This window comes from Lagopus muta, chromosome 4 (genome assembly GCF_023343835.1).
Source record: "Lagopus muta isolate bLagMut1 chromosome 4, bLagMut1 primary, whole genome shotgun sequence".
Classification (NCBI taxonomy): Eukaryota; Metazoa; Chordata; class Aves; order Galliformes; family Phasianidae; genus Lagopus; species Lagopus muta.
The window spans coordinates 47893283-47961703 of NC_064436.1; the positions used below are offsets into that span (position 1 = coordinate 47893283).

Below are 68421 nucleotides of genomic sequence, written 5' to 3' on the forward strand. Positions count from 1 at the left end.
GAAGACAGGATAGACATGTTTAGTTGAGAATTTACAACTCTGTTCCTTGAGAAATTTTTCTGCAGCCAAGGACAGCTCACAGCAGTGACGTGGCTTTTTGTTGTTGGATTTTTTTTTTTTTTTTTTTTTTTTTTTTTTTTTTTTTTTTTTTTTAGAACAGAGGAGTTAATTGCACAGTATACTCAGAAATGGGAAATGTTCTGAAGGAGCCAATGGACACTTGATAAAAATGTTTTCCTGGAAAGGAATGCCAACTTCATTCTGTAGAGCATGGATTATGAAAATGTGGATCTTCTGAGAAGATTAGCCGTACTGACCAACCTAATGCTCCCTCCATGGCAAAAAGTTAGGGAATATGGGAACACGTTATAAGGCAATTTGAATGCCAGCTTGCTTCTTTCCTCCTTCAGAAGGCATGGGCTTCAAACAATTAAGAAAATGTCCCAACAGACCTTGAAGTATGAGACTACATGGGTTCACTGTAACTTTAAGTCTGACATGATCAGTCTGATTACAATGAGGGGGGAAAAAAAAATTGTCCAGCTACTGCTTGACTTGGATGACATGTGGAGCTCATTGTTGGACTGATCTCTGCCTTTTGAAATACAGGCTATCCATCAACTTCTCTCCATATGCACCCAGACAGCCATCTGTCAGGCAGACTGATGTCAGCAAATTAAAGACGGTGTAATCACCACCTGCCAAATGTAGCTGCAGTTTTAAATTATATAGCACAGCTTTTAGGATGGTATTACTGAGGAACTTTGCAAAAGGCCTTGCCCCATCTGATTATACACTTGTGCCTTAAATACTGAAACAAGTTTAATACCAATAAAGAAGAAAGCATATCTTTTTCTAATGTGCTTTACAATAGTATTTAATATTATCAGTTTTACTGTTCTATTAAAAACACATGAGGAGAAATACTACAAGATTTCATACAGCTTGAGTTCATAAAGCTGCATAGGCAGGATGTCATTGTAGAAAGCCAACTGCTTCTAAAAAAGGAATCACATTCCCATGTGATACTAACATCATACTATTAAAAACACCTTTGTAATACTTGTAGTTGTATTCCCGTTATACTGTCTGCAAAATTACTCAAGCACTTCTCACTCATCTAGAAAACATTATCATTAATGCAACTGAGCAGAAATCTGTCCTCAGCCTTGGTGGTTCCCTTGCAGCTAAGGAAGCTAAAAGAAGAATCTAACTAAGAGAGAAAATAACTCAGAAAAGGTCAGTAAACAACATGTAACCATTAGAAACTTGTGCACTCATATAGCTTTCTTTCAACAAGACATTCCCAGATGTAAAGATGGCACTGAACTATCATAGCACTGCGCAGTCAGAGAGAAATGGGCAACAAGGAAGGTGTTGAGGTCAAATATGATATAGCCAAATGGTGGTAGTTCCAAAAGTGGAGTGTTCTAAAGTTGCTTTAAACTAAATCTTAAGATGTCTGGAACGTTTCTGGAAAAATATAGAGAACAATATTTACTACATTAGAATAAATTCAATTAGAGGCATGTGGTGAGAACTTAGTAAATGTTAAGCCTATATAGTGCAACCTTGTGTAGCAGCAGGATCTGCTCAATATTCTTGAATTTGGAGTTTTTGGAGCTAGTAAGTTCTTCACAGTGACACATCAGCTTCTTCTGTGAAATGAGATCACTTTTAGCTCAAAAACCATCTGTCCAGTTGAAATTGCTCTCTTTGCTATGCATCTCTATGAATATCTCCACACTGATAATCTGTAGGTATGTAATCAAATTGCCAATCTTTGTTAGGTCTTTCTGAAGTTATTGCAACTCTCTGCAAACTAAACCAAATATTTTTATCACCTCTCTGCTTGGTCTCTCTTTCCAGGGCGTGAATGGAAAAGCATTCAGGTTTATGAGGCGCAATCTGTTCTTCCCAGGCCCATGCTGTTGCTGTTTATTTTGCAGTTTTCTGCCTCCTGCATTCAGATTAATTTCCTTATCATTTGACCCATTGTTTTCACCAGCTTTGATGCCAAACTAAGTGATAATATTCTAGACTTTGACCTTTATTACATATTGATACCATGTTTCCACTCTCAGCTGTTTCTAATTAAATTTAAATAAGCATGTGTTAATGTTATCTGCTTCTCCTACTTGGCAGTTAGAAAAAAAAGAAATAAGTTAGCAGGGGTGTGAACTTACTGCCTTGGGCCTTGTGAGGAATCGCTGCATGAGCGTGAGGGCAACCATTCTCTTTCAGGGATGCTGGCTCCTTAGCACTTGGCAGTTGGCCCTTAGATGATGTCCATGGTCTGTTTGTTTTACAAGCATAAACATAAACTCTTCTCACCTCAGAACATAGTGGCCACATTCAAATCTGTCTACTGATAGGGAGTCTGTCCAAGTCCTTTGAACTCATGTAGTCTAGCATATGCCAAACTCCTGAAATACCACATGCTTCCTGTATTCTTTTCTTAAAATGGACTCTCCCTAATAAATTGATTTTCTGTATATATTTATATGTGAGGAATGTTTTGCAACCCAGAAGGCTTAGATTGGATTTTCTGTGCAATTTTCAGGTTGCAGTTATACTGCCAAAGTCAGCAAGTAGTAGATCTAATGGCAAATATGAGGTAGAAACTGGTATCTATTTACTGAAGTGTTTTTGCTTCCATTCAGTAAATTGATGAAGGAAATTATCTTAAAATGCACTGACTTGCATAAACAGTCTTTTTAAATTATGTCCCCAAACATACCAGAGCCCACATATGATGAAAACTGCTGTTGTCATGAGTAAAGCTTAGTCACTAGTCATTAAATCCTTAAATTCACATGATTTCTTTAAAAGGTAACTCAGAAACTACTCAGAATATGTATTTCCCTTCTTAAAGAGAAAATGAAACCATATTGGGTTTTACAATGCTGATTGTCAGTCTGGTAATTGAATTGTCAGATTAAACCTCTTAGTTCCAGACTGGCAGCATTTTCCTTACTTCTAATTGCCACCATGAAAAATTAAGACTTGTCTTTTGATTCATCTTGATTTTATATTTATAACTTACAGCTTCATCACCTTCCTTCTCTTGTAATTTTCCTTCTCATTCATCTTTTCTCATTTATTTATGCCTCGGCACTCTTCTCTTCCTGTGTCATGATGCTCCTTCATTCTAGCTACAAAACACAGCAATGTGTCCCTGTAGAAAAATGCATTAGGCTAGAGTTTGTTTGCTTTACAGTAAGTCAGATAAATATGTGAAAGAATTAATAACTGTATCCAAACCAGAGCACTCTTTATCTGTCTCCTTCAGGCACAGTTAAATTGTCGGATAAAGATCACTGTCCACATACTAGGGCTGCATTTTGTAAGTCTCCACTGAATTTGAAATTTTGCTACATGGAAAACGTTTATGATCAGTTACATTTTGCTTTATGGAACAGTCATATTTATGAAGTAAATGCATTTTCCCCATAAAGATGACTAATGATGACAGCAAGAAACAAGTTAACTTGATTTTAGTCATTATCATCTCAGAAATAAAAGCATGAATACTGATATTTCAGTCTTTCTGGTTTGGGGAAAAAAGGCAAGTGTGGGATTGAACTGATACTGTCCGTCCAGAGACAGAAGATGTTATTTAGGGAAGAGAACAGAACAACTAATATAATTGAAGAAATAAGCCCTATAGTTCCCTCATGGTGCTGGACTTAACAGTGAAGAAGAAGAAGAATAGTAATAAACTATTGAAAATCAGTCGTAAGATTCTTTATATTTTTTTCTTTGTATTTTTCCGCTGAAACCTATAAATATCTTTGTATAGCTTATTTAAGTTTTAAAATACTAGTATCAGATTTGCAGAATCAATTCACAAGTGTGTACAAGCCTTTTTACCCAAATAGTAGAAAAGGTAGAGTGAAATTCAGTGATTTCAGAAATGTGGCTTTGAAGATGGTGTAGCGCATCAGCTGCTTTTGAAATAAGTATCTATTAGATAAACATGTTTTCTTTGAATTACATGTCTAAAAAGAGGATATGAAAATCAAAATAAGAGTGGGCTGAAATCTTGAATTGTCTTAGCAATTGCTTTAACTTTTAAAGAAATCATATTCTTTCACAATACATACCAACCTATCTAAAATATCATTCTAATCATGGTCTGTAAGCATGACTAGCAGTTTATTTTTTAGCATCTTCCACAGGTTCAGATTAGACATTAGAAAATAATTCTCTGAGAGAGTGGTCAGGAACTGGAATGGGCTGCCCAGGGAGGTGGTGGATTCACCATCCCTGGAGGTGTTCAAGAAACTTTCAGATGTACTGAGGGACATGATTTAGTGCAAAATATGGGTGACAGGTGAACAGTTGGACTGGATGATCTTGGAGGTTTTTTCCAACCTTGGTGATTCTATGACTCAAGTTTGTTGGCTGTCTCATGAAATGAGAGATTTGGAGGCTGCATTTTAAAAGACAAGGTGAATTACAAAATGCATTTCCCTTTTTCCTCACTCAAACACACATCTAGTTTGATCTGTTGCTTACAGCATTCCAGGTCCTGAAATTAAGGTGATGTGAGTCAGTCAGTTAGACTTCATAAAATGATTGCTATATGCACTTTTTTTCAACTGCACTATATCAAAATTAAAATTTTAACTTTGGCCGTTGTCCAAACCTTTTCAATATGCCTTCCATTTCTTTTGCAGTACATCAATTAGAGAGGCCATCTCTCTTCTCAATGAAAGTTAAGTTGCTGGTATACGAAAAGCACCAGCTCCTTTTAATATAATTTCCCCCACTGCTTTGTATTCTTCAAATTTAATACTGACTGGTGTTACTCTTCTTTACACAGTTTTTCTTAAATACTGAAATTGCCACCATTAAATTGTTTGTGGTTTTTTCACTTGATTGAAGCACTGTGATAGGCAATTGTCTAGCATAATCTGACATTATTTCAGGAAGATTTTTCCTTCTGGTTTGGAAGTAATGTGTAGGATGAAAATTACATATTTCTTAGAGGATATGCTTTTTTTAACTATTTCAAATATGTACATTATGTTCATGCTCTATAATAGATGAATGTAGAAGTCTTTTTCGCTTGTTTGAAATTCATGGAAAAAGTCTATACTATTCCCTCTGATAACATAAAGAAATTATGCCCCAGAAATATATTGAAAAGTGACATGTAATAGATTCTGTTGTAAAAGAGAAATAATAGATATATCCCAGTTGAGTTCCTGGACTCTATTAATTTTCATTTACTTTCATCTGTTCAATCTTTTGCAGTGCTCTGTGGCATCTCATATAATACATCAGGGAAATTACAGCTGATTTCTAAAGCCTATTTAAAGAAAATGTTGAATGAAATTAAAAGACTCAGCACAGAAGTTATAGGAAGAGATGGCTTTCCTGCTCCCATAAATTTAAGTGATGTACTGAAAATCACTGTAAAGATTGAGGGAGGTGATCCTGCTCCTCTGCTCTTCACTGGCAAAGCCTCACCTGCAGTACTATGTCCAAATGTGGAATTCTCAGTACAGAGAGACATAGACCTGTTGGAGAGCATCCAGAGGATGGCCACAGAAATAATCCAAGGGAACACCTCTTATGAGGCCAGGCTGAAAGAGCTGGGGCTGCTTAGCCTGAAGAAGAAATGGCTCCGAGGTGAACTGATAGTGACCTTCTAATATCAAAAAGGGAGCTTTGGGAAAGAAGGGAACAGACTCTTTAGAAGGGTCTGAGGTGACAGAACTAGGGGAAATAGCTTCATGATTAAAGAGAGCAGATTTAGGTTGGATATAAGGAAAAACATTAACACTAAGAGTGGTGAGGCACTACAACAGGTTGCCCAGAGATGTGGTAGACAGTTTGTCCCCGGAAACTTTCAAGGCAAGGCTGAATCAGGCCCTGGGCAATCAGATCTAACTGTGTGTATCCCAGTTCATTGCAGGGGAGTTGGACTAGATGACCTTTGAAGATCCCTTCCAACTCTAAGGATTCTGTGATTCCATGTTTCCTTCCTTAGTAACTGAAAAGTCACAACCTTTGATTGTCAACACCTTCCAAGGTAAAGATTATCAGAATGCTGAAATAAATATAAGACAAATTAAATGTTGTGGATACTGTTTAAAAAGAAAAAGATATTTAAATGCTGTGGATTAGTGAGGACTTCTTATTAAGATTTTGATGTAACCTAAAAAAAAAAAAAAAAAAGAAAACCTTATAATTCCCAAATGATTCAAAAATAGCTAAAATACCTTTCATTGTGTCTTTGTATTGTTTCTTGTTCAGAAATACAATTTATTCTTTTACAGAATTTGATGGTAATCTTTCTCTTTATATACTTGTGGGAAGATAATCTATATAAAGATATGTGGCACTAATCTCCATGCCAACTGGATTACATGTAATTGAAAGAAAACCATCTGCAAACGTGCATCTTCTTTTCTTGACTAATTTCTGTAGCATAGTTTAACAGATCCTTGCACCACTACTACAGGATTTATGTGCTTAGAAAACAAGAATGAATGCTCCACTTCATAAGAGAAACAAAATACATATAATCTGGGGGATAAAATCTCTCTTCTAAGACTTTAACATTTCATATTTTCTCAGTCAGATTAACTGAAGATTGAGGTTTCTCTGACAGTTAATTGATTTCAAAAGTGCAATTGTATAGAATTTTTAGCGTTACTATTTCTTAAAGCAGTAGATTATTAATATAACACCATAAATTGCATAATTTGGCTTATAGGATACAAAGAGCGAAAAAAGTATTAATATGATCCTTTCCACTGAGATGTCTTGAAAGGTCTACCTCTAGTTTCCAGCATAGATGGTTTCCCATATTGTTTTTGCATGGATACTAACTTGTCACTGTTTCCAAATTTCTTATTGTTTTTGACAAAATTATTTCAGTCTGGATTAATTTCTCTAACACATAGAAGGGCCAACAAGAATTCCAACTTTTAAACTGATTCCATATTTCATGGGAGTACTGACAGAGTACTCATACTCATACACTAAAGAAAAGATATAACAACAGCAATCTTTTTTTTTTTCCCAGATGATTTGAACCAGGCTTATTTACTTCTATTTTACTTGTTTTTCTCTTCTGAATTTACAGCTACAGCCACAGCTCAAATTCTTAAACTTTTCAATAGCTAAAAATTTTTATTGTACCTAGGGTCAAGTTACGTTTTCCTTATGATGTTAACGGTTTAAACAATGCAAGAAAATGGTGTTGTCTTCTAATTACTCTATACCAGTAAAACAGTTTTAGATGATTGTTATGACAAGCAAAATGCATACTCTGCATGTATCTGTGAAACATGTGTCTTAATCCAAAGGGTAGAAACTGAGATCAGAATGTATGAATTATAATTTTGCAGTCAGTATTCAGATTCTCTTCAGTAGAATAGATATTTTCAGCTTTTTTTTTTTTTTAATCACACTTATGCTTAATGGATTAACTGGAGGGAAAAAAAAAAAAAGATTGCTTTCCATGGAAAGCTACAGGGCCTTCCTCAAATCTCAGGCGGCAGCAGGCTGTAGTGCTGCTTTTTAACACCATCTGTTCTTTGAGTTTTAAATGTTTCATGGGAATTGAAGTGTTCGGGTTTTCCTGTTGACAGCTCAAGTTTAGCAATATGCTCTCAGGCAGCAATGAAAATCTAAGCAAATATCTCAAAATTTTACATCTTTGAAAAGGTTATGCCATACAGTGAATATAGAACATATATCGATAAATCTAGTGAATATCAATATTTATCTATCAATAAATAAATGAATATAGACTATATATCAAATTTTTATTCAACACAGTATATAAATATACTGGGGGGATAAAGCTAGTAGAGTGATTCTGCCCTACTAGTAATTCTAGATACATATTTCAAGTATTTAAGTGCTCTCAAAACAAACAAACAATGTAGCCATTAATGAAAGAACCAAAATAGTTCAATATTAAAAGTATGTCCACTACTGCAGGAAATCAAATTTAAAAAACATCTGTATGGAGAAAGAATTCAGTGAGTGGAAGAACATGCAAAATGCTTAGAGGATACCATATGCATTTGTAAGAACATCTGGTTTGCAAGAGATAATAATCTGGCATAGGTTGATTCTTTACTTCCCCTGCATTGATAGAAATCTATCTTTCAGTAAAAAAAAATCCTGTTTATCTTCTGTGGTGGATATTAAATATATACTCCCATTTTACCTCACTGTGAATTTGCTACCAATGAGAGATAATTTTGAACTATGTAGGTCTCTTTTCCTACATTAAAATTCTGAATGCTTATTCAGAGCATACACTCTAATGAGAATGTGTCTCTTCATAACATTTTTTTTTTATATAGTGACAGATGATGTTCATATTTCCAAAGCACCATCAGATGTAACAGCTTGGTTCCACACAATCATCTGTGGGATTTTGTTTCATTTCACATGAAAACTGTGATAGCATATTGGGGGGGGGGGGGGGGGGGGGGAATTGTAAAAGCCTGATCAAATGTACAAGTGAAAAGCAAATATTTACTGAAGAAACACCTGAACATTATATGTAATAATTATATGCAACACTGCTTTCTATTGGCTGCCCCATGGATTACTGTTTCCACTTCCTATTTATTGCATTTCCATTTTATCTGGATCTGATGTAGGAGATTGAAAATAGAGCAGAAGAATATTTTCTCACCCTCCCCAGTTTAATTCTTCCACAGCTTCCATACTGATCCTTTCTAGATGACTACATAAGATGTATTATTTCATTTCTGGAAAAAAATTGTAGTAACAAGAACTTATGGGAGAAGGAATAAAATAAATAGAAAAAAAAAACTGTGAAATTCCTTTCTTGTTGTGAGGAAATTTAAATGTTAGTATTGAAATATAATCTGCAACATCTTCAAATATTTGGTGCCAACTTTATGCAAACTAGGAATGCAGAAGAGAATCTGCATAACAAGACAGCAATACAACAATACAGTAAAACTTCAGAAATAAAAGATAGATATGAGGGAATGGGCTTTAGGTCTACTTCTGACTTCAAGCTGGATTTAACATGGTTCATCTCAAATTGCTCAGCTCATTCTGTCAACATTCAAGAAATGCCTGTTTCACTGACATTTCCTGTTGCTGTGATCTAACCCCAATAGAAATCAAATAGCAGGTGTTAGGAGTAACAGTGACCTTAAAAGCATACTGCTTAGATACACTGTTACTTATTAAGCTTTCATACATCTTCAACAAACTGTAAGAATAAAGGCCTTCAAGAGCTTTAATGTTCTGAGATTAGAATGAGCAAATTGCACTTCATGAAATCAGCATGACAGTTTTCATAAATAACCATCCAAATCAGCTCTACTTGGGTGTGGAACTCAGATGGACATGCCGTTCAACTGAGTAAACAAAGTACATTTTCTGGAGAGCTTGTGAGAGGACACTAACAAAAAGTAGAATTCCTGGAGTAGAATTCCTGATCTAAAAATATAATGACTACTGCTTTTATTGTATTTCTTTTAAGAGTCTTAATGTCTAAAACCAGCAAAGCATTTCTGTCAGTAATTTCTGGCTAGTTTTATTTCATGGACAAAGAAGAAATTGGTGATGGATACCTCAATACCTCAGTGGTATCCTCATTTATATATTTTTCCTTTTCTCAGTAATAATGAGTTAACTTTGTGTAAGAGCTCCACCAGGACTCTGTCTTACTGGTTTTCTACTTCAGCGAACTCAGATGACTCTCTTTGATTCTAGGAAATAATTTTGCCAGAGAATTGCATCTCTTAATTCCATTAAGACTGCAAGCTGAACAAGATGCAGATCATAGAATCACCAACAATGTCCCTTAAATACAACATCTATATGTTTACTGAACACCCCCAGCAATGATGACTTAACCATCTCCCTGAGCCATGCCTGACCGCTCTTTTGGAGAAGAAATTTTTTCTAATATCCATTCCTTTCCAATATGAACTTCCCCTGGAGCGACTTGAGGCCATTCACTCTAGTTCTATCACTAAATGACCCCTTTCAGAAATGCAAGAAATTTTGTACTACAGAAAAATGCAAAAGGAGAGACTGCCTAAAATCAAAGAACACAGAACTAGGCAAGAGGCAAAATAATTGGGATTCAATGCCAGATTCAAAGCACAAACAGCATGACTTTCATGTTCTCTCCCCAGAGGCTGTGGCTGGAACATCAAATTCTGACCATGAACTGCTAGAATATGAACAAGATGTGTGCTGAACTGTGGGATGGCATGCCAGCACGTCCCAGGGGCTGCTGTGCAGTCAGCTGCCCTTTTAGCTGTTCTGCATTTCAACCTTCATTGCTACACAGTCCTACTTTTTAAAAACAGAAATTAAATTATTCCATTTACCATTTTTTTAACCATTTTTTTAAGTCCTTGATCTCCAATGAGGTGAGGGGAATGTGCACTTATGTGTCTAGATGTGACACCTTTCTGTCTGTATAGGAGTCATTTGCTTTCAAATGCATGAGGAAACACTGACTGTTGGAAGGGTTTATTACAGACATTCATTCTTGCCTGGTGAGTCAATTTCTAAGTGGCCAGCAGACCAGCAAGAAGGCATTTGGGTGTCACTAAAATGGGTTTTAAGTTAAAGAACTTGTAGTGACAGCTATTCTCTGTGATATTTGCAGTAGTGATATTTCACTGAATAGGAAATAAACAATATGCTTTGTAAATGGATGTATTTATCCCACATCTAAGATGATGGAATCAGATGAGCAAAAGAGGGATGGGACTTCCCTATGACCTGCTAGAGGGAAGAGATGCCATTCAGAGGGTTCTGGACAGGCTTGAGAGGTGGGCCCATGCCAACCTCATGAAGTTCAGCAAAGCCAAATAAAAGGTACTTCACCTGGTTCAGGGCAATTCCAAGCACAAATACAAATGGGTGGAGAATAGTTTGAGAGCAGCAGCCCCGATGAGAAGGATTTGTGGATGTCACTTGATGAAAGAGTCAACATGAGCCAGTGAAGTGTGCTTGCAGGCCAGAAGCCCAACTAAATGCTGGGTTGCATCAAGAGAAACATGACCAGCAGGTCAAGGGAGGTGATTCTGCCCCTCTACTCTGCTCTCATGAGACCCCACCTGTAATACCACATCCAGTTGTGGAGTCCCAACACAAGAAGGATATTGAGCTATTGGAGTGGATCCAGAGGACAGTCATGTAAATGCCTGGGGGGCTGGAGGACCTCCCTGTGGGGGCAGGCTGAGAGAGTAGGGTATCTTCAGACCAGAGAAGACTTCAGGGGGACCTTACAGCAGCCTTCCAGTACCTGAAGGGGGCTTACGGAAAAGCTAGGAAAATACTTTTCATAAGGAAATGTAGTAATAGGATGAGGGGAAATGGCTTTAAACTGGCAGAGGGTAGATTTAGACTAGAGATTACAGTGATTTTTTTATTTTTTTTTTTTTCTCCCATGTGAGGGCGGTAAGACACTGTAGCACATTGACCAGACAGAGTTGTGGTTGCCACCACCCTAAATGTTAAGACTGGGCTGGATGCAGCTTTGAGTATCCTGGTCTAGGAGGAGGTATCCTTGCCTATAGCAGGAAGGTAAGAACTAAATAATCTTAAAGGTCTCTTCCAACCAAAACCATGACTTCCATGACTTACCTATCTCAAACACCTGATATTTCTTTCAATCCATTATGTATGAAAGTTTCCCTCCTGACCAAAAAAAAAAAAAAAAAAGTGTTCAGCTAACATTTGTGGATGAGTTTTCTCTCATGTAGAGAAGGACTCTGAAGAACTCCTTAGAGGCTTACACTATTCTAGCTTTATCCTGGGGACTCATTTGAGTAAATAATTATAGCTGAAGTATGTCATTTTACTTAGCATAAAGGAAGAAAAACAAAGAAACAAGATAGAGCTGCATGCACGTCTCACAAGAATGCTCATACACAACTGCAAGATTCATTAAGTTGATAAATATAGAAAGTATAACTCCAATAGTGCATAGATAGTCTAGATACCCACAGTCAAAGTATCTAATGACACTTCCCTGGAAACATTTTTATACCATGGTCAGAAGTAAACCTAGAAGTTCTGCTATACTGTTTCTCTGGGTTCCAATGAGGCAGATAAGATTTTTATTTATTTATTTTAAGATTCACAGAGGAACTCTGTGTACTTCTCTACATTACATACTACACTAATCACAGAGGAGTATTCATCTGATAGAAAGCCATACATCACCATTCTCTACTCAGTAATGACTAATGATGAGCAACTGCTGCAGATTAATGCAAACCCACACAGCAAAGCAGGGCTCCTTGTCTTTGGGCTCGTATGCTGACTGCCAAAATCCTGCTCCTCCAGGCAGAGCTGGCCACTGCTACTCACCGTTCAGTTTTCTGGCCATTCCAATACATGTAAACCATTAGCTGGATGGTGAGTTTTGGAAAGACAGTCCATGGCTAATTCTATGTATTTCTGGAGATTTTTTTTTTTTTTCACATGCAGATTTATGTATGGTTTAGGATCCCAATTACTAATCTGCTCACCCAAGTATTTGCTGAGGTAACGTCACATTGGCTAAGATGGATGTGAAAAAGAAAAAATGCTGCATCAATTAACAGAAGACAGACAATAAGCTTTAAGAAAAACACAGTCTGAGTTGATACAGCACATCTTTGAAGCACTGAATGAGTCAATAACTTCATTAAGAAGGACAAGTAAGGTAGTAAAGATCAGTATTTCACCATTTCCCTTAGCTTCTCCTACTCAACAGAGCTCTGTCTGTTGCCTAGAGTCAGAACTGAAGTAAATAGTAGAGCAGAGATTAGAAACCTGGTTTTCCATTTCCTAGAACATATTCACTTAATATATTCTGGAAGTATGCTTTACTCTGTCCACAAGACCTGAAGGTCTAAGGAATCAGTAAATCCAGAGAAAAGGTGTCAAAGTAAAGGTTCAAAGTGGTGTGAATTAAGCAGCTTTTTTCACTGATTTAGATATATAATTTTCCTGCAAAGTGAAATCTGTTTCTGAAAATCTTATGCAGTGTACTACCAAGAAAAACTCAGTCTTTGTATCATGTTTCTAAGAGTAAATGTCTTTAGAAATTTAAGAACAGGAATAATAAAAGTTTGATTTTTAATGAAATAGAAGTCTTCTCCGTATGTGATCTTTCTAAAAGTAAAGTGATTTGAACTTCCAAACATCTGCCTGAAAACACTATGTTCTGCCCTATTTATTCTGTCTTTAACAGCTGCTAACCTATTAAACTAGCTGCTAAGCTATTACACTAAGAACATTTTCTTTGTTAAAGGATGACACATGGGAGCTTTTAAATTATTCCTCATAACAACTTTCACTGAAGTAAATAGAATGGGCTGCAATCATATTTAGCATTGATCACCAATTCTGAAGATATTAAATGAAGTGAGTAACTTTGCATTATCTTAGTGAATGTATATAACAACAGAAATGCTGTTAAAACGTTACTGCATCAATTCTACTTATTTCATAGATTCCGTACTATTTTGAAAGCCACATAGCACATACTTAGAGTCAGTAATCCAGGAATATTTATTCATTAACATTTCTATTCTGGTGGTTGTTCAGTGAATGCTGCTTCTTACTCATTTAGTAGCCTAACAGCTGTCACAAAATATTGCCTTTTTTTTTTTTTCTACATGCCAAATGATTTTTTCCTCCCTCCAAAACTATCATTAGTGTTATTCCTATAGGAAATTACTTACAGCTTTAGAATATTTGAGATTTTAGAGCTTTTAATCCAACCTTCACAATCCGATGTTCTAGTGATTTACATATTTCAAACATGATTTATAAAGCAAATATATGCTATTCTTATCTGCAGGGAGAACGTGTTGTAATTCATTTTTATGCTTTTTTTTTTCTCCCTGACAACCTAAGCCTTGATTACTCAGTATAAATTCTAATGATTAGGGAAAGATGACAGATTCAGGATGGAGAACAGAAGGAAGAGGCCAAAAGCAAAAGGCTATTTCCAGGATAAAGAAGCCATCAAAATGCTAATAAGGCCTATTCCAAAAGTGTAATATTATTTCTTTGTTCAGCTTTATTTATAAACACACAGATCTGCAGCAATGGTTGCAGACTAAAAAGCTCTGTGTCCAAAATGCACGTTGTTCCAGAACCTAAAGAGAATAAAAACCCTGCTCAGTTATAAAGTCTTCAGAACAAGCACCGGAATGAAAAATGACAAAACTCTCCAGAAATCTGAAATTTGATACGAAAGGCCTTCCTTGTACAGAGATTATTCTGAATCAACTAGACAGAAGATAACTGAACATTTGTTCTCATCTTGGTCTGGTGAGACTCTTCTGAAGGTAAGCAATAACTCAGCACCAGCCTTTACATTCTCCTAGAAGGAAAGAAAACCATCTGACTTATCTGATTACCTGATGAACAGACTAGGTCATATTTTGAGAGAAGTGAAAATTCTATGCAAGTTCTTGACATATCATCACAGCATCTCAAAAATTACAAGGGAAGCGGGAGAAAAGAAATTGACTGAGTGGGAGATGGAGGAGGGCAGTAGAAAACCAGTAAAAGATTCAATAGAGTACAGAAAAATTGAAAGAGTATTTCTAACTTTTTTTTTTTGTTTGTTTGTTTTTTTTTTGAAGGGGGGGCGGGGGGGGAGGGAAGCCTACACAGGCACATATTTTTAAAAGAATGACTAATGAGAAATGTTTTTTGCACATTTGTGTGCTAGGAAGTTTGGATAGGTGTTCTTAATAAGACAAGAAAAATTCAATATCCCCTTTGGGAAACATGTTTTTTTCCTCAAATGCTAAGGACTTTTAAATTTTTTTATCATTTATTTTGGGATAGTTAACTGGAACATACAACCAAAATATTGAGAATAGGCTTAGGCATACAGGTTTACATATGCATTACATCAATCTTAGGTAAACAGCTTAAAGAATCTTTGAGTCTCCTTGAAAGAGACAGAGACACTTAGTTGAAGTAAACTAAACATGCAGTAGACATCATATGCTCTAAAGACTAATTAACACAACAAAATATACAAGCAGATTATTGTTATAGTCAGAAAGATTAGCACAGTGGAAAGGCAATACAGAAGCGGAATAGCAAAAAGACAAACAAAAAAGGAATGCTCACCTGTCTCCAAGGATCCAGGCTCACAAGGAAAAACCCCACAAGGGAGGGACCTCTAATCAGAGATCCTCCCCTAGTGAGGGTCAGTCCTTTAATGGGGTCTAAGAGAGGTGCAGCTAAGCTCCACCCCTTCTGGTCACACATGTGAATTGCCTCCACCTGTGCTCCCAGGGCTGACTGGATCTTTTTCCCAGGTAATCAATCAGTGGTTCAGGCCATGACTCAACAGTTCCCATACAACTATAAACAAACAACCTGTTTATAACAGTGCGAGTTTGTGTTTGAAAAAGTGTCTGAGGGGGAAGAATGAGAGATTTAACTGCTTAAAGCAGCAGTCCGGCAGTGCTTCAAGAAGCTGATGTTAGCCATGGAAAAAAACAAAAAGGTAAAGGAAACAATGAACAACAGAATTTTGACCTTACAAAAAATGCAAGGCTTATCAATACTTCTATCTCTTCCTTTAATTAAAGTCACTAGATCACATCATGTCTTAGGTATGCATAAGCACATACATCTCTTTTAATTGTCTTTATGTTCACCTGGTATTTCCTTTAAGAGACATTAAAAATAAATGGGTGAGTTTGATATGCGGTCCTCTATAGGTAAACAATGTTACAGCACAGAACAGGAAACCAGATGAAAATCCTGAAGACACGACAGAAAGAACTGCTAACTGTGTGTATGGCAACTGTTGAGTCACAGCCTGAACCACTGATTGAACACTTGGGCAAAGGACCCGGTCAGCCCTGGGAGCACAGGTGAAGGTAATTCAACTGTGTGACCAGAAGGGGTGGAATCTGGCTGCACCTCTCTTAGACATCATTTAAGGCTGACTGCCAGTGGGGAAGGATCTCTGGTTGGAGATCCCTTTTTTGTGGAGTCTTTCCTATAAGACTAGATCCTTGGAGGTAGCTGAATACTTTTTCTTTATAGCACCATTCCATTTATGCTAGTCTCTTTGTTACTGCACACCTGTATTGTCCTTTCACCACGTTAATCTTTCTGACTGTAACACAGAGCTGCTGCACCTGCCTCTAGGTCCACATCAGGCCTGCTCTCATCTGCGTCCACATGTCTATACTATCCATCCTAATATCTACTTTATTCAGATTTAAAAATCACACACAAATAAAAATGTCATTTTTGAACAGTGGAAGCACTTCTTTGTTCCACAAATTTACAGAGGGGTTGTTTTCTGCATATTCCTCTCTGTGCTTTTACTGGTGATGCAGTTATTGCACAATGAAAGTTATCCTGAAGTGTTTGATTGCTGCTGCGGATCACATACTGGTGAACGGCAAATCAGTAGCTCACTTACATGCAACGGTGATTTTTCTTGTTTTTAATACAGAACACTCATTTAAATTAAAAATCTGTTTTTTTTTTCTAAATGTTAAATTAAAATCAAAAGCATGCCAAAAATACTTCCAATTCTTTCTTAATGTTCCTGCTTGTTACTGTAGTATTATCAGTGACACCAATTTATAGTCCTATTTCCACCAGTAACAGACTCAGAAAACCAAAGAATTTAATTTTCATTTCACCAGCCTTGAATACATAATCAAAGCTTCTACCTGCGTCAACTTTCAGAACACAGAACGAGAAAAGGTTGGCATGGTTCTTTTGAACGATCTACCAGGTAAACAAATACTAAAAAGCTATTTCTCCTGTTGTGGGCTCATACCAGTAGGGAATATTGTTGTCTGGATCTGCCACCTAGCTGGGATTTTCAGCAACTTCTCTTCTCTGCTTTTGCACTCCTTTACATGAGGGTTATTCTAACGAGGGAAATGAGAGGTAAATCAGATCAATGCAAAGAGTTAAGTGAAGTAGTTGCTAATACTACTTGGAAGGAAAGGCCCAATAAGTGAAAAGCATAACTTTACTAGAAAGTTACTAGAAAGTTTAGCCACAGTAAGAAGAAACCCTTAGGAGTTGCATAGTATGCATAGATATCTCTAGAGGAAAAGATATATGTATGTATACGATCTGTCCTAAAACTTTTTGCTACAGTTTATTGAAATTCCATTTGCCCGAGGAAAAAAAGCAAATATCCCCAAATCAACAAACACACACGATTGTCTATGTCTAACCAAGAACCTGAACTTTGTTTCCATTCTCATCTTAACTAGGTACAGAGCAGCTAGAGTGTCCAAGATACTCTGGAACACACATTATTTGTCTCAGGGTTCTCACCTTGTTCTCAGTGCAGTCATAGTATTGAGATTTTCCTTCAGCTTTATCTGTAAGTGTGGGTATATTACTTCAGTGTATTGCTCTGCTATGAAGTGCTGACATACAAAGAGCATCACTTGCATGCTTTGCAGGTCCAGAAGTGTGGCAAACCCCAGGTCTTAATAAATTAAGACATATCAGGATGTCCTCCTGCCCATTTTCAGCAAACAACACACCTACCTTTGGTGGCCTTAAGCAAGCATGGGAAGACATTTCTGCCTCTTGCGAGGCATTCTGAAAGCTGCATTGCATTTGGCAGTTGAAAAAGAAGTCCCTGGCCATAGGTGTCTGTGAATCTCTTTGACATGCTGGGATACATTTCTGGTCCTGTCTCATCTCAAACCCTTCTTATTTTAACCTACAATGTAACAATGTTACATAGAGTTCTAAAGCCAAAGCAACAAAAAATACTACATGAAAAATCAGTCTAGTTCAAGCCTATGTTTCCTTGAGGGGTTGTTCCCATCAACCTAATTTAATCTTGCCATTAACATTTCCACGAGACAGTTTTTCTTTACATCCCTTCAGCTGGAAGGTATCTGCGGAGGTAGCATTTTTATACTGCCTTTAACCTCTTTTCTTCCTCTTCTAAAAAAAAAAAAAAAAAAAGAAAACCCATTTAGATACATTTTTAACTATGGTAAGTAAGGAATTCTTTTGTATCGCTTTTGCTACAGATGTAAAGAGATTACTTTTTAGTGGTAAAGATTTTGGTAATCTGCTAAAGTATGTATGTTCAGCTACTGCACTTTTACAATTGCAGCTTTGTAACTTCAATATTAATAACTTTCATAATTACTTAAAAATCTAATCTAGGCAGAGAAAATGAAAATTCAACATTCAATACTCAAAATGAATACAAAATGACCATATTTATTTCAGAGAACATGACTGCACTCAAACAACCAGCCACAGGAACATTATTACTTCAAAACATTTAAAACAGTGCTGTTTTTCCTATTTCCATCATATGTTGTGTACCTTCCTCCTGTAGTTTGCTTCTCAGTTATATGAGGAACAATGTCTATATGCAGGGGCTGTCACACACAGATTTCTTACTTTGGCTTGCAATGAAAGATAGCAGCACCAACTCAAACCACCTTACATTCTCTAAAGAGTAAGAGCAATGAAATTGACTGCTCTCAAGTATCTTACTTTTGTGCTTTGAGATGTGAAATACATGCTTTTCTTCAAACCACATATGTTGAGATTCTGGATGACTCTTTAACTTGAAAACTGTTCAGGCCAGAGAGTAGTAATTCAGGATCCTTGAAAAAAAGAGCAGATAAGGCTGACCACAAATACCTCTAGAGTGTTACAGTTCCTCTAACACGTTCATTTTATACACACTATAAAGAACAGACTTTTCCTCCTTATATGCAGAAGTCCTTCCCTGCTGTTATCCAAAGATATTTCTATAAATATCATTTCAGTCAGTTTAATGACATTCAGTTGATCTTTCTTAATAGTAAGCAGAGTAAGTTTTCTTACCCTTTCCCACACCTTCCTAATACCAGTAGCAGATTTAGCATGTCTGTGAGAATGATTCTGGGGAGAAGGCAGTGAACCAATAATAAATAGAAAAGGTGATAGAGCCATGTAAGAGTTCCTATTCTCTTTGCTTGTTTGTTTTACATTAAAATCGACTGACAATTTGGGTAGACACAAACTGTTGAACAAGGTCAATCAAGGGTCATATCTCAGAAGTGATGATAGGGAAGATTTTGAAGTTTCTTCAACTTGATTGGCCACTGAAAGAGTAGGAATATGAAACCGCAGTTTCTTTTATCTCTGTAAAAATAAATAGAAATTGCACCTCAGACAAAAGACATGGATAGAACTGAATGTGATTTATATTCATAGGTTTTTATTGTGTCCCTGTAGATGTGTCAGTCACTCACTGATCCCTGTAAATTAAGTTTCAAAGAGCAGTTGGGCATGCAAATAAGATCTCTGAGGGGAGTTAGTAGCACAGCTTACAGATGGCACTAGGTGAAGCAAGAAAAAAGAAAAAAGTCACTTTTCAACTGCAGTATTTTCCATCTCTACATATGAAGATAATGTAGATTGTTGTGACTGAGAGCAGCATAAAATGGAGAAAAAACTCAATAAGCAACAACTAAAACCATGAAAGGAATAATACTCTGAATAGTTGTCATTTTGAGGTTTCCATGCAGCTGGATGATGTTTTCTTGCCTTTTTTGGGAACGTATTCAAGTTGCACTGTGTGTACTACAAAATTAATCTGAATGATCATATTAAAAGAACAAACTAAAATGCATTTATTGCTTTCTAAAGGTAAGCATTACAAATATACTGAAGCAGAATTGCTCTTCTGCATATCACAAAATATAGCTACCTTAAATTAGGCAACTGGAGCTGGTTTGAACATTACTGCTACTGTTAGCACCTGTATGCACTAAGAAGCTCTGATTCATCCAGACTATATAACAATGTTTTGTTAAATAACCCTGGTCAAGGAGACTGGTAATATCTCAGAAGTGATGATGGGAAAGAGAAAGTGTTATGTTTAATCTGTGATGAACAATTCCCTGCCACCCTCACTCTGACTTTGCTGTTTTCAGGCTATTATTTTTAGGTAGGCCCAGACTACCACGAGGTTAACAAAAGAACTCACAAACAAACTTCTGGATGAGGCACAGCAACACCCAGCATGCATTGTAAAAGCAAGAGCTTCACACAGCAATTACTCTAACAGACCTCATTATACAGAAAGTTGCTCTCTAAGGGTCCTTCATAATGCAGAATATTTGTATGCAGCACTCTTGATCAGAATGTGAAGGAACAGTGTAGAAATGTAGAATGAGATGTGTTGTACTCTGGTGCCTTGTGTCTGTCTCATAAAAAAATAGAAAGAATGAAATATGCAGAAGGAGAACCACAATAATGGTTCAATAATTGTACAGAAGCTTCCAACTAAATAATATGCAATTGGATCTACAATATGGTCTCTTCAGCAGATTATTGTTAGTTAGCAATGCCTAAAGGAAAGATTATACTGAATGACCATGTACAGTGTTTCTAAATGCTACCTGAACTCAGCAATGAGAACACTTGTCAAGCAAGAAAAGAAGGCCAAACAGCAGCTATAAGACTTTTTTTTAAAGCATCTCACTTGTAATCAGTATTCATTAGTTTAAAAAAAAAAAAAATCATTAATGCTTTGGTACACACAGAACTTTGTAACTTTTTCCATTCTTGAACCATTCCAAGAACTTCACTAATAAAATGGTAGGATAAATGCACATTGAACTAGAAGTTGATTTAGTGCAGTGCTTTCTGTTCCTATTGTAAGGTCACAATTGGGTTTCATTAGAGACTAAGAATAAAGCTACTGGCATACTGTCATTGTTCTGTTCCTATTTAAACTTTCCAAGAAAAAATAAAAATTAGCATTTAAAATGCTGAGAAGAGTAAATTAGTAGGCACTAGAGATATTCACCTATTAGGACTCCAGACAGGTCAAGCCCTTCAGCTGTACTAGTTTACTCTAGATTACACTGGTAAGTGCATTACTGATGTATCATGCAGTGGGGATTTTTTCAGACAAGTTTATTGATGTCAGCAGCTGACTGGTGTGCAGTAAAATTGGATTCTAAGGATGGAGCACTGAATCATTAGCAGCAGAATATTGAATCAATCCTAAAATCATTCCAGAAGAAATCTCTGTGCAACACATCAGTACAACCCCATAGAAAGAGATGATTACACACCATTGCTGAATCTTCCCCTGACTTAAGGAGCTTTGAATTTGCTTTTTCTTTTAAGAATGTGCTGATTTAAGTCAGGCTTGAAGTTTCTACTGCATCCTTATGCTATTCCACTGATTTAAAATACAGGAATAACAGTAAATAGCATTCTCTTATTTTCTATACTAGAAGTCTTTTCCTCTATAATAGAAAGGTGAAGCCATAGTTTATAGCTATTTGTAGCAGTAAATAAAAACCTCTTACCAGTCTTCCCAAAACAGGAGTCTGGAGGATTGAGATCAATCAGACCATTGGTCTCAGTAACAGCACCACCCCGAGCTGTTCAAGGTCTACAAAGTAGACAAAAGAGGAGAAGACAACAAAGCTGACTTTTCCTAATTGTCAAGAGAATGAACAAATAAAAAGAGAGCTTTTGCTAAAGAAATGCGAGTCAGTAGTTGGGTGACTCTCAGCACAAAAATAACTGTCAGTCTCTTAGGTAGAAGTGTGCACAGTGTGCATCTAGCTACTGACATGTATTGCACTGCTGGATGTAAAGTCATGGAAACAGTTATCCTCCTAGGAAGTTTAACATTGATCATTTCACTTAGTGAAATGTAACTGATTTCCTGTCTGCTGTTCAGTCAATATAATATTCTTAGTCTTAATGTTGGATTTTTAAAATAACTTTTCAACAGAAATATTATATGTAACTGAAGTGCATGCAGCAGAAGGAAGACAAGTTTTATACAATGCATTCTGCATGCATTAATCACTTCTAGAAAAATGTATTCTTAACTCCTTAATTTAGAAGTTAAGCAAGACAAGTGGAAAGGAAGACTTCTTAGAGGATGTAGTACATATTCTTTTTGGTAAATGTCAGTGGTCTGAATGTTTCACATTTTTGTCCAATCCTCTGATTCTCCAGTATCTATGGATACTTTAAGTTTTCAGATTTTGATGATGATTGTTTTATTTCTACTGATATACCAGACATAATTTGTTTATTTCTAAACATCAAACATTTCAGTGCATTTTCTGTTAGTAACGAATTAAAAAAAAAAAAAAAAAAAAAAAAAAAAGGCAAAATCTTCCACTAGGAATCACAATTGTCTAAGCTTCAGATGAGGACGCGATGAAGAGGCACTCTTTCATACATTGTTGTAAAAATAAAATAGTTGTCCCACTTTTCCAGTACTCTACCATGGCCATCTTCATATTCACTGCTAGTGAACTGAAAAGGCCTTGAAATGGGTTCTACTTCTCCTTGACTGTGCATATGAGTTATTTGTTCTTATCTAAACATCACCCATTGCTTTCCTTAGCTTTACAGCTATACTGAATCATCTCCTATACCATGCTTTCATCAACATTAAAGAAATTGAAATACTTTGGGGGATCAAACTTACTTGCACCAATGCTTGGATTTGCAAAGGTTACAAAGAACTGTGCCATCTATTTGGTACTCCTAAAAAAAAAAAATTATGGCAGGGAGGGATGCTAAGGATACTTTTTTTTTTTTTTTTTTGGCTTTGACATACCTTTATTAACTTCACCAATTTGAAAGGAAGAAAAAAACATCAGGCCTCTTCACCAAAAGGTCAGGAGCAGTATTTTTCTCTTATCCTTTATAACAGATCTGCAACTTTGTTCTTTAACCATACCTCTCTAAAAGAAATGTTGCAACAGTCAAGAGAAGTTCTCCAAAAAAGAAAAGAAATGAATGGGTATAGTCAGAAGAGAATCATTTAATCACTTCATTCCCAAGGCAAAAGTTACCTCCCTGTGGGACATCCTTTCACCTATTTTTTCCACTTCATATGGAACTTTTTAAACACGAAACTCTAGGTTGAAATCCTGTATGTCCTACTTTTTTTTTCCCATAGTTTTGGAGCAGTTCTCTATCCTATACAGTTTTTCCTAGTTGGGTAATGGGCCTGGTCAGAAAATTACCCCAAATGGTTAATGAACACTGGAGGTATAGCATGTATTTAATATTCTCAACATGCAGCTAGCAGAGAAATAAGAAAAGAAAGCTGTTTTTTTTTCCTCTTATGCAGAAGGAAGAAAAAAACTTTTATCACTGAGACTGAAAGACTGAAATCTGTTTTGTCTAGAGAAGGGAGAACAGAGAGGAAACATCACAGTGGTCTTCAAAAACAATGAAGGATTCTGCCAAGACAAAAGGAATCCTTGATACCATGACCTCTGTGTAATGAGCAAAAGAAAATATATTAAATTACACAAAGTTAAAATTTGGGTTAGACACCATACCAGACTTTTCAAAAGCAAGGATAAATGAGCACTGAAGGAGACTATGAAATATTCATCAGAGAAGGTTTTAAACAATGGACTAGATAATAATCAGCCTGGAGTGGTAGGGCTACATATGATGCACAGTGATAGACTAAATGGTCTCTTAGAGTCTCTTCCACTTTTTAATGACTTTGTGATTCTACATGCCTCGGATTATTTCCTGGAAGGGAAACAAAAAGCCCAAATAATGTAATCTATAACTTATTAAAAAAAATACACTGCTTTTTTTTTTTTTTTTTTTTTTTTTTTTTTTTTTTTTTACTCTTGATCAATGGCACAAGTGGGAAACCCCAATATGTGTTTTGTACCTGGAGGTAAATATTGTAGAATTACAAGTACCTTTCCTCCTGTCACTCATCTGCATTTTTTTTGATGTGAAAACTTATCTCTATGTTCTCCAGAATATCTTTTGTCTGCACATGGTCCAGTTCTGTCCTTGGTATGGAACACAAGGTAAGCAATGGCAACAGAGTGATCAACAACGTAGCTGCTTAATTAATGAGTATGTGAATGATTTACATTCTCATTATGCATCTGCTCTTATTACTGCATAGTTTCAGTGACATCAGAAGATAAAGGACAGCACTTTTCTATGACAAAATAAGAAAAGAATTTCCTTGAAACAGAAAAGATCTTGATTTCATGTTGGGTTGCTGCTTTCTAAAGGAATCCTTATCGTATTACAAGTTACGTAATTAGCACTAGCAGCAAAAAACAGTGGGCTAAAAAAGCACTCTCAAAGAGAGCTCTATAGCTTCTGTACATGAATTTGCAGAAAGAGTTCAGAGAGAAATAAATAAATAGGCAGAAAAATATTTAGAGAGAACACAAACTAGTAGGTTAACAAGAACAACCTCTGTTATTATAGTCACAGCTCTTGAGAACCGCAGAGCACAGCTCTAATATCTCATTTTTTTCCTCCTTGGCCAGAGTTGCTTGCAAACCAAAAAGTCGGCATTCAGAAGCTAAGTCTCCTACATGTTCTTTTTGCTGAACACACATCTGTTTGTGTACTCTTGCATCACTGATGGACACTTGACTGGCATTCACATAAACAGGAAAAGCACAAATGGCCACTTCAGATTTGGCACAAAGATTATTTGTGATAAAGGTGGTATTTTTACCCAACTGTAGAAAGCTGGATATCACTGACAGACAGTCTCAGAACACGTGTTACTGAGAGGCAGATGTATTTAGGCACAGTTGCTCAAGTTCTGGTTAAAACCTTAAGTTGCTTTGTGCAGACCATTTATGTCTGCATGAACTTGCCATGAGGAACCTGTATGTAGTTTCACAGAGGTTCTCAGGTCTGTGAAAACAAAGTTGGTTTGTTTTTTTTAAATACTACTTTTCTTTTAAACTTCAGAAACACTCTTAGAACAATATGAGCACCACTATTTCAGCCAACATGTGTGCCATAGTAATATCTTGGTGACTGGCAACCTGTTGAAAATGACAACCTGACAGATGGCAGGACAAACCCTTCCACTGTAGTTCTTTACATAATCACAAGTTCCACATCTGACACCAGAAAATGTTCAACTCATGTACAAAAAAAACCACATGCTCTATGAAGCTTTCAGTCTCCAAAAGATATGACAAAGGTCTCAGCTATTTGAAAAAAAATGATGCACCCTTCAAGGATTTAACAAAACTTCTCCAATATGATATACTTTACACGGTATATTTCTATCTTAAAAACTAGACAGAAACAAAGTCAAAGGATGTTAAGAAAGAAAACATATTTCAAGGAGAAATTATCAAAAAAATTCTTTCTGTACAACTGCCTGGAAACAGCAGCTTCTTAGTACGTAAGACTACAAGAGAGAAGAAGGTTTCTCACTGAAAGGCCACCTTTCTTTTTTCATATTTTCTTTTTTATTTTCAGTCCACACTACTTTCCTGCAGAATTGACTAGCATCATCTTCTCAACTGTCTGACACTTTGTCAGGAATGCTTCCCATCTGTAGATAAGTTTGCAAGCCAGCAAATTCCATTTTTCATTAGAGCAAAGAACAACTTTCCTGCAACAAACCAAAGATCTATCTAGCCCAGCATGTTGTCTTCACAGTCATAGAATGGCCTGGGTTCAAAAGGATCGTCTAGTTTCAATCCCCCTGCTATGTGCAGTCACCAACCACTAGATCAGACTGCCCCAGAGCCACATCCAACCTGGCCTTGAATGCCTCCAGGGTTGGGGTATCCACAACCTCTCTGGGCAAACTGTTCCAGCACATCACCGCCCTGAGTGAAAATCTTCCTCTTTTTATCTAACCAAATCTCCAACCTTAGTTTAAAACCTCCCCTCCTTACCCTATTGCTATCAACCCACATAAGCAGTTGTTCCCCCTCTGATTTATATTCTCCCTTAAAGTACTGGAAGGCCATAATGAGGTCTCCTGAAATCCTTTTCCATAGGGCTACTCTCAAGGAAATCTTTCCCCAGTCTGTGTAAATATCTGGGATTGCCTCAAGTCTTTCACTTGGCCCTGCTGAACCTCATTAGGTTCACATGGGTCCACCTCTCCAGCCTGTCCAGGTCCCTTTGGATGGCTTCCCTTCCCCCCATTGTATCAGCTGTGCTGCTCAGCTTAGTGCCACCTGCCAACTTTTTGAGGGGACACCCAATTCCATCATCTGTCACTGATAAGCATGCTGAAGAGAACCCAGTAGGGCAGGTACTGCATATGAGAAAGCAGAAGAACAGCAGGATAATTTTTTACTATTTCCACAACAGAAAAAACAGTACTTTTTACTTGCATTAAAGAGATTCATTTGGATACTTCCTCCATCACATGGTTCAGTTGCTTTTGGAAACCTATACACAGACTATAAGACAAAGCACAGCTTTTAAGCCCTTGTCATCTCACTGAATAGGTCCCTTATGGAGAATATCCCTCATTTAACTCCATCTCCCCTTTCCTGAGATTCTCTGTGCTAGGTCTTGAAGTTTTCCAGACTTTCCCTGTTCCCTCTATACCCGTATGCATAACAAGTTTCATACAGTTTTTGAGCATATATAAATCCACTAAAAAGCATTACTTGGCTACAGGATGGCTGAAGAGGACAAAGGCTATAGAGTATGAACAGCCAGAATTTCCAAAAAGCAGTTTATGAAGAAAAAAGTTGGACTGGAGAACAAAATCCTTTGTGAAAGGACTAATTCCTACGTACAGAAATAGAACAGGGGGATTTGACTACCTCAGCAGCCCATGAGAGACATCTTAACTTGAGCTACTAGGAAGGAAGCTTTCGGAGGGAAAAAGGAATTTAGCATTGTGTGCCGTCTGTTTTGGAATTGGAAACAGCTGAAAAGATGAAAATAATTGTCCCTTATTCTTCATTAGAACAGTTGACGCATCTTCAAAACTACCAGAAAAGGCCTTCATTTAGCATAAGAGGTTTTCTGTATGTAAGAAGTTATATGATTCTTAGTATTCTCTTACCATAGGTCAGTGAATCAGTTAAGAGATGACTCTTTCCATCCATTTCTATCTTCTAAAGTCACTTGTTTACGGATTCATGCCTTGCCTAAATTGAAATCAGCAGGAACATCTACTCCTAGACATATTCTGGCTGTGTTAGTTGCCAACAGCAATTACAAAAACTCATGGGGAACATTGGCTGCAAGTTACTGAAACAGATGTCAGTTGTAGCAACACAGGCATGAGACTGAATATCTGAACACAAGGAGCCCTACGCACCATACGTAAGTTACAACAGCTGAAGCCACAAACTAGACCAACAGCTAAAAATCACACTTTGTAACCATCATTCATATTCAGAACACTCCCTACATTTATTTACCTTGTGGAATCGTATGTCTCAGTACGAAAATGAGTTTTTATTTCCTCTGCTGGAAACCTTACCAGAGGTAGGTAAAACAGAGAGGTAGATGTGACAATAAGCAATTGGGCATACAGGCTCACTCCTGCCACAGGAGGGCAGTCATTTTAGCAACAAAGCTAATAAAATGTTGACATCAGTCATAAAAGCAGTTTTTCACTTTTTGGATCTATTATTTTAAAGCACACAGCAAGAAACATTTCTACAAGTTTTGTGTTTTCATCACTCACAAATATGCACCCTTTTAAATTCAAATATTGGAAAATAGGAAAACATTTTGAAAACTGCTGAATACATTAATCCACAAAGACAAGACTATCTTATTTTAAGATCTGATAGGAATGTACCCCATTTTGCTTCTATTCACAGTTCTACTGCCATAAGCCCAGTCTTCAGGCCTTGTAAGGTAAAAGCGCTGATGTGAGAACAGGATCAACATAAAGTATTTTAACACTGTTTTGTATGCAGTAGAAGTCAGGCTTTGTACCTAAAACTCTTCAGATACTTTACAAGTCTGCAGGTCATCCAAACCCTCTGAGTATGTCCTCTGATCCCGATGTGCCCCTCAGAGAAAGCTGTGGGAGGTAACACGCAGCCTGCTTTCTGTATTATCAAAACATCCTGAAAGAGTGCTAGAGCAACCTGAAGATACTACTCTGAGTATTATCAGACAAACTGCCAAACATAGGCAAACCTGAAACTTCTGAAGAGTTCAGCACAAAGCATAAGTTCTCCACTAATAAGAAAATCATTGATATCACTGACAAAACACAGCATAAACAAAGTGGGCCACTGTCATACACATTGCCTAGCATGATGAAAATAACCTGATTTTAAGGAGGCTGAAATGACAATCAGCATCAGTATGGCAGCTCCAAAAAAACTGGGAGCTGTTTTACGTGGAGTTTGAGAAATTAATTGCTGAAAACTACCTTCAGCAGTTGTCTAAGCAGTTCAAACTGACATCAGGAAAGGTTCTATCCTTCCTAACAGAGGACCTCAAGCATGGTAAAGCCACAGAAGAGCAAAAGAATGAAAGGAATGTGAAATGAAGATGAGTATGCTCTTCAAGCATGACACAATGGTAATGGAGAGATATACACACATATTCCATACAGCCTTAACCAAAGATTTGTGACATACCATAACTCTCTGTTTGTGCGAGTTGTTTGGATGTGACCAAATCACTTTCTTCTCACATCCACAGACAGATCTTTTCTCCAGGGACTGAGCGCTCAGCAAACAGTAGCATTTGCCTGCATCACCTGCTTCTCCTAGCTAGCAACTGTGATTTGACTGCCTACACTGCTAGAAGATACAGATGTTGGAGTGATGGATTATTTCCACATGCTATGCCTACTGTAGTCACTCCTGACATTGCCCACTAAAAATAATATTTAAAGTAAAAAGATCGTGTAAACCATACATTTATTATCCTTCCCAAAACTGCACTATCCTTAAGGTGAATTAAAATTTGCATTTTTTCCATATTCTGTCTTCTGGGACAATGCTATCTGAGCTGTTAATATGAATACATGCTATGGGCTTTGATATAAATTGGTTACATTCTATGTATTTTTAGATCTTCAAAAAATAATACATATTTGGAAAGCCTGGCTTTACAAGGACTTTGTTAAAGAAATAAAGGATGCAGTACCAGAGAGTCAGGGTCAATTCTGGCCTCAGGTATTTCCACTTATCTGCTTGCAGATCAGCATCCCTTCAGCTTGAGAGGTAGCAACAGAAATCAGATAAGTCAATCAAATATGCTAAAACTGTTCATTATAATAAAATACCTTCTGGAGGGTTTGTCACCCAAATATCCTCTCTTACCCCATGGGCTTCTTCAGCTTGGAAAAGAAGGCTGCAGGAAGAAATCACCACAGCCTCCTAATATTTAAATGTTGCTTATAACCATGAGGGAAATAAACTTTTTACATGGGTAGATATTGGTATGACAAGGGTGAATATTATTAAACTAAATGAAGGGAAATGTATAGATTAGATGTCAGAGGAATTTTCTTACTGAGTGATGAGGTGGTGAAACAGGTTGTCCACAGAGGATGCCCTGTCTCTAGAGGTGTTTAAGGCCAGGTTGGATGGGGCCCAGGCAATCTGATCTAGTACTCAATCTAGCAGTTGGCAATCCTACCTGTGGCAGGGGCTTAGAACTTGGTGATCCTTGAGGTCCCTTCCTACCCAAGGCATTCTATGATGTTTCATCACATGATCAGTAAAAAACAGGCTACAGTATATTTATGACATACAAATAAATTTCTTCAGCACTTTCCTAACATTGCATACATAACAATTTATACCTCTCAAAATTCCAAATAATGCAAACCAACTCATGAGAGCAATCGTACCTTTTAGACATTACAATCTGATGGATGTTTTGACTGGCTTCAGGTTGGGAATAAGAAGAATAGAATCTACCCCAGGCACATGGTTGAATTTCCAAAGGAGACATCCTGATCCTCATACCAGAATAAGTAGCCCGGAGGGGAGGGAAGGTTATGCATTTAAAGAAAAAAGTTCACAGTCAGGGCTCAGCTGTAGACTGCTGTTTTGTCTCTAGAATTGAAGAAGTAGGCATGTACACAACCACAGATGTATGTAAACATACAGTCAGCATAGAACAGCTCAGCCTCAGGGGACAAACAGTCCCCAGTGTCTGGAGAAATTAAAAAAGAATTCTCCTGGGAGAAGAATTTGCTTCAGTTTCCTCTGTTTTCACAGTTTATCTTTAACATCCCCAGGTGGAACAAAAGCCCTTATCTTCTCTTTCAGGAAAGTATTGACCTAGGTAGTTCAGAAACTGCAGGAAAATCATTTTCTAAGGTACACTTGACAATGGGTTGTAAATCTAGGTGCTGAGTGGATTCAGAAAGCTTCTGGTTAGGATTATGTTGCAGTAAATACCAAGTTAATTCAGATAAACGCCCACCAGTAGTTTGCTGCAAACTAGGTGCAAACATACGTCCATGCTACTGCTTCAGTCTGGCCTGACTGAATGATCAATACCACAAAGGATACCGTTAGAATTAAAAAAAAAAAAAAAAAAACAACTACATATTAGAAGAAATTAGCTACATATGTCATATATGGATTTCATTCTTCCACTCGATAATATCTTGCTTTATAACTATTTAGGTTTTATTATATAGCGTTTTATAAATACCATTGAGTTTTTCTGTTATTTGTTTTTGAGTGGAGTAGACGTCTGGTGATTACTGCTCTGTACCAACTGCTTAAGGAAAGAAACAAGTAGCACATAAAAACTTTTAAGAACAGCGGATGCTTAACATCGAGTATTTTAGGAACTAATTATCTATGGCTCTGAATGCAGAGTTAAAAGGGCCATAAAAAAAAACTGGGAAGGTCCCAGCGGTTTGGAGTGGAGCAGCCTCGGCTGCTCCGTGTGACCATGGCGCCCCCTGCCGGAAGTGAAAAGCACAGCACCTCCCGCACAGCAGCAGCCTTCTGACGATTACAGCATCTTCAGAAAAAAAATATTAAAAACCACACCGAACTACCAAAAAAACTAGAAAAAAAAAAAAAAAAAAAAAGAAATCCAAGGATAACACTAGAAAGGATTATTAATGAGGACAAACTGTAATAAACCTGAACTACCTTTCTTTAAGCTGTTCTAAAGTTTTAGTTAAAGAAAGTTAACAAAAAAGACAGACAAATATAAATACAAATAAGGAAAAAAGTGGAGCATAACATTCTTGTCTTTACAAGCATTGATCAAAGACACTGAAGCATGATTTTCTAGCTTTCTTCTATTACATGCCAGAAAACACACATAGTGTTTTAAATTGGTATTTGTTTTCTATGCCAGCAGTATAAGCTTCCATTAGCACTAGGGACTCACATGTCTCTTAATACTTTAAGCGACATTTCTGCAGAAATGTTCTCAAATCAACTGAGCTGACTCACACAGGACCACCTATGCATACCAGCTAGTAAAAAAAGTTCTCTAGCAAAAGTACTCTAGCCCATTTCACACATACACAACTAGAAGACAATGCAGAATTAACTATAGCCTTAAAACACAATAAAAAGTGCAGCAATAACAGCAGAGCGGTAAGATCCTAGGCCATAGCAAGCAACAATTTGCTCAGACACAACAGTTATAGGGGGAAAAAAAAGAAGAAAAAGCTGCTTACTTTCAGGAAGCCTCAGGTACCAGAGAGAGACCTTCACATCCACTGCCAACCCTTAAATGATGTCTGGGAAGGGGTGGATCCTGGCTCCATTGCTTCCAGTCACTAAGGTGCACTGCATGCACCTGAGCTCCCCGGAGTTGGTCCCGCCTTCCCACCAGGTGCTCAATCACTGTTTCAAGCCCTGACTTAGCAATTCTGCTACAATCCTACAGACTTTTGTGCCCAGAAACTTACTATTTCTCTGCAGAAACTTACTACTGCTTTCTCACTGGCCTTGTGCAGCATAATGGTATTATGTTTACACCTTACAAGAAAATGATTTTCCCATCATGTCCACAGTTAAAATGGAAAGTCTACTCATGTAGAAACTGAAATGACTGATGCTAACAACGTATTGGTACACTGCCACCTGGACTGCAATTCATCCGACTATGTATTCATATATTTACTTCATATATACACCTATACTCAGGCTATTTACATTTTCCTGAAAACATTTAAGGTCAGTAAGAATTCAACCACGCAGGACAGATGCCTTATTCTCACCCTAACACTCAGCAGATTGCATTTTCAGGAGTTAGATGTGATAATCCTTTTAGGTTCCCTCTAACTCAGGATATTCTATGATTCTAGAAGAGCAGGCTTGCAGACCATCCATTCTTTTATCAGGCTGCACAGTAGGGCAGACATGAGACAGCATGCTGAGCAAACACCCATATTCAAATCCCTTGTCCTTCACTCTTGCTCCTTAACAACTGTCACTATACCTCTTGCAAAAAGACCTTAAAAAAAAAATAAAATGTGATAGCACTTGAAGCAGGGACACAACTTTCATCTTCAGTCTGCAAAGGACAATTATACATGATATCTTTTATTTCTACCTTTAGAAAGAGTTTCAGTCCATGAAAGACCCTGGGAAAGTCAGGTGGACTACAGACCGCATGCATTCCAACCTAGCTATATCCTTGGAAGGGCCAGAAAGGATCAGTCATTCAAACCACAAAACAAACAGATTAGGAGAGAAGAGAGAGATGAGAAAGGACAGAGATGGAGACCATCTAAAGTATGCACTCTGAAGGGAATAAACTTGAAGTACACCTGAGATCACTGACTGGAATTTCATTCAGCAACATCCCTGAGTACTTCAGAAATATCCCACATGTAGGGGAACTGTTAGGTCGTGGCTTGAACTGGTAACAGAGCACGTGGTGAAGGGATGTGGTTGTCCTAGGAGAACAGGAAATTGTTTGCGCCTGTGCTCCTCACATGACTAGAAGGGGTGGACTCAGGGTGGAGCCACCCTGGGCTCATATAAGAGCCAGCTACAACCAGCAGAGCATCTCCTGGATCTGGGCTCCTTTCTGTAAAGGAGTGCTGTCCATAGTTAGGTGATATCCTCCATCAGCTGGGTGAGTTCAGCTCTTCTTTCTGTGTGTGACTGTGGGCCTGTCTGCAAATACTTTATCTGGCATTACTAAAGATCTGTCAGAAGTAATTCTGCTTCCTTGCAAGTAGAATGCCTGTGGTATAGTGTCACAGTCAGCTATAGAATCATGCATTATGCCTATGTGGCAGCTGATACTTCTAACAATAAGTTAGACCTGATGACTTTCAAGGTGAGGCTGGATGAGGCTCTGGGCAACCTGATCTAGTTGTGGTGTCCCTATTCATTGCAGGGGAGTTGGGCTAGATGGCCATCAGAGGTCCCTTCTAGCTGTAGGGGTTCTATGATTCTAAATGGTTAAGAGCAAGTGCCACTCTTCATAATCTAGTGAACTTTTGAGAAAAGTGTTATAGGAAGAAAAGGTGTGAAAGAAATCAGGTCAGTAACAAGTAATGATATTTTAAAGTTAAACTTCAAAAATCTGTATTTTATTTTAAATTACAGATTTCATCTATCCCTTTGTCTCTATGTGTATCTGCAAGATCCAAACACTACACTAAGGCTTATTTCTGTTGTAAGGTGGCAAATACATCTTCTAAGCTTTGAGCAAATTGTTACTCATTCTTTCTATGTACTTTCATGCAAGTAGTTCTAATGAAATGACCAGCAGACATGCTGCTCTCATACACGTGGGTTGTGATTTCAAGTTTCTCCCCGCTTCCATCAACTCCCCTCAGTTTAATCACGGGGGTTCATGGGAGCTCTAAGGAAACGCCTCTCCCCAAGGCCCCACCGCAACCTAGGAGGAAACGCTGAGCCTCCTACAGGAGTCCGTGCGCCCTCCAAGCGCCGAGCAGAGCCCCGCACCTACGGGAAGCCCCTCCACGTTCCCCTACTGCGCCCTCCAGAGGCCGCTGCCCCCCGCGCATGCGCGGAGCCGCCCGCAGCACGGCGACGTCCGCTCCTCGCCAGGTGCTTCCGGATCGCGTCCGTGCGGGGCGGCGGCTCGGCGGCTGCTGCGGGCGCTCGGCGGTGCTGAGGGGTCTGCCGGGGGTGAGCGGTTCGGCGGTGGGGTGGGCCCGGGGCGTGGCGGTAGCTGCAGGCCCCACGGGGAGGGGGAGGCCGCGGGGCCCGCGCCGGGTCTGCGGAGTGGGGCGGTTCGCCTTTGGCTTCTTCCTGTCTCCAAGTGCGGCCACCGCAGCCTGGAGAAAGCACCGTCGCCCGTCCTCGGGTCGCTCGTCAGTCCCTTAGCATCGCGGTGCCTTCTGGGGTACGCACGGGGATGTAGCGCGGTCTGGCTGAAGTGCCTCCGCCTCGCCGGCAGCTCGTTATCTTTCTCTGCCAAACAGAGCCGTGGCGAACTGTTTTGTTTGAATGCGGGCGGCTGCCACGTGCTGTATCCGCCAAGCATGTAGCTTTAGGTATTCTGTTAGTATGGCTGTACTTAAAGACTCTAAAGAATTAATTACTCCAGTTTGTTTCACGTTGGGTTGTAAAGAAAAATCTTACCTCACTTATGTATTTCCATGACATGTTGAGATTTTAAGTCTGCAACACGTGTATTTTTTGTTTCTGAAGTTAATAGCCTTCTTGAAGTATTCTTAGAAGCAAAAGGAACTTTGTTTATTTCCAGTTTTCTCTCTGAATATGGGAGCGTGGGGTTATTCTGGGTCTTAGTTTCGAAATCTTTGACACTCAGCTGGCTGCAGAAAACAAGATCTAATCTTAGTGTTTATTCTGCTTGAAGGACAAAGCAAACATACTTCTCATTTCTAACAATTACTAATTGGGAAGACTGATGTTCAAGATAGCTCACTTCCATTTTGTCTGAGCTTTATGGGTTTCATATTAAATTAATAATTAAAATGAGAGTTTTAGTAATTATTTTAACAGGAATGTATCATGTGGATTCTGTGACTTGTTTCTTGATTGTCTGACAGTCCAGTTTGAAATAGAACTGCAAAATTGCAGCACGTTTATGCAATGAAGATAACTCCTATACTGATTAAGTATATTACTAAATAATAAAAGGTTTTACTGAATTTTACTGCTTTGAGTTTTACAGCTATTGATGTGATACTTACATTAAAAAAAATAATTGTTTTCTCCAGGTTTATTTTATTGTACAAGCTCTTTGCTGCCATAATGAGGCTTGTTATTCTTGAAGACTATGATCAGGCAAGTGAATGGGCAGCCAAATACATCTGCAATCGTATTATCCAGTTCAAGCCCACTCAAGGGAGGTACTTCACACTTGGCCTACCGACAGGCAAGTTTTATTCAAAGCCTAATAAGTGCCTAAACCTAAAACTGTTTACATCATTGCTAACAAATGCCATATTTAAAATACTGCATTTGCTGAATATACTTCTGGTAATGCTTGAATGTATTTCTCTTGTAGCGTGAAGATGTTAGTCTGCTTTGAAAAGATTTGAGAAACTGGAAAGTAGATGGGGAAATAACAAATTTCTTTTAATTATATTGAAAAGCATTTTAGTAACATCTGCTTATAAAGAGATTTAAATATACTGAAAATGTGTGTGGATACATAGTATAGTAGAAAAACTTTGTTTAACAGGAAGTACACCTTTGGGATGCTACAAAAAGCTGATAGAATATCACAAGAATGGAGATCTCTCTTTCAAATATGTGAAGACTTTCAACATGGATGAATACGTAGGTAAGCTTTAGTGCTTATTTTTTTTGAGAATGCAGCGTATACTTTTTTTTCCTTATTAACTGTTAAAGTGTTTTAACAAAGCACAAGATTACTAGAAATTCTTGAGATTCTGTTAGACTAATGTACCTGGAAGTGTCTTAAGCATATGTTTCTTTCTAGCCATTAGAATGCGAGTAATTAATTAGAGTGAATCCTTGGCTAAATTAAGTGCTTGAAAACTGTTATGTAGCATTTTGACTACATTTGTTAAACTTTTCATATATTTGTAGTGATATTTTGTATCACTAAGAGTATATAGAGAATGTAAACATGTATGGCAACAGAAGTCTTCTCAGTATGAGTACTGCTTTGTCTGACTTCATACTACTCAAGAAAGATTTGTCTTAAATTTAAAGCTGAATAAGTCTTTTAATATGTGAATTTGCATCTTAAATGATTTCAGGACTTCCCAGAAATCATCCAGAGAGTTATCATTCATATATGTGGAATAACTTCTTTAAACATATTGACATAGACCCAAATAATGCTCATATTCTTGATGGGAACGCTCCAGACTTACAGGTGGAATGTGATGCATTTGAAAAGAAAATTGAAGAAGCAGGAGGGATTGATCTGTTTGTTGGAGGTATGAGAAAATGCTTTATGGTTAGTTATGATTGAAATAAATATAATTACTCTTCAGTTGTGATTTTTCAGAACATAGTTAAAATCACTTTTTTCTGTTATAGTCTAAGAAAGTTCTGTGGCTAACAAAGATTTGGTGCAAATACCAGAACAGAATGTGTGGTGTCCAAATTTCTAATGATAATGTAGTTTAAGTTTTGAATGCTTTTTTTTTTTTTTTTTTTTTTGTTTGCGTGTTGAAATGGGGAACCAAGACAAAAGAATGAATCATAAATTTTTCTTTTTATTCTTTTGCAATGTTTGAGGATATTTGTTGACTCGCAGGTCTGGAATGATTTGCTTTCTTTAACTTTGAAAAGGCATTGGTCCAGATGGCCACATTGCATTCAATGAACCCGGATCGAGTTTGTCTTCAAGAACAAGATTAAAGACTTTAGCAATGGACACCATTTTGGCAAATGCTAAATACTTTGATGGAGACTTATCTAAAGTACCAACTATGGCGCTAACGGTTGGTGTGGGTACAGTGATGGATGCTAGAGAAGTAAGAACTTATTTAGTTCTAGTTGCATGTATCTGTTTTCATGACTAGTTTGTGGTGTTATGGGGACTGAAAGTAAAAAGGCTTCTGTTTTGCAGGTGATGATTCTTATAACAGGTGCACATAAAGCTTTTGCATTATACAAAGCTATTGAAGAAGGTGTCAATCATATGTGGACAGTTTCTGCTTTCCAGCAGCACCCTCGTACTATCTTTGTGTGTGATGAAGATGCTACTTTAGAACTAAGAGTTAAAACTGTGAAGTACTTCAAAGGTGAGCACTGAATCAGAAGTTACCTCTATTTAAAAATAACAATTATATGAAGTCTCCTGGCACATCATATAGCTAACATATATTCAGGATACTAAATGTTAACTTCTACATTGTGAGTGGGAAAGTGCTGGAAGATGTAACTTGTGTTCCTTGCATACGAAAATACAGTGTCATTTGATAAATACTTTATTCAAAAGAGATTTTTTTTTTTTTTTCAAGTATTTCCTCTATTTCCCATTTGAAATGATAGTATATAAACTTGCAATTATAACAAATTTTATTTCAACCCTGGTATATTTCATGCTGATTTTATCTTATAATATACTGTCAGTAAGCTTCAACTATGTGAGGCAGACTTGGATGTGAATGGAGGACACTCTTTCTTAAAGTGCAATGGCAATCTGTTTAGACTTTAATGCATTGCACAAACTATGCTTTTCAGATTTGTAGTAGGTGTATTGAGGCAAGCTTTGAGTTTGGGTTTCTTATAGTAACTTAGTGTTTCTGGATGTTAATTATATTTAACTAAGACTGTAGAAGCTCAGCAAAATAGTTTTCCCCCAGCTGTATTAGTACAGAACATGTGGTTGTATTTATTAGCCACCTTTCTTACTGTGTGAATTTTTGTAGTAGTTGAGGCATGTAGCAGCAAGGCTGTCATTGATGATATAATGCTCTAAAAATAGTCTGTAGATAATAGTAAAGTCTGGTGTTAACGTGACTTTATACTGATTTCATTTATAATTCTCACTTTAGATTTTTTCAGTATGTTCTTTGGTACATATCAGGGAGAGGGGGCACTCTTCACACATCACACTGCTAGATAGTACTTAGCATTGTCAAAGATAAACCTCTTAAACTGCTTGGATGGGTGCTAAACACTATCCTGTATCCAAATAAACGAAAGCTCTGCTTAGGGAGTATACAAACTACTCTAATAAAAATATTAGGTATGAATGACACTGATAGTGAACATATCTCCACAGAAAACTAAGGGCTACAGTGTATGAATATGTACTATTTCACCTATTTAATTACCCTATAATGCATACAAAGCAATAGAATTCTCAGATTGTTTTGCCTGGCGTAATTTTCCCTATTCATGTGTTAGTGAAGTTTACTTGGTTGTTTTTCTTTTTTTTAGATGGAGAAATCAGTATTAGTAAAACCTGGGATTATTTCTGAATCTTGATCTCCAGGTTGGATGACTTAGTTCTTAGGAAGCTGGATGGTTCTTGATGACTGCTAATTCTGGTAGCTAGTTACTACAGCTTTTTACCATTTAAGGAAAATCTCAAGGTATCGCATGAAACTTCAAGCAGTTTTTGATAACAAATTGCCACTCTATCAGAAAGTTAGAATAACTTTTACCCCCCCCCTCCCTTTTTTTTTTTTTTCTAACTTTCTGAAACAAATAAGAGAAATGATCCTCTAAGTGTTCTTTTTGCAAAATGAGAGGAAGGTCACCTTTTCCTTTCATTCCTTTGTCACAGAAGAGGGCATAAAAATATCTTCGAATTTACTAGTCTCCAGGAAAGTTAATCTGGGAGTTCTTTTTTACTTCTGCATGCTCCTGTTTAAAACATTTATTTAACCTGATTTGAGTTGAATAGGCTGGAAGATTTTTATGTGAAATAATTGCTTTTGCAGTTATTTCTATCTAGTAAGAGACTTTGCATGTCATCATTTAAATAAGCTTTGTTTCTAACTGTACTTCCAAAACCACTAAAAGGATTTAAATATAACTTTTTCCATATGGCAGTGAGAATACTCTGTAAGCATTTTCACGCCTCCAGGAAGTAAGTGGGTAATTCTCCTTTTCATTTCCTGTTTTTCTAAAACAGAACAGAAAAACAGGAAATGGAATGCTTAAACTTCAGTACATGGCATAGCTGTTTTTCTTTGAATAAAAATGCCTTTTGTATCAAATCCACATTTGGTGTTTTCCTGCTTACTGCCAAACTCATAAGAAACATTACTGACTCTATCTTTCCAATATACATGATCAATAGTTATCCTTTAAGATCTAAGAAACTTTTGTGCTTTAGTCATGTTGATTTCATAAGTTTTTCTTCTTGTGGTTGGATTTTTTTTAAATTATTTATTTACAAAGGTCTGCAGTTCAGTCATTACCTCCAGAAACAAAAACAAGCTGGGTTCTTCAGTCTGTTCTTGATGCTTTGGCTTTCTGGTATGGCTGTAAGGTCCGCCTAGTGGAGAAAAGAATAGCAAACTTGTAAAATACATCAGAAATGAAAATAAAAATAGACTTAATGATTCAGACTTTGAGGTTAGTTTGCCTGCAGGGATGCAGTGTTTGGTGCCAGATACATAATGCAGCAGGGGTATTTATATTCTTTGCTGCAGAATACTATTGAAATGTGCACTTACTGTCAGATATCTTTTATGACTTTTGAGAATATCTGCTTCTAACGTTGCCTATTTCTGAAATTTGTAGTAGTTGAAGCAAATCTTCTGTAGGGTTCTAAACTAGGCTCTTAACAGATTGAGAATGTTGACCAGATACTGTTACCAGTTTGTAAGGTTAAAAAAATGTATCAGTGACTGGATACCATACCTTGGTAACACTTTGTAGGTAACACTTTTACTAAGTTGTAACAAAGTAAACAACATGACTTTTTTTTTTTGATTGATCTTCCCAGCACTTTCCAAAGTTTTCCACAGGAGAATGGGGGGGGAGGTTCTATATAGTCATTAACAGTCTCTGTGCTGCTTGGTTTTGCTTGTCTAGGACCTGAAGGACACTTAGTTACAAAGATACCACTGTGCTAGAACACTATAACTCAAGCTGTAAAATTATTAGTATGTGTAAATCTGATTGTTACAACAAATTCTTGTATGTGTTTCTGTTAAGCATTTATTAAAAGAGAGATGTGTATCTCTCATGAGGTGTTTAATTGATGTGGAATATTTTCATATCTTTTTAACTGGTCTGTTGTCATTGCTGTCTCATTTCTGTTTAGTTTATATGAAGATGGCAACAATATTTAAGTGATACAGGGAAAAATACATAACTAGCATAAATATATATAGTTTTAATTACTCTTGATTTTCAAACTACTTTGAATAGTCATAATCTATCTTTTGAGTGAACTGTTTAAAATGTGTACTTTGAAGTTAGCTCCAAATGTGTGGATAGAAGGACATGTTGGAAAAAGTATATTAAAAATGATGTAAAGCTGGCATTGTTGCTTTCCCCTCAAGGTTTAATGCATGTGCACAATAAACTCGTGGACCCTCTGTACAGTATGAAAGAAAACTGAGAGAAGAATTGAAGAAGAACTGCATGTGGGTCAACAGCAACAGTTTTAGGTAGCAGATGAGTTCACTGCTATGCAATATACTGAAAACTGTTTAAAATGGGAATCCTAGGTACTGTATTCTTTTTTTTAAAAGGTCCAATATGTGTACATTCACATTCCATCTCTATTTGGTGTTGTGCATTTTGCCTTGATATTTATAACTCTGGCTGTTACAGTAACTAAATGGAACAGAACAAATCTGTGGAAGACTGCATGTTATGTAGGGGTGGAGGGGGGTGGGACAGAGCACTTATTTTAGCACAGCAATGCATTGCATCTGCCTGTTAGAGGAAGTGATAGTTTATTTCCAATAATCTGTAATTGTGGCCTCCATTAGTGCAACTACACTTTGCATTTGTATTCCTAGGCAGAATGGTTTTGGCCTTTGTTAAATACTATGGACTTGTAATAGCTGTGCAATTTTTACTATGAAACGTTCTGTTTACATAATGCACACTAAGCTTTTGCACTTGATTGCCTTAAATTTAATCTTACACAAACAGTTTTTGGGCATCTTGAGTCCTGCTGTACAATTCAGGCAAATAAAAATATGAAAAACAGTGCCTAAAACTGCACCCAATTCTTAAAGTGTTATAACTTATTCTGGTTACTTACATTAAATGTTTGCCATAGCACTTTTTCTTCTCATGTGTTTCAAATTACTTTAGGGTTTTTATATTTTTAGTAATTGTGCTTTATATAGAAGGAAAGATCTAAATGTTCCTTTCTGTATATACCTGTTTAATTGTATTGGATGGTGTCATTAAATGCCTAGAATGAGGTTAACTTACAGGAACATGGAGTCTACAAATTCAAATGATAGTGTATTAAAGTCTGCTGTTAACCACTCTGTAATAATTACCTCTTACTGTATCGCTATAAATACTGAACTGTCACAAGGAATGTTATTTCCCACTTTGAATAAGTAAAACTTAAATCTAAATCTATCTTTTTCCAAATTGTTTTGTTTCTGATGTAAAGTGGAGAGATCAAGTATTTTGTCATCTTCGTGTAAGGAAGCGACTAAGAACCAACTGTGCTTTTTATAATTTTTGTGATCCACTGACAGAGCCTAATTCAAAGAATTTAAGTTTTTCACTTAAACAATAATTTGTTTTGTTGCATAGTCTTGTGCTTTTAAAAAAAAAAAAGTGGTTGTCTACAACGTGTTTATGGAAGAGAAGAATTCTTGTTAGTTCAGAACAGACCTTAAACTATAGTATGTATTTGCTGCCTTAAATGATAAAAACAAATTTTGCCACTATCATAAACTGAAATATTTGTTTAAAGTAGGTATAGACTTAACACAACACAAAGTACAAAATTATCTGTTGGACCATACTGCTAGTTGAATTTCTGATTTTGGTATGATAACTTCTTGTTTGTAGACATGCAAAACCCAAAGGTAGTTTGCTCTGAGTAGCCCATGCTCTTATCTTTTCAAATAAACATGAGCAGCCAGGTACTACATAACTGTATTCTAGCCTGAGTCTTGGCATGTGAAATCTGGGTAAGATTCATATACTAGGTCACTTAAGTCAAGTTTTGGTACTTACATCTGTAAGTAACTTACATCTGTTACAAGAGTATCCTTTTGTGTCACTATTACTATAATAGGATGATAAACTTTTCGTAAAGTTTTATGCATAGATTTTCTAGTTTTTTCTAGCTTTTAGCATGTCACTACACACTGAACTTAGGTAGACAGTATGGAAGACGTGAATCAATCTTACTTGCTGAGAAATGTGTAGTTTGTTTTTCCTGTTGTGATTCCCCTCAACATCATTATTTCCTGATGAGAACCTTTAGCAAGTAAAACAGTGTAGCTTGAAATTTTTGTGACTTAAAAAAAACTACTATAATTTTAAGGTATGGATAGACGAACTGTTTTAATAAACTTTTTGACACAGTTGCTGTTCTCCTGCTCTTAACACATTCAAGCTTTTCTATCTAGCTCATGTGAAGTTACAATGAAAGCTTTTAGATGCAGAAAATTCAAATAAAATAGCTTTATTTTCATTATACATTTGTACATTATAATTTAAATACAAAATCTTTTCAATTTATATTCCCATTTAAAATGATATAAACTAAATCAGATGTTCCCTTTCACAGTGATAAATTATACATTAACACAAGTATGCTTACTGTCTCTAAGAAGTTAAGACAATCTGCTGCATAATACTAATTTATTTCTCAGGCTGTCTCTTTAAAACACGTATGAAGGCATCCCTTGGTACTTCCACATTGCCAATTTTTCTCATCAGTCTCTTCCCTTCTGCCTGCCTTTTTAAAAGCTTCATTCTTCTTGTAATGTCTCCACCGTACTATGAAAAGGAAAAATATTTTATTAAGCCTACAGTACTTAATAAACAGGCTTAAATGAGGCTGGTTATATTAGAAAATATCACTCTATACTCTCTACCATTATCCCAAGAGAGCAGTAGTTGAAAAGAAAGGGAGCAAGTGAGCACTTTCATTTATACAACTAAAGGTAGATTAATTCACATATTTTATATACTAAATATTCTTAAATAAGCCTAGATGACATTAGGATAGCAGGATAGAACTGTAGCATACTATGGGCTATTCAAATCCTTGTGGAACAGCAACAGTGTCAGCTTTGATACACTATAGCATCTTGGCTACCACAAGGTGATTACATCCAAATTCATCAACCCTTACATTGTCTGATGGGATGTCATCCAACCTAGGTTCCAATTGGAAGAATTCTTAATAGCTGTGAGAAAAGGATACTTGTTTAATCTCTTCAACTTGTTAAGTTAAGCTATGGCATAATTTTCCTATGGCATTATTCAGCCTTGTTTACCATCAACTATTGATATTTAAGGCCTCCTCTTACTTTCTTACTGAAAACTGAAGTGAAAATCTAATTGCAATCAGTCTATAAAATGCTTTACTATACTTAAATAACCTAAGAAAAAAACTAGGAAATTATGAAGTTACATAAGTGCATGCATATTCTTCAAGTATTATGAGATACTGAGTAGACACATGGAAGAAGTCATTCCTGTTTCTGATCTACTGCAAGCACCAAGTGAAGGTTACGCAAGCTGAATTTAAAAGAAAAAGTTTAAGAGTGTCTGTTAACATTCCACTGACGTTTTGAAGCACAAGCAAAATATGTCTTCATGGGGTTTCTAAGGAAAGATAGGTACATCACAGTTATAAGACTCTTAGGTTTACATGCATTGGAATAAAAAAAAAAAAACTTACACATTTTGCCACAACATTTTTCCTGTAAGCTTTCAATCTGTAAAAAAGAATACCATAAATATTAACACAGCAGAGCAACTCCAGTAGTGAAACTAAACAGCAAGTTGTCAAAATGCTGAGCATCATTTTTATGCTACATTTTTAAAAAGCAACAGAATTATGCCATTTTCATATGTAAACAGAAGATAATGCTTTAAACATGTCAAAAACATTTTAAAGATGTTGATTTACTGTTCTTAATTTGAGAAATATGTCTTAAGGCACGTAATAGACAATACTGTAGCTTTTATGTTTTACCTGCCTGTAACGCTCTACGTTGCTAAAATGATTCATTATAAATATATGCTTTTTTTTTTTTTTAATAAATATATGCTTTTACAACCCACATGCAAACAAATTCCTATCCAATTTTTGCTTGGATAGCCACTTCTGATTACCACAATTTAAATGTAATTTAAAACAGCAACAGCCAAAACATGACATGAAATACAACAACCAAGGAAAAAGTTTGCTTTAAAAGAAGTGTGTGCTGCTAAGAAATAGTTGTACTTGCTGAACTTGCACATTTCCTTTGCAGTAGCACAGTTCAAATAGTTTCTTTTTTTTTTTTTTTTTTTTTTTTGGTTTGTTTGTTTGTTTTTGTGGCAGTGATGAATTATTGTTTTGTTTTTGTTTTTTTTATGACTGCCAAGGAAAGCTACTTCACATCCAGGAAATCATATTCAACAATAAAAAACACCTTTTTCAGTACCAAGCAAGTACATATCAGGGTGACAAGTTATACACTGCCCAATAAGTGTAATGCTGACCACAGGCAATTTAAAATAAAAGGATTATTTTCAATTAATTTTTAATAATTAAGTCCTTATTCATGGTCACAGCTTGAAAACATAGTGTTTGGGTTTTTTTGTAGAAGACTGGGAGTACATACAGAAAAATAGTATTTTACGGTAGATTTGAAGTATTGTAACATGTAGAACCAGGGATGACATTAAAGTTCGTATTTAAAATAGCTTAAATAAAGAAGAGGAAAAGAACAGTTTCACTTACGTTTCCCTTGCAATTATTTTCTTGCCAATAGCAGCCTGGATGGCTATTTCAAATAACTGTCTTGGTATGGTATCTTTTAAACGCTCACACAGGAATTTACCAGTAGCATAGGCTTTATCACTGGAAAAGAAAGTTTTGAGAAGTTAATTCTTTCAGAAACAGTCATGCAATCCCAAAATATATCCAAATGTCAGAGGAAAAATATTAAAAGTATTTATCTTTTTATATTCTTAAACTTACCAGATGATAACTTTACAATGCGGACTTTAATGACCGGTCTCTGTACATTACTCATTTCACACAAACAAGTGATAAGACTACACTAACAGAAGGTTTTCATAAAACTGTTAAATGATGTTTGTAATAAATATTCTGATAATCTATCACACTGAAGCTTTATTGAAGAATTTCACAGCTTCAAATGCTATTTTTTTTTTAAACTAGAAGCTCAAGGGGGTGTTTTATTGATTTCAGACATGAAAGGTCAAAGATCGACATATCACTGAAGCATTCTCAAAATATCTTTTTATACAACAATGAAATTCTTTTTTAATCTACTCTAGCAGTCTGTAATAAAAAAAGTTATCCAATTACATTCAGCATCTGCATATACTGCAGATTTTGGAGAAAAAAAGTGACAAAAGGTCAAAAGAAGCTATAAAATTGATACTTTCATAAACCACTGAGAACAAGTGACTCTTTTCTCTAAAATGTTCTCACTTAATGTTAAAGCAATCATTCTACAAGGTTGGCCACTCCATTTTGCATCTTTCCAATTTGCTGAATGTATATTTATTACATTGCTAAACTGCATACTTATTAAAAACACATAAATCAAATATACAGTAGAGATTTATTCTTCTCCTCTTGCACAGTTATTTTTCTCAAGAAGGTAAGAGTTTCATTTTCCTACTCTGACCTTTAATTCTGAAATCCTGCAATTTAGTTAAAGTATACATAAATACATTAGATAATATACTAATTTATTTATTTTTACAAGATAGTGTTTGAATAAAGACAAAAAAAAAAAAAAAATTAATATTAGGATCACTAAAGAGATTGTGAAGCTATTTAATGGAGACTAACACAGACTTCATAACAAAAAAACCAAGGGGAGAGACTGGAAGATAGAAAGGCATTATTTTCACCAGCAAATGAGTAGTTCCTGAGAAACTCATGGAAACTGAATCATTTTAGCAAACAGTTTCTGAGACTATTACAGTCAATAAATATTTACATTTTCCTGGTACTCTAGCTAAAGACAAGATAACAGAAAGCTTGTACAGAATAGGGATTATTGGAGGCATAAAAATAAAACTTATCCAGTTTTTTAGTAGTATACACCGTAAACAATTCATAGCACATCTCCTGGACTGGTTAGCCCTTAATTTTTTTCCAACACCTTAAAAGGCTGTCAGTTCGCATTTATATGTGCACCTCCTCCTTCCACATTAACACGGGAACATTATATTTAGCACTTAGCTTTCCTACTATAAAATGCCTTTCTATTTCAGATCTTCTCTGGAAGTCGGTCGTTTGGTGAAATCTCAATGCTAATTTCCACATGCATTCATCATTCATATTTATTCACAATGAAAACATGCTTAACTTTTAGTCCTTTGGAATAGAGAATCCCGTCAACCTACTTGTGTATGATAGTTGCCAGTTCTTCAATTGGATTTCCATTTATAAGAATATCCATTTTGATAAGATCTGCTGGCTGGTAACCTGCATCTTCATAATCAAAACTAAACAAAGCAATTTAGAAGTCAGTGACTATGGTATTCTGCATTCATTGTTCCATAAATCTTAAGCTTTGTAAACAATTAACAGAACACTTGAACTTCATGTTAAAATAGGAGCACAGATTTGTAAAATCTCTCAGTATGACACCATTATTCAAAAGTGGGCTCAACATTTCTGTAAATTTTGTCTCCAAGTAAGCAGGACACATCATCTGCTGCAAGGAAAATCAGATATCCACATATTTACTGCACTCTCTTAAGAAGTTTATTCAAATACTTGTAAATGCCACTTGGAAGTTCCTCAAAGTTCCCTTTAACAAAGGGATGAGCATCCTGTCAAAAATGTCAAAGGAATGCAACACTAATACTGCAGCACTATCATAAAGGAATATCCTTTTTTTGTGCCCTTCCATACTTCTCAGATATTTTTTCATTTCTTCCCCTCATGGGAAGGGGGAAATAAGAAGAAAGAAAGAGAATGTATTTACCTTGCATAGCCAGAAGACAGAGACTTAAGGGCATCATAAAAATCCACCACAATTTCATTCAATGGAAAAAGGTATTTTAGCATAACCCTATGTTCATCAATATACAACATTTCTTTCTGGACTGCCCTACGATCCTAGACAAATAAAAATTGTTTCAGTTCCCCTTGAAAAATATTTTTTATAAATAACACACAAAGCAGATCTTACAGTCTTGCTGCAGATTCCTTTCCTTCGAGAAAAGAAATCTAGTTATGAACTCTTCTAGTACACAGTGCTAAAGCAGGTACTTTACTGTCACTGAGCCAGAACACTAACTTTCAGTGTAAGGACTGTGTAGCTCAGGAGTAATTTTGCATTTATTTTAAACACACAATTTGAAATATTTACTTTCTTTTAAAAATATTAAGAATTATTGTCAACCATCATCTATTATACTATTATCTAGTATCTTCTGAGGTATGATAAGTAGAGTTTAAAAATGCAAGTGACAAAAACTAAAACAGCATACCACAGTATACTAACCTGACACAAAACAATTATTTTCCTAATATATTCCTGAGGTGTTACAATAGTGCCAAGAACAGTTGGCTCCAGATATTCAGACACTGAATGTTTATCAGGAAATTGAGCAGGGTTGATAATAGTAATCTCTGAATTACCATACTCCTGAAAAAAAAAAAAAAAAAAAAAAAAAAATCCAACATTTTTCCTCTAGTCGCTTTGTAAGCATTTTATCCAATGAATTTCCATCTGTCTCTTGTCTGCTGGGCAAGGATATTCCCTATTACTTTACCCTGATAAGGCTTCTTCATCTCCTTACATATATCCTTACCCTTATATAAGGCACAGCTTCAACACAAAACCTGTTCCAATTATTCTGTAGCTTGATGATGTCGAGGGTATTTTTCTGTAAGCAGCACTTCAGGTTCAATCTCCTTTACAAGTCAAAATGGATTCTGAAGTTTTTGATTCCTTTGCAAGTGTTCCCATCACCTACCTTTTCCAGTCTAACATTCCTTCAGGGGCAGGAGCTACCATTCTGGAGTAAAGATGCAAGGAAAGTCATGTTTCTTACTGTATGCATACAATATCTCTGCACATCAAAGCAAGTGATTATTTTACTTCCACTAGCAAGGCAGTGTTTCTGAACAAGGACCCAACATCGTGCACTGTTCGAAAACCTGAAAACTTGGTTCTGGTGTCTCAGATCAGCAATCTAGAATCATTTATGCCACAAAGGTGCCTTATTTCATAGCAGGCATGCTGCCTAGGGAAGAAACCACAATAACTGTAAAGGAAAAAAAGGTCTGCATCTCATATCTTGCAGGTAATGCAACTTCTCTTGCACAAATTTGGAATGTCCAAGCTTTCTACAGTGTTTAGAAGAACATGTTAAGTAATGAATCTGCCTATTTGCAGCCTCCTTTGTCCAGCTTTCTCTCAAACTCAAAACACAGGAATTTTAACTGCAATCAGTTCAATAAGCTTTACAAATGGCTGTTTCACCAACAGTTTTGTTCAAAACCACTTCGTTTTTATCAAAAAGCGTCAAATCTTCACTAATCCCCATCAGTCTACAGTAGCATTACATTCTATTCCTAAAAGCACATATTTTCTGACAGATAAAGTTTGGAAGATGCCATGGTTTAAATCCAGCAGGCAGTTAAGTACTACATAGCTCTTTGCTGAGGAATGGGGGAGAGAATCAGCAAAAAAAACACAAATCAGGACTCATGGGCTGAGATAAAAGCTATTTACTAAGACAGAAAAGGAAGAGGTATTTTACATAGTGTCCTTTATTCCCATTATCAAGGACAAGGGCAAGATATTAAAAAAAAAATCCAAAACAAAAGCGAGCGCTTAAAGTGGAAAGCAGAAAGAAAGTCAGTATTCTTAGAAAAAGAAAAAAAAAAAAAATCCACAAATGAAATAAGTTTCAAGTTGCATATCAGTAATTCTAATGTTTATCATAAAATACTGTACCATTCTACATTTCTGAACTGTAGATGTTTTTAAAGGAGGCTTTTAAGTTGCTGTTTACATACCTTTATCAATTTTGCTGAGGAAAGAACAGCTTTATATGGAACAGTAGGTGCAGTCAAAATAACAGATGTGTTATATTCTTGCTCCAAACGTTGATTAAAAACTTCCATATGCAAAAGACCAAGAAAACCCAACCTGGGAAAAAATAATCATATTGGTCAAATATTTGTTGGTCACTCCGGTATGTTTATACTGCTAGTCTGGCATTATCAGACACAGCAAAGAACCTCTAAAAGCCAAAAAATATCAATCACAACAAATCGCAGAATATATGTGAATGTAGAACAAAAGAAAATACACTACTTTTCGTCTTTACCTATCATTAAGTTGAATTACACTCCTAATCTTGAAATAACTTCAATTTTCGATTGACATATGAAAATAACATAAAAGCCTCACCTCCATCCAGCTCCTAAAGCAAGGCTACTGTCACGATGAATAGTGACGCTGGAATCATTCAATGTCAGCCTTTCCAAAGCACTTTTAAGATTATTATATTCTGTTTGATCTACAGGATACATTCCTGTCAAAACATATGACAGAGAGATTCTGTGATAGAGCTAGATCTACTACATACTTATCTTTATAGTACGAGCAGTAATAAACAGTAACAATAATAAAAACCAGAAATAGCTTGCTTTCTGTTAATTTGACTCTTTCAATCTGTTTTTTTTTTTTTTCCTAAAACCTTATTAAGGTAACATTCAATTAAAAAAACAAACAAACAAACAGAAAAAACAGAAATTAACATTCAAACCATAACTGTAGGCATACTGTACTCATCTACTTCTTCACAGCTGTGAAAGATGAGTATACTAGTAAGTATAACCATTTTCTTGTAGGTGTACAGTGTAGCCACATAACTTAAGCATTAATAAATAAGCAAACGTCACTGAGACGCTCCTTCAGCAGGTAAGAGTACACAGGAAGAAGAAAAAAAAAAAGTGCCATATCAACATTGCTAATATTTCCTTTTTCTTTTTTTTAAATGAATATTAAAACAAATAAAAACAGTTGTCAGTGTAATTACTACTTGAAATAGGTTCCACTTTTCACATCACTGTGCTCCGATAATGCACAGGAAGCAGCACACATGCACACACACACAAAAAAATCCACACTGTTTACAGGATTACACTTACCCCTCCTACGTTCACTGGCAGCATAATATCCATGACAAAAATTAAGAAAGTTCTCTCAAAACTGATCAGGAAACTGAATAACAGAATTTCTTTCTAAAGCCATCTTCCATAGCATGTGTAGTAGTTCACTAAAGGTGGCAGCAACAGTCTAACAGAACTAATGATTAATAAGGACTTCATTTTTGAAAATGTTAATCCTTCTTTTCTGGATACAAAGAAAGAAAAGCACTGGAAGAATATTAGAAGCTAGAAACATACCTTAGTATTGCAGTCATCTAAAGCCAGTCTGCAAGAATCTTGCCTGCTAAGTCGTAAAGAGCTATATAAACAGCACGTGTCTCTCTAGCTTAATTTCAGTGAAATTCTAATCCTCACAACTCTTAAATACATCTTAGAAGCTCTAATAGTTCTCCTGCTCTTGCTACTGAAAAAAAATGATTCCTTTTTAGTTAGTTTTCTCCTCACCTGCAAAAACCATTGGCTTCGCTGACTTAAAGCCAGGCAAAGGCTCCACTGGCTGTTTATACATAAACAGCGTGTCTCCTATTTGGGCTTCTGTTACTTCTTTCATTCCAGCAATCAGGTAGCCCACCTGTCCAGCATATCTGAATAGAATTGGTATTATACAGACACTTCTTGGCATTATGAATATTTCCACTGTTTTTCCCCACTTCACTCAGCCCAGTTGGAAATTCAAATAAATTACCCCCCATGAGCCCATAAACAGTCCAAAAAGCCACATTTAAATTGTTTCTTCACTGAGTTGCAAATTTTGTCTCAAGGGACAAACCATCTGTTGACTCACATAACTGTAGTTTTGTTAAACAGACACAGTCAGCTCTGGATTTTTAATACTGTGCTACTCTCAGTTTGAGAGTAGAAGAAAGAACTTGAGAATCTACGACAGAAGATAGAACAATTCTCAGCTACCACCACAGCAACTTTCACATGTTAAATGGGAGAAACAACAAAGACAAATAACCTCTACCAGTATATTATGCTGTTAGGACAGGAACCCGTGGTAGATGGAAAGAGTGTACTAGTTTTGGCTGGAATGGAGTTAATGTGCTTAACAGCAGCCTCATATAAAAGCCATGTCTTGGATTCATAACAAAAATGGTGTTAATACTGCACCAGTTTCTAAGCTGAATAGTGCTTGCACAGCGTGAAGGCTTTTTCCATTTCTCACTCTACCCCTCCCAGCAAAGAAGCTACAGGCTGGCAGCTATCACAGTCATGTCAGCAGACCCAAACTGACCAAAGGCATATTTCATACCATATAATATCACTCTCAGCAATAAGAAGCGTGTCATCTCTTCAAGGTAGCTGCTGTTCATAGACTGCCTAGATACCAAGCTGCTAGCGCATGTTGGTGGATGAATGGCTTTGCATCAAATTTTTTTCCCCCTTTTTTTTCTTCACTTGTTAAACAGTCTTGATCTTGACCCACGAGTTTTTCCTTACTTTTGTTTTTCCAGTTCTCTCTCACACTCCACTGATGCTAGAGGAGTAAGCTAGTGGCTGTCTAAGTATTTAGTTTCCAGCTGGATTCAATCCACCACACACACAATAATGTAGTCCCTCACTGAAGAGCTTCCCAAAAATGTCATTAAAAAGTACGTGGATGCTAACTGATAATGCCTCTTCACTAATTCTGGTATACCTGATTTTCTTCTCACTGCTGCCATGACGAGATAGTTTATGGAAGCTGTTGCATTCATGGACTTAAAAGTTTTCCACCCTCAAAATATGCTGCAGCAATAACTAAGATGAAGCCCCATTCCCTTCCACTCTGAAACAAGGTAGTTCCTAGAAATAAATTGGACAGCTGAATATCAAAAGCTAGTCTTAAGAACTAGCTGTCCAGATGTTTCATATGCTAAGTATACATCAATAAAAATGACTCCCTCCCACCAGCTGTGCCCAAAAAGCAGTCCCCTAAAGTTTCTGTCTCAGGATGACATTGAGCACTTAATTACAAATAATCATTACAATCCAAAAAAAATAAAACAGCCTCTACCACTCAATCAAAAAAGTAAATAAGTAAATGAACAGAAACAGATTTGATATCTTACATCAACTTATGATTTGTTCAATTGAAAGAAACATTTTACTTACAGTTTGTGTGTTGGCTGTTCGTTTGGCGTCAGAATTCCTACTTCATTAACTTCATATCTTTTATTTGTATGCGCAGACACAATTTTATGCCCTTTCTGAATCTCCCCACCAAAAATTGCAATGTTAGCTATGACACCTCGGTAGTGGTCAAAGGTGGAGTCGAATACTAAGGCTTTCAAGGGATCAGTAGTATTAAATTGAGGTCTATCACAAAAAATTTAAAACAATTATTAAAACAATAAGAAGATCGTTTTCCATTCAATATCAAATGAATGAGCACCCCCCACCCTTTGTGTCTAAGTAGAAGCTATATGCTTACAAAAATATCACTCCAGTAGCTCACCTCTCTTTTTCCATTTCAGACTGAATTCATTTTCCTTCCCCGTTTCTTAAGAACAAACAATTCTTCTCTACTGATACTCATTACTGTTTTAAGAATTTCAGCAGATATACATTGATTTATTTTAAAGATCTCAAACCTGAAGGGTCATTTTCTCTGATTTGCAATTCAAAGCTAACTTTTTCAGCTCAGAAACTAGATTTACCCCACACCTACTACCGAGATACTGTATAAATGCAACTTATGGTCTCCTAGACATCCTTACAAGACATCATAAGTAAAATAAATAACTTACGGTGGAATCTTTTCAATGACCTTCTCAAGAACTTTTTCAATATTTGTCCCTTGTTTAGCAGAAATCTAAAACAAGCCCAACAACAATTTTATAAGACATGTGTCTTAGACTCATTCAGTATCTATAAAAGTGTCAACCTTCTCTTGTAAGTAATTTTGGTGGCAGGAGAGAACATTATTCATATAAATACTCACTATTATGAAATACACATTTGATTATAAATACCCATTACATGATTTCTCCACCTTATTGTTACAGTAAAAATGAAAATAATTTAGAGGATCCACAAGCAAAAAAAATTTTATATGATGCCATTCATCATCACACATTACAATTTTTAACTGAGAATTATTTTTCAGGAGACAAGATCTAAAGAAATTCATACAGCACATCATATGAAAACAGACAGAAAACACCCTGCTGAATTATTATGTAGCTAATGAAAGATTAGCATACGAAGTAGATACAGGTGTACAATCAGACACTATAAATCTTGAAGAGATCTTACCCTTATACATTCATTAACAGGGATATCAAACAGCTTCTCAATTTGTTTTTCAACTCTTTCAGGGTCTGCATTCTTTAAGTCAATCTGAAAAACAACAAACAACTAAATGTACAGGCCATGACATCTTACATACGATCAAGAATTGTAGCTCTCCAATGTGCAAGTGATGTTTCCTTACGTCTTTTCTCAAATACTAAAGATTTTCAGGAAAAGATACGTATCAAGAATTTTTCAGTACTATGTCTTGGTGCAAATAATTTATAGAAAATTGGACATGAAAGGCTACTTTGCAAGTCTAAAGTAAGTTCAGCTACTAAGTGGAAACAAATTGATAAATTAAATTACAGGCCATTACTATAAAGTTCCAATCAATCATTTTAGAAAAAGTCTTCCTTGCTTGATTATAGGAAGGATCCCTGTTGTAATTATTTTTTGTTAAGAACTTTTATCCAAGAGCTGGTAAAATCTTTATTTTACAAAGTATTTTCAAAGCACAAATGCTACTTATGCTGTTTATGGTAGAAAACTAAGTACAATATATTAACTACATTCAAACTAAGTAATTTTGTTATTCCAGTCACACAGATTACAAAAACTGTAAAAAACAATGTATTTGGGTTTTTTTTTGTAATTAAGTTTACACTGTTTATATTGAGCTGCTACTCCAGTGTGTTATCTTTAACACATGGAAGAATACAACAATCATCCTTGCAAGAACTTCTGTAAAGTTACTTTTGTAAAAACCCACTTGAATATTCCCCAGAATAAAAACCAAAAAGGAAGACGACAAATGGTTCAGATATCAAGCCATTTTACACAATGCTTCTTAACTCGATTCACCAAACAGATTCCATAAATAATTTTTCATTGTTACTTACAAAAATGCTAGTACACGTATTTTATGAAAAGTAGGAATTCCCAGCAATCATTAAAATATTAAGAGACAACACGTTGCTACATACTTATTAATTTTTCATTTTATGCTCCTATTTGAAGATTACTAAGAAAGTTATCTTCTATATATTTATACAACTCAAATGTTTAATTTGAAACACTACAATTTCATTACCTTGTTTACGACAGGAATTATTGCAAGTTGTGCTTCAAAAGCAAGATAGAAGTTTGCCACTGTCTGAGCCTGAATACCCTAGAAAACACACATCAAAGAAATCAACATGGAATCTCTTGTTTCTTTTTAGGCATATTACACGCCATAGAGAAAGTAACCATCTAAGTACTCTGTGAGAATGTATCCTTATTTAAAATCCTGATTCTATAATCCTCATATTACACTGCAGTAACTGACTTGTCAAAATGTTTTAGCAGCATAAAAATAAAAGTACAACAGATCTTTGATTTCAAAACCCTCTTAGTACACAAGAAGTTTATGAAATTTGCATGGATATCATTTTATGAACATTTTACTCCTGAAATATCAGTCAAGAAATTATTGATCTATTGATTTTAAAACTTGTGATGTTTTCTGAATTTTTGAATTTATTCACATTTGGCTTAGAGTTTTACTAATTTTTAATTTGGCCAATACTTTAATGTTGCCGTATACATATTACAGTCAACTAGCTAAACCAAGTGTGCCTGAATGAATGATCACACTCCAACAAGAAAATGAAGGTAATCAAAAGCATACAGTGAAACAGCTGTAAGCTCTCCAGATTGCCACTTGTAAAGTTCATGCAACGTAGAAAGCATCACCTGATTCTCCATTACTTCAGTGCTTCTGTTTCTATGGTATGGCACCACAGCACCTATTAAAAGGCAAGTGTTCGTCTGTGGCTTTTTTTTTTTTAAACTCCTATTAGTCTTCTGGAACACTAATACTTTTATGGAGCTAGACTACTGCAAAAATACTAATGGAAAGGTTAAAACATACTGAACTCCTCTCTAGCTTATTTAAAGAAATTGCTGAAATTCCAAGGAGAAAACAAAAATTAAGAACTGCACCTCATTGGCATCTACTACAAGTAGGACACCTTGGCAGGCAGATAGTGACCGTGAAACTTCATAGCTGAAATCTACGTGGCCCTGTGGAGAAAATTAATATTCATAATTTCATATATTTCTGGAGTCCTTTGCAAAGATATCTACATTATGATGGTTTTGTTTGTGTATCTGTTCATCCAAAACATAATTCTTACCAAAAGAAATAAAATAAAAGGAAAGAACACATTGAATAAACACAAGTCAGAAATCGGCTAAGTCCAATTTATAAATATAAAGACATGCAGCTCTGTGTGAATGAAACACCCCCTTTGCACTTATTGGTTATTATTTTTTTAATTAACTTACTGGTGTGTCAATAAGATTTAAGAGGTAGTTTACTCCTTTGAAATTGTAAAAGAGCGATGCAGACTGTGCTTTAACTGTAATTCCCCTTTCACGTTCCACTTGCAGTTTATCCAGTACTTGTTTGTTACGGTCAGTTTTAGCAATTGTTCCTAAGATCAAAAAAACAGTTTTATTATCTCATTTAGAATATTAGCTCTCCAAGTCAGCAATTGCTGAAAATAGTACTAACAGGCAGAAAATGTGACTTGCAGCAGCAAATCTAGTTCTTCCACTTGATTAAGGTAAATTTTCATTTGAAAATAAATTGATGCTTCAACTCTTTAACATTTGTTAAATGGGCTTTTATCTACGAAGTTACAGAAAACACTTTCCTGAATAAGTATAATACAAAACACTACGCAAGTCTAAATTAATGGTCCAGAAGTTCCTAAGTAATTCTGACATTTAAGGAAAATTCAACCCTTATCATGGGAGAACAGCTCTGTGGTTCCAACCAACACCAATCTCAAGGGCAAAAGAAGTATTATCATGGAGTTTGACAGACCTGAATTCAAAATTCCATTCTATCACAGGCATCAGGTAAAACTGCCCACAGTGAAACACAGAAGGCAATAACAAAGAATAACTTCTATCAAAAGCTTCTCACCAGGTTTTGTTTTGCTAACTCCTGTAAAGAGAAAAACAAAACTCTTCCAAAGGGTATTTCTGAGTAGTTAAGCTCTGCTCTGAAATTGGCCTCCGCTTGGAAGACACAGAAGTTGCTTTACAACTTACCACAGAGAGCCCACTAAGGTAATCTATGTCTCCCTCTTCCAATTTGAAATTGAAGTCTAATTTTCCCAGTCAGCTGTAGTTTTGAAGACTCTCCAGCATTTCTGCATCACTTTTACTTAAAAGGAGATAGTTTTCCTTACTCTCAGCAACACAAAAATTAAAACATTGAGGACAAAGATCTAGAGGATGACAAATACCTCTGAAGTTGAACATAACACAACTTTGCTAACATTTTAGGATAAAAGAAAGAGTAAATCCACAGAGCAACTGAGAATCCATAAAACTCACACTAGCAGTTATTTTACCTACTAAATCAAAATAGAGCTGAAGATTTCTAAAATTTACTATGCAGCACTATATCAGCTTCAGTAATAGCAAGCTTCACCACCAAGAAAGGCAGTTCTATATGGCTTGCTCAGAAGAGAAGGATACACTGTTACCTCCTTATAAGTAAAAATAGTTGAAGTTCTTTCATTTCTATCACACTTTTGGAAAGTATTCTGTCCAGAATTTCTAGGTCATGACAGTCCTTCTGTCCATACCAGAAACTGGCAGTAAGCCTCAAAAACATGTTCTCTTTGGTTTATTTCCAAAATACATTCCTTTATTGAGGGAATTACACAGTTTCTTAACTCTACTTACTGACAGATTTCAACATGAATAAGAAAACATATTAACATCTGTAGCACTGCACAACTGGAAGCCTAGAAGCAACCTGACAGCAAAAGAGCAAAGAGATTAGAAAGTTTAGTAATAAAGCTACTGAAATGTACACATCAATAGAAGGTAGTAAAGATGAAAAGAGAACACTTACCTGTAATTTCCAGCAATCTGTCTGCTAGTGTGCTTTTGCCATGATCTACATGAGCTATAATACTGAAGTTTCTTATGCTTTCAGCAGGATATGCTGACATATCTATTTTCTCCTGAAAAACAGAAAGTTTCTTTTCACAAACCACAGATACAATCTCTGTGTACAGTCTGACTAAGCCTTTTAAAGAGAAATTATTCTTCTCTCTAGAAGAGGCATAGTTAGAAGACCCTAAATGGTTGCCAGTGTTCAAAATGCTAGTATTTTCTTTTAGCCATGGATACACATATACTTGTTATGACTCAAAATCAGTATGAAGCAAAGCATTGTGAAAGTTACTACATTCTTATGAACACAGGCAGTTGGAAAACTTAACACAGTTTAGGTCTGTTAAACTACTTAAGACAACTTGATCTGGGGGACTATAAAGCTAAAGACATCATTCCTCCCAAGCAAGAACTCTGTGGCATTACCTGGCTTTCAGGCAGCAGTGCCAATTACATAATAAGGAGCACTCAGACTTCACAGAAAAGAAAGCAGTCTGTTTTGGCTAAATTAAAAAAAAAAAAAAAAAAAAAAAGTAGAAAACACCTGACTTCCTAAGATCACACGCAGAAAGGTCCAGCACTAACTTCTCCTTATGTTATTCGCTCAAAAAATTTTGAAGAAAGGTGGCTTTGCCAGGAACCACAAAACTCCCAGTAACAATACCACCCTGCTGAAAAACTCTGACTCCTAATTTTAGCGACACACAGCTCCTCTCCCACCATATTATGCTTGCAACTTTAAGCCTGGCAGAGAAAAGAGAAAGCCCCAAAATCTTTGTAAGCATCAAAGCACTGATTAAACCGACTGATTAATCCCCGACAATGCGTCGGCTTGGAAGAGCAAGTACTCCCACTACCAGAGGAACGCAAATGCTCCTATGGGAAAAAGCACTGCTCGTGAACATCTGTCTGCAAGGCCTTCCTCCTATACACATGGCCACCGAAGTTGAGGGCCGCAGCAGCAAGCACTCCCCGAGATGGCTAAGCGCCTCTGCAGACTGCATGATTCAGAATTAGGGACACGCGAAGCGGAGTCACCTTGTCGCGGGAGCTGTAGAACCGCTGGCAGGCCTCAAGACCCGTGGGCAGCCAGACCGGAGGGCCCCGAGGGGCGGCCACAGGGCAGGGCCAGAGCAGCCGGACCCACCACGAGACCGTCCTGCCGGTGAGAGCCATAGCGCCGGGGCTGGATTCACCCCCTCACAGCGCGAGCCTCAGTCCCATCGCAGCCCGCTGCCGCTCCCCTCACCGTTCTCTCCGCGTTCTATTTCACGCTGCCCGCCCGGAGGCACCAAACTCCCGCGGTGCCCCGGAACGTCGCTCCGCTCATTCCACGCGCCGGAAGCGCCTCCAAGCGGCGCCGGAAGCGGTCAGAACAGCTCCCCAACAGCGCCCCCTGCTGCTCCTCCCTTCTGCCCGCATCACACTCGCGGGTGCAGTGCGACGTTCGGCCGTGAGGTGGCTGGCGAGCTGCCTCGTACCTCTGCGGCAGTGCCTTGGGTGCTCGCCGCGGTCCAGCTGCAGGGAGATTTGAATGCCCGCTGAAATCTCCGCAGTATTTTTCCCTTTGCTGTTTTTTTCCCTTGGCTGTTAAAAACAAAACAGAAAAAAATAGCGCAGTAGTTTGTTCAATCTGCAGCTCCGTATAGATTCACAGAACATCCCCAGTTAGAAGGGATCACAAGGATCACTGAATCCAGCTCCCATCCACCCAGAATGCAAACCCACTGTCCAAACACTTCTTGAACTCCAACAGCTCAGGGCTGTCAACACTGCCCTGCGGAGACTGTTCCATGCCAGAATACCCTCTGGAGGAGAAACATTTCCTGATACCCAACCTGTCTTTATTCAGTGAATCTTCAGTCCTTCTAGATTTGAGATTTTATCACTGACTGTTTCAGCTATTCCCCTGAATTTAATACCGTTCACAAATTTGCTGAGAGCACACTGTTTCTCTTGATCTTAATGTGGACTAGTGGTTTTCTCCACTTCCTGTTGCCCACCAGCTGCATGTGTCAGCACAGCTAATTTTCAAACTAACAGTCAGTCTTTGTAGTTTATACTTCTTCAGTTTTCAAATGAGATTGCTCTGGAGGATGGTGTCAACAGCCTTGATAAAGACAAGGTGTATTACTTGCTCAGCTCACAGCCTCATCCACATAGCCAGTCATTTCATTATGGAAAGCAAACAGATTAGACAAATAAGATTCACTGGTGCTAAATTTGTGCTGACCATTCTGCTTTACTACAATGTTCTTCAGAGTTTGGGGGCAGTTTCCAAGAGGACTTGTGATTTTATCACTCATTCATCACATCTATAATACACAGTGTAATTATCTGATAGCCCATCACCAAGAGAGACCCACTGATTGAAAGTCTTATTCTGATTGCTATCTAGTATTCTTTTTGTATCAGTGGCATTACAACCACTGTATGTATTTTTTTCCTTCTTTTGTCTGTCTGTTCCACACACCTGATTCATCCACTCTCTTTTCTTGGAATTTGGTTTGTTTTTATGTTTGTGGTTGGGTTTTTGTTTGTTATTTCATCTTATGAGTTTGGGAATTTTGTTTTCCTTTCCCTTGGTACCAGGGGATTACTTGCCAGAGCTGTTTGGTTTCCAATTGCAACATCTTAGTACTGCTGCAAGGCACAGAACAGTGTTTTTCTAGAATACTTATTTACAGGTATACAGAGGAATCTGTTGCTTTGTGTAGTTTCTGCTTTTTCAGCCTACAACTTTCTGGTCTTCTCAGCTGTTCTTCGTAAAATTCTAGGAATATACTCAGAGCTGCTTTCCACGCATTGGACTTTAATACATTCTTCTTCAGCTAATGTGGTCTAATCCAGACATTTTTATGGTCTATTTTTTTCTGAGCTTAGCTTCTATTATTACCTACATGTTCTGTTGTTTTCATACTTGAAAATTTTGTGTAAAGTTTGGGAAGAAATATTCAGACCTATGGTGACTGGCTTTATCTTTCGCATCTACACAATCTAATCAAGATTTGAGATGTAGCTATATACAGTATTTCAAAACTGCCAATAGGTCACTCAGCTAAGAAAACTGCAAATATGTTTGTCAGATTCATAATCTAGAGATATGCCAAATAGAGCAAGATGCAGTATATTTTGACGTTAAAACAATTTAAAGATGATTTAATAATAGGAGGATGTAAATATAAAATTCCTAATTGATTCTAACTTACAATTATTTGGCCTAAAATGGCTGCATAAAATTATCTGTGAGTGCAGACGGTACAAAAGTTCTACATATACCAGCTTGGGAGCATGCAGTAGTAAATTTGCAAGCATAGTTCATTATGCTGTTCTGATCACATTGAACTTGGATAGTAACAGGATAAAGAGAGACCTTCAGCAGATTCATGAAAATGTATGGAGAAAGAGAAGCATGTTCTTGAATGGAAAATGAGTGTAACAAGAGCCATGAATCCAAAGCTGTAATCCATAGCGTACAAATGAATATAGCAATCATTTTTGGAGGAAAACATAGTTCTTGTAGATTGTCTGTAGACTGTCTGTAGATTGTTTGTCTTGTAGATGCACCGTAGACATTGGCTTACTCGTGTAGTAACAGAGAACCTAAATAAAATACATAGCAATCCCATAATTGCTAAATGGATGCTGTCTTCAATATTGACAAGAATACTAGCAAATCTAAGAAGGCTCTTTGTTAGTGGAAATTAAACTGCACTTTACAGACTGTCTTCAAATATCACCACTGTAGAGAAATATCACAGAATCACAGAATCACAGAATCACCCGGGTTGGAAGGGACCCCAAGGATCATGTAGTTCCAACCCCCCTGCCTAGCAGGGCCACCAAACATACACATTCAGATCAGGTTGCCCAGGACCCCGTCCAACCTGGCCTTAAACACGTCCAAGGACGGGGCATCCACAACCTCCCTGGGCAGCCCGTTCCAGGGCCTAACCACTCTCCTAGTAAAGAACTTATGACATAGATAAATAATAATAATAATAATAAATATAGACATATATAATAATAATAAATATAGACATATATAATAATAATAAATATAGACAGATACGAAGATAAAAGGAATTAAAAACAAACAAACGACATCTTCAGAAGTGGCTGTACTATCTGTTCAGAGTAGCAACACACATTTTTTATTCTGTGTAATGACCTGCACAAAGTAGTGTAGTCACAAAAATATCTGCTGAGGCAGAAGTTATTACAAACCAAATGGAATGACTAAAGATCGCACTTGCACTTCACTTCTGCTGCTTAGAGAACCAAAACTCTTCCACCTGCACACCTGGCTGACTGAACTAGCAGTGATCCAAGGAAGAATGCTGGAGAAGTTGCCAAATGAGCTGATGCAGCGTGCCTTTGTTCTGGCACTCACTCTTGTCTTGTTCATGTGGTTTGAACAGTTATGGAGTGAATGCCAGTCCACGCAGAGTGAGATCGGTCCTTTATGCTGAGCCATTGGCGCATGTATTTTTTAAATAAATGAAGACAATCAGGAATAGACCTACTTTTCACATATGACTTCTAGTCATGTCTACATAATATATTAAGCAAGTTTAAATTGGTGGTCTTTTCATTAGGATAGAGCACAGTGAAAAACACAGAGAAAGTCATTTGTATTTACCTTCACTTTTTAGCATGTATAGATATACTCAGAAAAAAATAAGATTTTTCATCAGTGTGCGTTGAACTCCATATGCAACAGAGCATATTTACTAGAACACTTATGGAAAACTGTACAGTTCAGCAGAAAAATAAATGTTAAAGTGTTTACAGGACAGCAAATTAGTAGCATAAGCATGAACTTTCAAGTGATCCATTTATGTGTCAAAATGTGATGAATGGACATACACAATTAACATTTCCTGTACTCCGAAAGCCATTAGTTGCAATGAAAATAAATGGAATGTACATATCATTAGCTGTATTGACTAACATTGAAGCCAACCACACAGAATGATGAATTCCAATATTTACAGACTTATGATGGAAAATGTGGAAGGGAAAAAAAAAAAAAAGAGAGAGAAATAAACATAATTTTTTTGCCTACTTCTCAAGGAATGTATTTGTCTGTAGTTGTAAATGGATGCAGCATTGAATGTCTTCTAAGTAATTATTTCAGTTGAACTGCAAAAGATAGTTCTGTTATAATTTCAGATCTGTAAGTATTATGTGTTATTTATTGGCAAGCACATTCTGTAGAAGCAAATGTGTTCCCCAAATGGCATGGTGTCATAGTCTTAGTTTTGATAGGGTTTGTATGTTTTCCTGAAGGGTGACAAAATTGCATTTACACATTCAATGATCTTATCATCTGCTAAACTTTCTTAAATGTGGTGGGTACACAGAATGACAGAGTTCTACAATGCAGTGAATAATTTACCATGAGCTGAGAAAATGTAGCCTAGATTTCTTGGCATAAATGCGAGCAGAAGATTGGTGTCTATGGAAAGCACACCCTTTTCTATTCAACTGAGAACATGCCTCATTTGGAAGCAGTCTTTGGTAGCATTGGGGAACTGTGGAAGTGTGGAAATGAAAACAGATCACATCATGTTAGTTAAAAAGAAAAAAAGGGGAGGGGATAAGGATTTCTGCATGTCATTTGTAAGGATTTATGTAAAAAAGCATCACTAATACAAATGAAATATTTCTATTGTCCATTTGTAGTTAACTCACTTGGAATAGTTCTACCAAATACATTTTCTGTCACTATGAGCAGTCAATAAAATGGAGTGACTTCCTTACTGATAACATCTGTAGAAATGTACTCTTTTTGTAGATGTATTCCTCTATGCCAAATTCAGGCTTTCAACTGCACAGTATTGGAACTTGGAACTTTAAAAATTAAACTGTAGAAGAGAAGGCTCTGAGGAGACCTTAGAGCTGCCTTCCAGTACCAGAAGGGTGCCTACAGGAAATCTGGAGAGGGACTTTTTATAAGGGCAGGTAGTAACAGGACAAGGTTTTAAACTGGAAAAGGGTGAATTTAGATATCAGGAAGGAATTCTTTACTGATGATGAGATACTGGAAAATGGTACCCAGAGAAGTTGTGGATGCCTCCTCCCTGGAAGCATTCAAGGTCAGTCTGGATGAGGTTTTGAGCAACCTGGTCTAGATGGAGGTGTCCCTGCCTATAGCAAAGGAGTTGAAATAGATGACCTTAAAGGTCCCTTCCAACCCCAAACATTCCGTGATTCTATGAAAGACTATATATGACTGGATAAAAACTAGAAAATCCTCTTTTTTTCCTCCTTTTTTCTCTTGCAGGAAAAAAAATATCAAGTGCAATGTCCACATTGTACATGCTGCTATAACTACAGTATGCCTTTATCAGCAGAAGTTATGATGAAGGGAGAATGGCACAAATTGATGGCAGTGGCTGGAGTAAGAATTTTATTTCCTTAGACTGACAGTGAATTTCTGTTTTGGAGAATTCGTTGACATTAACTTGTCATGTTACCACGTCAAGTTGGTCTCAATTTGCACTTGAAAATGCGGCTGTAACTTCAATCTCTCAGCACTTTGCGGTAGAACAGACAAACGGTTCTCTTCTAGTCAAGCTGACAGAAGTAGAAAACGTAAAGGTGTTTCTTGCCTTAAAAATAAAATAGCAAAGGCTGTTGAAATCTTACCATCTAGACTTAAAAGGACGTAGCAGACAGCAAGTGAAATAATGGTGATTAAGTATACGAAAGTAAACACTTCAGATTATTGTAATCTGTCTAACAAAATGAAAAAAAAAAACCAGAATGCTTCTTTTTTTTTTTCTATAAGTCATATTGAATTTCATTTTTTGGGCCATAGCCTATAAAGAAAAAAGACTGTAGGGAAATTTGTAATCTAATGGAATAACTGTTTTTCTTTCTATTGGAAAGGTTTGTCATTTAAGACATTCATCTTCTACACTCTACTTGCTAGGAAGAAATGACTTTGGAATTGTATTCTACATACTTCCCTGAGTTTGTAATTCCAGTGCATTTTACTGAGCAATGGTGATGAATGTTTCTTCTGCTTACACTCCATATACTAAGTTATTAAAATACAGGCTGTGAATTGCAGCTTTGCATCAGCCTACTAGTCTAATAGAAGACTGCTGATATTAAGATTTTCTTGAGGAGAGCTAATGAGTGTTAGATGGGTTTCTATTCACTTGATTTGTGTTTACAAAGTAATTCAAATGCTTAATAAGTTGCATCATTTTAACAAACTGCATATTGAGAAAAAATATGTGAATGATAAGGATTACTTATACAAGAAATTCTATTTCTAATGAAACATCTTTTATGTAGTGATGTGGAATTTTAAAGTGGATTTTCACACTTCTGTCATACATTTGATTTTACAGGAATGTCCTGCGTCTTAGAGAATACCCAAGCTGAGTTCCTTGAGTTTTTGAACCAAGCTACATTTCCAAGTTACATTTCTCCTACTGTTTTTCTTTCATTTCTAATTAATTAATTTTCCTATCATGTTTGGATCTCCACTAATTATTTTTTTAATGAGAAAAGGCTGGTAGCATACCATCCCCTTTATTCTTCATCTATTCATATGTTCAAGAGTAATTTTTTTGCTGCAAAGTTTCTGAAGATAAAGCTACCATCAGAAAGCAAAGCCTGTGTAACTTTTCTTTTGACATCATCTAAATACCTGTGCTAATTGTGACTGCCTAATGGTACAGTTCAGACTGCTTTGCATTCGTGACTTGCCTTTCTGATTATTAAAATCATCCTTAATCTTTGTGTTATTTTTAAGACCATTAGAAACGACCTTGTTTCCTAGAGCTAATAGACATAATTGTTCAAGTCTGCACAACAAAGTGAAAACTTCTGGATTTCTACTGGAAGCAAAAGTGCTTGGTGCTCATTTCCTCTCTCCATACACCAAGACCTTACAAGCAGACTAATCAATTTAATGTGCACTGCAAAAGCTGATTTGTTGCAGTTTCTTAATCAAAAATTGTGTGTTATCAAAATCACATACCATGTACAATCTACATTTTTTTAAATTGAGATTGTTATCCTTCAACCCAACTTGTAACCCATTTTAAGAAGAAATCTAGTGACTTTGATGGGATATATTTTTCACAAATCCAACTTGATTGGCATTATGTTATCCTGCTTTAGTTCTTAATTATAATCCTGTAGCATCTATTCCATTATTTTTCATATGATTGACATTAAACTGACAGATCTATAATTGCTCTCTTTAAAAGCTGAAACACATTTGCTGTCCACCAGGAACTGACAGTATTTCAAGAGTTAAGTAATGTTAACAGTGTACAGAAAGCTCTGAGCAGCACTTTTGGGTGTTTTGCATGCAAATTACCTGGATACAGTGATTTTTGAAGTATAATGTTGCAACATTTTCTGATATTGCTACTAGGATGGAAAGAATAATGCAGCATACATACATATACATATCTTCTTGGTTTGATTTGGACAGAAATGAGTTGTTCTGTATAATACATATAATGTTTCATCTAATAAGTGAATAACCTAATGAGTCAATATGATTCAGTATTTTTTGTCCCAAGGAATGGATTTAAAGTCAGCACTTAACACTTTAACTCTGCTAAATAACTCTCTTATCAAGTGCCTATAGTTGCTACCTCCTTATTTACTTTATTTTCTTTTAAAACAAATTTTATCAAGTTACACTTTCTTTTATTCCTAGATGACTGTTTCCTTTTACCTTCTATTCCCTTCTAAGACTAATTCTTAACCATCTGTCTTTGATGATGGCATTGAGGCTCTGAGCAGCTAACACAGTGCTTATTTGTTCCGGATTTCAAAAAGAGCTTTGTACTCTAGGCCCATATTCACATTCTATTATTTTTAATGGGTATTTGAGGCATAGTTTCCTGCAAGGTTACTTCGTATTTTAAAATATTTAGAACAGTCTTCTCACAAATAAATCAAATTTATGAAATTGAGATGTCAAAGCTGCCCAGCTTTAGCGATGCTCCAATGAAATCCAGTTTCAGGATAATGTGCAGCATTTGTTCACTTACCCATCCACTCCGTAAACATTTATAAAGATTTATAAAGTGTTCATTTATAAAGACTGTTCAAAAAGCCATTTCCTTCATTATCCATTTACAGAGAAAAGTAAGTTGCAGTGACAGAATTCAAGAGGCTAGATTCACCATGCAGGTAAAAAATTATTCAAGAAATTGAATATTTTTCATCTTTTTTTTTCCCCCCATTCATATGCTGTAGAGCAAAATGTTGCAGCTTATTTTGTTCAGAAACCCTTTCTCCTCTTTCACTTTGTTAAAACTGTTCTTTTTCAGATGATGTGTGGTCTTGCTATAATTTATTGAGTATCCATTCTGAGTTAACACAATTATCAATACTGAAAGACATATTCCATAATTAGGTATGAGCGCAAACTAAGCTATGAGAGGGAACAGATACACTTGTTAGTATAGAAGACTAATTTTCTATGCTTGGATTCCTAGCTTGCTAGAAGACAAAATGAGTCCTTGTCTATAGCAAACATTTTTATTTTCTTTTTCTCAACATTTATTAAATATGTCACTTAAACAGTTTAAAAATTAACAACAAAGTCTTTAAATGTTTTGAGATGTCATAAACATAAAAAACCATTCTCTTTCTCATACTACGTGTTTTCCTTATCTTCCACCAGGATAGCTTCATCTTTTATACAACTTTTTTAGGCTGATTGATACCGCTTTCAGTTTGACCTGTTTTATATATATGTATTCAAAGTAGTAGCCCTGATGCCACGTTTTCATGGAGATTTTCAATGATGTAAGTCAGTTTTAGCTGACTTTCAGGAAAAAAAAAAAAATCAGTTCTTTGTTCTTTATATGAAACAAGCAACTACAATGTTACATTTTTATCATCCCAATGGTTGTCTGGAAAACAGGTGATTCAATGGTTAGAAGAAAGCAGCAGCAGAAAAAAAAAAAAGAAAAGAAAAAAAAAACGACTTTCTTTTTCAATCAATTCTGTATGTGAAAAAATAATGAACAACTAAATTTATTTAAAAATATTACCTCCATCAGACAAAGAAGGAATAAATGAACAAATCACTGAAGCAGTGACATCTTTTAGCTCCAGATGTCCATGTGAATGAGTACATACTAGCTACAGATATTTTTTCCAGTACAAAACCTGCAACATCAAAGTGATAATAAATTCTACATTTCATATCAAAATGTTTTTTTTCCTCAAGATTACCTTTGTTACAAAAATGTGTCTCTGTGCACACTGTGCTTTTAATTATCTCTGCTTTAGTGAGAACAAACATCACTGCTAACCTGTATTATGCTGTAGGCCATGTCTGTAATATGTGAGTCCTGGAAAAGTGTTTTCAGAATGCCAGAGGTCTGCTCAGCAACGCACTGATCAATTCACTTCACGTATTCCTAAAATATCTCTTCCATGTTTCTGAAGGAATAAAATGGTGAAATATGAGAGTCAGCAGAGGAGATAGTTTATTTGCAATAATGTAAGTATTTGAGTACTCACGGAAGATGATTAGGTCTTTTTGGGTAAGGACACGCCTTAGAGGGAGAAGAGGAAGATTTGACAACCACTTACTATGATAATCAGATTTACATTAATTTTAATTATTTAACTTAATAAGTTAAAAAACAAAACAAAACAAAACATATGGGATAGATTAATTGTGAAAATTATATCAAACCATAGAGGAAGTTTAGCCTGAAGAATGCAGGAAAAAAGAAAATCAAAAGATTCAACTTTAGCAGGGTTGTTCACAATCCCAGATTCTTAAAGGAAGCTGCAGCTACATTATCAAAACCAACAAAAATTCCCAAACTTACACCTGAAGACAGATGGGGAGCTAATATCAACGGCCATCCTGTCAAGGACTGCTGGTCCATCTTCACTTTCAAAACATAATTTCTGAGCTACTACAGCCTATTGAGCTTTTGGTGTCTTTTCAATTTCTCTGAGGCATTGGCCTTTCAGCCCAATTTGCAGTTGAAGTCTTTGCGTCTCCTCTGTTGCTAAGCTCCCCAGGGCAATTGGTATTTCTTTTGGCATTGCTGTAAATAAGTCAGTCGCTGTCTGCTGCAGCAGCTAGTTCATTAGTCTTCTTTCAAAGGCACACGTCTGCTCTCTGTCCTCATTTTACAGATTGCTCAGCTGCAGTTTGGGAATAAATGCTATGCATGCCACTTAGAGTGTGGCTTGTGGTATGGTGTTGTCATATCCCCATTTCTCCCCATCCCGAGGACTTCCATCTTCTAGTTGGATACATTCTACCTGCTGCCC

General features: G+C 36.4%; 2 protein-coding genes and 2 long non-coding RNA genes across 16 annotated transcripts in view; 2 read left to right on the forward strand and 2 right to left on the reverse strand.

Annotated features, from left to right (window-relative positions):
- LOC125691792 (uncharacterized) overlaps positions 1 to 3694 on the forward strand; it is a 9811-nt gene extending 6117 nt beyond the window's left edge. The window contains exon 3 of the long non-coding RNA XR_007376249.1: positions 156 to 3694. This is a non-coding gene — a long non-coding RNA (uncharacterized LOC125691792). The remainder of the gene's footprint in view (positions 1 to 155) is intronic.
- Positions 3695 to 13748: 10054 nt separating this feature from the next.
- On the reverse strand, positions 13749 to 31457 carry LOC125691791 (uncharacterized). 5 transcript variants are annotated; one of them, XR_007376246.1, is made up of 6 exons: positions 31403 to 31457; positions 22478 to 22536; positions 21333 to 21418; positions 18514 to 19149; positions 16808 to 17946; positions 13749 to 14362 (listed from the first exon to the last, which is right to left on the reverse strand). It is a non-coding gene; the product is annotated as an uncharacterized LOC125691791 (long non-coding RNA). The 5 variants fall into 5 exon arrangements; XR_007376245.1 differs by lacking the exon at positions 13749 to 14362 and adding an exon at positions 22610 to 22736 and having other exon boundaries at positions 15997 to 17946; positions 31403 to 31425; XR_007376244.1 differs by lacking the exon at positions 13749 to 14362 and having other exon boundaries at positions 15997 to 17946.
- Positions 31458 to 32708: 1251 nt separating this feature from the next.
- On the forward strand, positions 32709 to 41179 carry GNPDA2 (glucosamine-6-phosphate deaminase 2). Of its 6 annotated transcripts, none has more exons than XM_048941615.1 (7): positions 32709 to 32811; positions 34898 to 35059; positions 35369 to 35466; positions 35909 to 36091; positions 36450 to 36634; positions 36715 to 36904; positions 40130 to 41179. In XM_048941615.1, exons 2-7 carry the CDS (start codon positions 34932 to 34934, stop codon positions 40186 to 40188), a joined length of 843 nt encoding a protein of 280 aa, XP_048797572.1. In that variant the 5' UTR covers positions 32709 to 32811; positions 34898 to 34931; the 3' UTR covers positions 40189 to 41179. The 6 variants fall into 6 exon arrangements, with proteins under 6 accessions (XP_048797572.1, XP_048797571.1, XP_048797575.1 ...); XM_048941614.1 differs by lacking the exon at positions 32709 to 32811 and adding an exon at positions 33710 to 33839; XM_048941618.1 differs by lacking the exon at positions 32709 to 32811 and adding an exon at positions 33710 to 33839 and having other exon boundaries at positions 36730 to 36904.
- Positions 38359 to 58496, reverse strand: GUF1 (GTP binding elongation factor GUF1). Of its 4 annotated transcripts, none has more exons than XM_048941610.1 (18): positions 58171 to 58496; positions 57089 to 57200; positions 55501 to 55649; positions 55156 to 55236; positions 54263 to 54340; positions 53194 to 53277; positions 52686 to 52750; positions 52051 to 52254; positions 50398 to 50537; positions 49190 to 49313; positions 48793 to 48925; positions 47270 to 47413; positions 46748 to 46881; positions 46161 to 46262; positions 44515 to 44634; positions 43465 to 43501; positions 42376 to 42554; positions 38359 to 39114 (listed from the first exon to the last, which is right to left on the reverse strand). In XM_048941610.1, the coding sequence occupies exons 1-17, from the start codon at positions 58306 to 58308 to the stop codon at positions 42417 to 42419; spliced, it is 1983 nt and encodes a 660-aa protein (XP_048797567.1). In that variant the 5' UTR covers positions 58309 to 58496; the 3' UTR covers positions 38359 to 39114; positions 42376 to 42416. The 4 variants fall into 4 exon arrangements, with proteins under 4 accessions (XP_048797567.1, XP_048797569.1, XP_048797566.1 ...); XM_048941611.1 differs by lacking the exon at positions 38359 to 39114 and adding an exon at positions 42913 to 42967 and having other exon boundaries at positions 42441 to 42554; XM_048941612.1 differs by lacking the exons at positions 38359 to 39114; positions 50398 to 50537 and adding an exon at positions 49933 to 49946 and having other exon boundaries at positions 40766 to 42554.
- Between the last annotated feature and the right edge of the window lie 9925 nt (positions 58497 to 68421).

Bases quoted from the DNA above. Each gene is read 5' to 3' on its own strand.
- GNPDA2 (XM_048941615.1), top strand. From the start codon at position 34,932: ATGAGGCTTGTTATTCTTGAAGACTATGATCAGGCAAGTGAATGGGCA. The intron at 36,092-36,449 runs GTATGAGAAAAT...AACTTTGAAAAG, and splicing joins GATTGATCTGTTTGTTGGAG to GCATTGGTCCAGATGGCCAC. The intron at 36,635-36,714 runs GTAAGAACTTAT...GAAAGTAAAAAG, and splicing joins CAGTGATGGATGCTAGAGAA to GCTTCTGTTTTGCAGGTGAT.
- GUF1 (XM_048941610.1), bottom strand. From the start codon at position 58,308: ATGGCTCTCACCGGCAGGACGGTCTCGTGGTGGGTCCGGCTGCTCTGG. The intron at 57,201-58,170 runs GTGACTCCGCTT...TCTGTTTTTCAG, and splicing joins TCTACAGCTCCCGCGACAAG to GAGAAAATAGATATGTCAGC. The intron at 48,926-49,189 runs GTGAGGCTTTTA...ATTTTTTCCCAG, and splicing joins GCTTTAGGAGCTGGATGGAG to GTTGGGTTTTCTTGGTCTTT.